The sequence below is a fragment of the Cornus florida genome, unplaced genomic scaffold (assembly GCF_030987335.1).
Source record: "Cornus florida cultivar Cherokee Brave unplaced genomic scaffold, ASM3098733v1 CherokeeBrave_3.0.0_Hap2_Chr06, whole genome shotgun sequence".
Taxonomy (NCBI): Eukaryota; Viridiplantae; Streptophyta; class Magnoliopsida; order Cornales; family Cornaceae; genus Cornus; species Cornus florida.
Genome location: NW_026775576.1, coordinates 74,280,647 through 74,352,735, shown reverse-complemented (window position 1 = coordinate 74,352,735; position 72,089 = coordinate 74,280,647).

The window sequence follows — 72,089 nt, the reverse complement described above, 5'->3', positions numbered from 1 at the left end:
TGCTTCTTGGTTCCATCCAGAAGCAGCCCCTCTGTTCTTCCTCCAGTCTTCCTCCTTTAGCCTCACAGATTATATTCCGAGACTCTTTCTGTTTTCCTCTAAAAGAAACTATTTCGTGAATAGGGTTTTTTTTCCTAACAGACGTAAAAGAATATAAATATATATAGCCGTCTATAAAATCCTAACCCTAATTCTAATCCTAACTTGTGACGGCTAAAACTCACAAATGAAAACCCTAAATTTACACTATATATAAAACCAAATAAAACAAATAATCCATTTAAACCATAAATTAATGAAATAATTAAATTAACTCACAAATAAAACAATTACAGTAAAACCACAAACTAATCAGATAATTTAAATTAAAACAATTTCAATTCAACAATTAAATTAAACACATAAATTATAATTCAGCAATTAAGCAAATACACATAAAATAATTTCACCAATTAAAACAATTAATTTAAACAACTAAATCATTTAATTAAATACAAATGAAATCAAAATCAAAATCTAAAATTTAAATTCCCATTTTATCCTTTTGAAAATCAGGGGTATTACATTAACTGTGGTCCTGAAAAGATGGCACTGGATAAAAATTCATTAGACAACAAAGGGGATCATAATAGTACACAGTGGACATGCAAGTGTAAATGGGATAAGAAATTGAAGTAAAGAGAGAGGAAAAAGGGTGGTCCTGAAAAATTCGGGCAGCACTTTGTGATACCCCTCGATTCTAGAGCCACGGGTGATCAAGTCCGAGCACAGATCCGAGGGATACCAAACAATTAATATGTAAACAAGCAAAAAAAAAATTGAATTAAGAACAAATTAATAATACGCTGAAAGAAATCTAACATAAGAATCCTCAAACTTGAAATAAATAAATTAATATGATTTAAAATCGTACAACTCGGGAATCCACCTACTGGACCCCTAATCCCAAATCCTTGAACAAATTACAGAATTAAAAACCAAAATTTAAAATAGAAAGGAAATCCTATGTAACCGGAAGAATGAGTGTCTGTATCTGCATCAACACGATCCAGCTCTAAGTCTGGTACTGTCGAACACCTGAAAAATAATAGAGTGGGTCAGGCCCACATGCAAGTCCTGATCTACTACGATCCAAACAGTAATCCGATACGCAGATACATCCTAGAAAGACTCAACAATATCTAGAGTAGTCCATATATGTATATATAGTACACACTATAGGACGCTCGCTAGTCCAGTAGGTCTGTCTCAGCCTGAATAGAAGGTAATATGCAAATACGCACCCTAAGGTGGGCATGAGTACCTAGACCTATCAGGGGACAACACCTATGTCCAGTTATCCATCCTAGGCGATATACGCGCCCTAACCATGGTCCTAAGACTTAGGCTCATACCATGGCACATATAATAAATATATAAAGTCCGTACTCCTCCTAATATAGAATATCATCCATCTGTATAGTGGTCTGATATCTGTATAATAAATCCATCCTGAAACCATAGTAAGTTTTTCAATTCACAATTGATATGACACATGTAGATGATGGACTTAACCTTTATGGTTAATCCATACCTTAGTCCAATTTAGGTAGGTCTTAGTAATTTGAGCTAAGCCATCCCCAATATGACACCGTCCCGTACTGGTTCATATATATACATCCATATAAGTAGGACTTAACCTTTTTATGGTTAATCCCACTCATTCCAATTTAGGTAGGATTTAGTGTTTGAACTAATCCATACCTAGTATGTCACCGTCCCATACCGGTACATACAATCCTCCAGTTAACATAGTTGACAAAACAATATTAAGTAGTCATCAACCACACTCCACAGTATGCATAAGATAAGTAAATCTATATACATAAATATTAGACATTCAATACAGCCTAAAATCCAACTCCAATAATGTAAATTGCTATAATAAATTCAAGCATTCACATTCACCATCATAATCCATGAATTGATACAGTTAACATAAATTTAAGCATCAATTACACCCAAGCTAAGCACAGGTCATTCCAGTTAATTCACTTTACTTCTAATACCCTAGAAATATGATTTATTATATATACTTAAATCATATTTAACAACCTTGTTAAGCTCCAATAGATAAAACTAACAAATCCTCCAACATAGCATAGTTGCTAAAACAACACTATATAATTAACTGCCATCCTCCACAATATACACCAATATGAATTCATACATATATATCAACATTAAGTATTCACTTCAGAACCTAAATATCATGATCCAATAATTTAAATAGCTAAAATAGGTCATAGCATTTAAATTCCACATATAGTCCATAAACTGATACCATTTAACAACCATTGAGTACCAATTGATTCCAACCCAATCATAGTTGAAATTATAGTTAATCCACTATGTTTATAACATGGTGGACAATATGCTTAAATATAATTAATTTATATACCAACAATTTGCTAAGTTTCAGTAATTAAATCTCTTAGCAAAATAGTGCAACGTATAGATTTTTCTTGAGCTGTATTTTACTCCTTTCCTTAATCCAATATTGTAATAATGTTTTTCACTATTTTAATAAGTCCCTAACATTTAATTACACCCCTCAGTATCCTTTAAACAACCTTAGAATTCACTGTACAGCTCAAACTACGCACACAAACACACTCAGTATGCACTTTCTGGGCAAAAGTAGGCTCCAAAAATTTAGAGCCTGCTCCATTTATGTTAGAGCCGGCTCCCTAACTTAGGGAGCCTGCTCTTTTAGCATGGAGCCGGCTCCATGCTCCTTGGAGCCGGCTCTTTGTGTGAGGGAGCTGGCTCTCTCATTTTGAGAGCTTGCTCTCTCCCTTTTTAGAGCAGTTCGTCCGTTCCTGCCTCGTCTTCTCTAACTCCGGTGATTATCTGAGCCTCTGTAATGTTTTTAAATCCTTGTTTAAGGTTAAATCTTAGTCCTAGACAAATGTTAAACCACTGATATCCACTCATAACATGTATTGAAACCAAGATCTGGAACAACGATTTCAGAATTTCAATTAGCAATTCAAAGCAACTCATAACATATTTATTCCTGAATTTTAAATACTGTTCTAAATACATGTTCTAGAGTTTAATCTTAGACTCAGATCAATTTCAAGGCCTTCATTCACATTACCAACCTCCGTTAAACAAAACTTAAAAGTAAACAACCAGAGGAACAAATAATAGAAAAACATAAGTTCATGCAAAATAGTTAATTCAACCAGATCAAATAAAATCATATATGCATAGAAGACATGTTATTATGTTTGTTTAAATCCATTTTAGCCTTTATTTAATCCCTGGAGTCTAACTAGGCATGTACAGAACACGAATTAACGGGAAAGAGAAGAACAGAGACTTGCCTTGAATTTCAGATTTGAAACTTTAAACCATCGTCTCTGAGGTTTTCCGACCAACTTCTAAACTGTCGTTCCACACCTCTGCTACTCTTGGTTAAACCCAGAAGCAACCCCATTTCTTACTCTTTGAACCTCTCTATTAAACTCTCAAGGTTTACTCTCTGTTTTTCCTAAAATTCCTCTCTATTGCATTCTGTAGTTTCTCTCTGTTTCTTAGGTACGTGAGAAGAACCTTTTGTATTCTCTAAAACCCTAAACCCCCATAACTATATATTTATAGAACCAAAATCTTAACCTAACTTTAATTCGTTTACAAACAGTAAAACAAAAACCCTAACATTCATTCCTTATTATGTCGGCGACATCCGTGTAAAATAAAACCCTAAGTTTCCATAAAAAAAAAAACACAGTACATTAATTAAATAAAACAATTAAATCAGTATTAATAATTAATCAAGTAATATATCATTAAAACAATCTCAATTAACATGTAAATTAAATACACACAAATATTAATTAAATCAATTAAGCAACTACAATTAATCACTTAAGAAAAACAAAACAACTAAGTCACATAACTAAATCAATTAATCAATGAAAAATAAAATTAAATTTCCAATCCTATCCTTTTGAAAACTAGGGGTATTACACACTCTCTCACTGAAGTCACTAGAATGCACCTGATGGAGTCAGACAGATAGATATATCAATTAACAATATGACATCCAAAAACAAAGCATGTATAAAATAAGAACAGTATATGGTCGCAGTAGAGGGCCGACAGACTAGCCGTAAAAATATAACAATATCATAAATATAACAGTCAAATCACAGATATAAAATGAGAATGAGATATAAAAATCATGAAGAAAAGGTAGGACGGGCAGGGCGTGCTCCGCGGATGTCTCTTGATAGATCTCGCAATGTGGCTATGACATCCATACGGAGTGAAACAATATTAGCCCGGATGGAAACCATGCCATCCTCCAGAGTCTGAAGACGCTCTCCCAAGCTGGGTATCTGAACTAAAGCCTCAGGTGCTGCTGGATAGGGAGAATGATGATCCTGAGCCTGCTTCTCATCATGAACAGGCGACCCAACTGGAGAGTGATGCTCTGGGTCCTCTGTAGGCTGCTCTAAATCAATGTCTATATGCATGGCAGCCGGATCGACTGGTACATCATCCAACGCTGGCTCTGCTGCTACTGCCTGCTCCATCTCCTCTATCTCAAGCTCCCCAGCTGCCTCTGCAGCATCCTCCTGTAGACTCTTGATAAGAGCCTTGTAGCTCTTATCCTAGTCCTTCTTCTTGAACGAGCTGGCCCCAACCTCAGTACGCTCCTGGTGCTGAAAGGGATAGCGCTAGTCCCGCAATATCTGTATAATGAGATGGCCAAATGGGAGAAACTTAGCCCGTTTGGGCTTGGCTTTGCTGATGTGATCAAGATATAACTTTATCATAACGCTCCAGATAAGCGCAGGAATAGATTGCCAATGCCCTGTATAAAAGGCGTACAGAGCTGTCAGATAGTCGCCGCGCCTTTATATCTTGTGGCCGGCCATGAATATATTTCGGAATAAAACCGAATCGAAGAACCACAGGTCGTCTGGCAGATAAGTGCGCGTGGCAAAAGTCTCGCCAGCTGCATAGTGACCTATGAGTGCCACTGCCATGTCGACATAGGAAGGCCTCCATAGAGAAGGATATGTAGCCTTGAGATCAGGAGGGCAGACATGTGGACATCGGCAAGATCTGGATAGAGTGTCCACAGTGATACTGATAGGGTGGCCATCAATGGTAGTCCGCAGCTCCCTTAGGTTACTCAAGGCAAGTCAGAGGTTCTGGAAGAACATCCGGACCAACCTCGGGTACACCGGATATGTAACAGGGGCTAATATGGCTGAAATATCCCTCCGGTCTATGTCATCATATGATGCTCTGGTAAGAACAGACCTGGAGAAGAAGTCTATATCGAAGACTGACTTATGCGCCACCTGAAGGCGTGAGTATCTCGGCAATGGTCAGTCTAAGTCCTGGGCGGGCTGAGCTTGTGGTGGTGATGGAGATGGTATATGCTCAGCCTCAACATCAGCCTGTGAAGAAGATGCCTCAGTAGAAGACTATAGTCTAGACTTAACGGATGGGGACTGAGCTGTATCTACCTCTGTCTGGTCTTGTATCTGCTCTGGCCCTGGCTCAGGAATGGCGTCCTGGACGTGAGATAAACCTGCCTGGTTGTCTAATCTCCGCTTAACTTTGCGATGATAATGTCCACGGGCAATAGTCTTGACCCTAGCCGTGGCCTGCAAAATAAAAAGAAAACTTACAGAACAAGTCAGTGCCGGTATAAAGAATTAAAGCACAGTTTATAGAATCATGTATGTCAAATAAAATAGATAAAATAGATAAAGAACATAAATCTATGCAAGTGACAAGGAATAAGTGACATGATGTGAAGCATGCTAGACAGTATAAGTATGGAATGCATCCAATGTGGAAAACACAGGCATCGGGCATGTATGAGATAGCATGAAATCACAAAAGATGGTGTGTGAAGTGTGTAATGCAAATCTGTGAAGTTCGATCGATCACAAAAATGTGAGATCGATATAAGTTCGATCGATCTTGAATAAGTGAGATCGATCTATTACAGATCGATCTGAGAAAAAGTTCGATCGATCGAACTGTAATGTGAAATTCAAAAAGTCATAGATCTGTGACGTGGATGGCACGGGGGCCTCACAAGCAAGCTCGTGGGAACCACAACACAACAAATCAACAATTTTGGTCACTTGATTAGGCCCGTGACCCCCAAAATCAAAAATCAAAAATCAAAATAAAAAATATAAAACCAATATATATACATATATATACACATATATATAGTGGGTTAAAGCTTTAAAAATGGCAAGAACATCATCATAACATCTTAGATCCAACATAAAAGGCATGGATTCATCAACATGAAGCTTGAAATCAAAAGGGAAGAACTCGAATCTTACCCAAAACCGAGAGAGAAGTGGATCGAATGAGTGAGAGATGAAATCTGAGATCCAAGATGAGGGAGAGAGATTCGGGCACGATGGAATCGCTAGAGCACTGGCTGGAAGATGGGAAAAGTGGGGTTGCAGTGGCGAGGGGAAGCTAGGGTTTTTTGGATCGATCTTTGAATCAATCTGAAATAACCCTTAGCCTCTATTTTTAAAAGCATTCCCTCTTTAGTTCGATCGATCGAACTGACATCTTAGATCGATCGAACTAGTATCGATCTCTCCTCACTAAAAGACAAAATTGTTTTTGAAGCTTTTGAATTTTTGAAAATTAAAAATCAAAAATTAAAAATGAAAAATATTAATTTTTTTTTTTTTTTTTTGATTCAGAATAAAATATTTTTGGAGTTTTTAAATTTAAAATTCAAAACAAAAGTCAAACTTAAAGTCAAAACAGTAAATCAAATAATAGAGATCAATCTCTCCAAGATTGATCACAGAAAGAGTCAGATCGATCGAACATGTAAAAACCTACAGACATGTTCGAACGATGGGACTAAGAGGCCTTTGGATGCAGGTTAGATGCAAATTCAAAATTTTTCTAAGTGTTGAGACTGCAGATCAATCTAAGATGAAGTTGGATCGATCGAAGAACTAAAGATTGATCTAGGAACAAGTTCGAACGATGGGACAGAGAGCTGAAATATACAGGTTTTCTTCGCACGATTGGACAAAGAGGTGATTGGATGCAGGTATGGAGTTCAATCGATTGAACCTCTTTTGAGATCGATCGAACAGGAACAAAATGCTCATTTTCAATGTGAAAGTGCATGCAATCCTAATCACAGTTCCTAGCAATGTATATGAACCTAAAACAGATATTTAGACTTCGCAAGAAATGAAATTTAAAATAGAAATGAGGGAGGAATAGGGTTGTGACACCCTACGAAATGTACTAGTCTTTAACGTCTCTAGCAAGACGTTGGGCTCTTTTAGCCCGGATCAAACATCTTGTAGTGCATCCCCTCCTTAATGGGGTGATAAGTACTTTGAACTCCACCCAACAAATGGTTCCCTAGAGAACTTGTTGGCTTAGGCTCAAAGGAACCTGTTGGTCCTTTTTCAATGTGATCTTTGGGCTTCCATGCCCTTTCAAAACAAGATTTTGAAAAAAATTTCTTGGAATTCAGGGTTGAAGATAACCCTTTTGAAATTTTGGTTTCAAGCAAAGACTCTATTCCTTTACATTTATTAGCATGACATTTCTCTACAACATTTATTTCTTCATGTTTGTCAAATGAATTGGGGGTCGGATTGAAGATATTCAACTTCACCTTCATGTGGCCAAATGAGATCTTCATTATCCCCGTCCTACAATTAATATTGGCATTCGCAGTTGCCAAGAAAGGACGGCCAAGGATAACGGGAATTTGGCTCTTAGGATTCGGGACCGGTTCTGTGTCAATGACAACGAAATCAATGGGGAAGAAAAACTTATCAATCTTAATCAATACGTCCTCAATGATACCCCTAGGCTTTTTGATGGATCGGTCGGCAAGTTGCAAAACTACTGACGTCGGTTTCAAATCTCCTAAGCCTAATTTGACACATACCGAGTATGGTAGAAGATTAATGTAATACACCGTAATTTTAAAGAATTTATTTAAATTAATTTTGAATTAATTTTGTGTTAGGTTAATTCTTTAAATGTGTAGATTTATTCACCTTGTAATTATATATGTTAAATTAGTTAATTAATTTTATTTATTTGTGCATGTAATATTGATTTTTATGTTCTATATAGTATAATGATTAGTTTTGAAATTTTTATTGGTTATGTTTTAGATTAATTATTATTATTTAATTAAAGTATTTAATTTGTATTGAATAATAATAATAATAATAATAATATAATAATAATAATATTTATAATAATAATAATTGTAATATAATAATAATAATATTTATAATAATAATAATTGTAATAGTTTAATAATAATAATAATTATAATAATAATGATAGTATTAAATCAATGTAATGATGAAGAAATTAAATCTTAGGATAGGATTTCATTCCCATAGTTGAACCTTAGGACATCTTGCTTGACTTGGCTTGCTTGCCTTAAAGTCATATGGTTGGGAATGTGGTTAATTAAATGCAAAAATAGATATTTGTAATATTTATATTATATAAATTGTATATAAATTAGCTAGCCTACCTTAGAAGGAAAGAAAGGGAGTTAGAGACAAATTATAAATTCTAGTGAGCCATTGTAAAAGTGTTGAAAGGAAGAGAGAGAAAGAAAGGAGCTTGGACCGATGTAGGAAAAATTTACCCGACTACGCACAACCGGCGGATTTATTTTAAATCCAAAAAGGCAAGTTCTTATCTATTTTCCCCCTTTGAATCCATAAATTAATTGTTTAAATTATTTAAATTATTATGAAGCCTTGAGAGCATGTTAGGAGTTAATAAATTATTATTTTTAGTTTATTTAATTAATAAAATTTTAATTATTTAGGATGGTAGATATTTAATTATTATCCTATACAATTAAATCTAGCTAAAAATAATTATTTAAGGCTTCAGAGATTTTTCTAGAATTTTCTAGAATTTTCTGGTAATTTTATGCATTTTCCGGCGAGGCTCCGGCAAGATTTCCGGTCGCCGGCAGCGGGGAAGAAGACCGGAGCAATCCGGTGTGTTGCGGCACAAGGTACCCTGTGTGCGCATGGATCCATGACCGGTTGATGGAAAATTGATTAAAAGATGGATTCGGTGTAGCGCGGGACACCATAAGATGGTGCGCGCTAATCATCAGCCGTAGGATGAAAGGAGCATAGGTGGATTGATCCGGTGTGGCGCGCATGTAGGAAAGATGATGCAACCAACCAACCGGAGGACGCCGTGTCTGCAAGAAGCCATCAACGCGCGCGTGGGAGCGCGTGCGCGCGCGTGGCTGATGCCAGACGCGCGTGGAGGCGCGTGTGCGCGCGTGAGAGAGTGAAAAACATAGGGCTGCGCGTGGGGAAGCTTAGGGCGGCGCGTGGGGGCGCATGAAGGGCCCTGTCAGCTGCTGAAAATTACCAGAATACCCCTAGGGCCTGTTTTGTAAATTCCAGAACCTTAAACTTGGACTTTTAGGTACTGGGTTGGTATTTACGGGTTTAACGGGCCACGAAATTATTATTTTAATACCCGTTACTTATTCTTATGGCCGATTAATCTTTTCTAAGCATGTATTGGCTCGTTTACAGTGCGGATATTAATGTGATTTATTTAACGACATTGTTAAATATAAATAGTGTTATTATCTTATTAAATGGTATCAAACATTACTGTTAAATTAAATAATGCCATGGTTTTAGTCATATAAATTATCCATGATATCTTATGGGATGTATATACTGTTAAATGATATATAAACCATGATTATTATGCTGTGTGCATTTTAGGAAATAAATGGACTGTTTAATTATGTCACATTTATATTATATGGATGTGTTGCCATATAGAACCATGTGAGCTGGCTAATAAGTTTAGACTCATTTATACCTTATGCATTCGTTGCTATAGACAGATATGTGGCTGTCGGGGTATGTGGTTTAATATGATTGGCATGTGTTGCCTTATTGACATGCTCAGTATGTTTAGTAATATTATTGGCATGTGTTACCTAATTTATATGCTCAGTATATTCATCAGTACTTTGAAAGGTGTTATCACTGTGTAGTTCGTTATAGTCTGTGTTGTCAGTACCGTGCACCATGTATAATAGCTGATTTCCCGGGTAGGGAAAGGCGACACTTAACCACCTAGTGTGAGTCTAAGTGATCACCGTCTATTCTGGTTGAGGTCATGTTATACATTGGATAGTTCCCTTAGGATGTATACAGATATAGTACTCATCCGATTCATAATGATTAATTTATTTGATTCTCTGATTTGGGTCATAGTAGAGAGAACTTGATCGTGGGGTTGACCCACCATTGTTGTTATTTCAGGATACGGTCAGTACCCATTCCAAGGTTGAGGTTAGCAGTGTGGGACCACCATCTGAACTCATCTACTCTTACGATCCAGTTCAGGGTAAAAGTTTTACGTATTACTTCAGTTTCAGTTTTTATTTACTTTTGACGTTGAACTCTCAGGTTTATATTTAGGGATCCTTGATATAAGATTTCCAAGTTGTAATGGAGTACTGTATTTAAATAAAGGATGGATGGATGTTGTATTATTTAGTGTTCCTTTCCTGTCTAAATTCTTTTATTATCATCATTTTGTATTCCATGCTTGTATATTGCCAATTGTTTTTGATGTCCCTCGTTTTTCGTGTATAAGCCTGATCAACAATGTGGGGGTGTCACAGTTGGTATCAGAGCATTCCAGGTTCGAGTGTCTTAGGGATCTGTGCTTACTATACTTCTGCGTTGTGTATTCTGATAATTAGAGCCTAAGTATTAGGGTTCTTTGTTTTCTTTTTGTCGGTCCATTATAACGTATTGACGTTAGATTTTTCTGAATTTAAAAGAAGGATGTCTCGTCGTGGGACAAGGAATGCGAACCGTCATCGCAGTATTTCCCCAACTCAAAATGAGAATCAGGAATTTTCCCCTCAAGTTGTTGATATTATTGCACAAGCTGTAGCAGCAGGAGTAGCATCTTCTCTACGAAACCAGCAACCTCCTCCGATAGTACCTGTTCCTGAACCAGTGGCACAGCCAATGTCATGGGACAAAGTTCGTCACTCGTTCATCCGGGGAAATCCACCAACATTTGCAGGGTCCACAGATGTCCTGTTAGCATATCAGTGGAAACAGGAGAGCGAGCGTCATCTTCGGATGGTAATCTGTACCGAAGTGCAGAAACAGATGCTAGCTACGTTTATGCTGATAGGCAATGCCTTGCAGTGGTGGGAGTCTATTACTACTGTCGAAGAGAGGACCAGATTGACTTACGCTGAATTTCAGACTCGCTTTGACGACAAGTATTTTCCTATGTCAGTAAGATCAGCGATGAAGACTGAATTTCTGGATCTGCAACAGGAGGATATGACTGTGGCTGAGTATGAACAGAAGTTCATTAATTTGTCATTATTTGCACCAGAGAAGGTCAATACGGAGGAAAAGAAGAGAGACCGCTTTGTGAAAGGGTTGATATGGCCGATTAAAGTGGTGATCATAGGTAGTCCTGCATATACTACTTATATCCAGGTGGTTAATGCCGCTTTACAGCACTGCCAGATGAGGAGTGATTACCGGAAGTCCAAGGGAGATAAGCGGGCTAACCGAGACTACCAGACAGTGGAGAAAGGAAGCAGCAGTGGTACCAAGTCCAATGATCGGGGCAGATTTCAAGGGCATCAACCTTGGAAGAAAAACAAAGGAAACCCAGATGTGCAGCGGGATGGAGTCCCTAATCAGGGTAGACAAGGTGGGGTACCTCAGATCGGACAGGAACAGTTTTCGGGAAGTCAACAGAGGAGGCAGGCAGGTCCTTTTACAGGACGTTGTTATCACTGTAGAGAGATTGGGCATCCGGCCAAGATGTGTTCCAAAGCTAAGCAGGGACAGTATGGGCAGCCGAGACCTAATCAGCCATTACCTCTACCAGCCCCACTGATGCCACGTGGGCAAGTTCAGAATTTTCCGGCACTTCCAGCACCACCATTTCCTTCGGGACAACCTTCACAGCAGTTGCATCATGGCAGAGTTTATAACTTCATGCCACATAATACGCAGGCTCCTCAGTCTATTGAGGGTATGTTTTCTATACATGGTAGAACTGCTCGTATACTGTTTGACACTGGTGCATCACATTCTTTTGTGTCTAGATCTTTTGATATCTTATCTGGTATGATGACTCAGTTATGTGACCAACCTCTTAATATTTATACACCATTGGGAGTTGGCGCAATTTTACGAGAGTGTAGCGGTGATATCCTTATAGATATGGGCCGGCTTCGATTTCTTGCAAATTTGTTAGTGTTAGATATGCATTCGTATGATGTTATACTTGGGATGGACTGGTTATCTCAGTACCATGCTCAGGTTAACTGTTACGAAAAGTCTATTGTATTTGCTATACCAGGACAGGAGATGTATCTTCTTGTTATACCACAACCTGATAGAGGGCCTAGCACTTATTTATTCGTTTTTGAAGAGGACTCACAGGAAGCGACTGCGATATCTCTTGACAGTATTCCGGTAGTACAGGAATTCCAGGATGTATTCCAGGAAATTCCAAGCTTGCCACCGAGTCGAGAGATAGACTTCGTCATTGATTTAGCTCCAGGCACTACGCCTATTGCTAAGGCGCCGTACAGAATGGCACCAGTGGAGATGCGAGAGTTGAAAGATCAAATTCAGCAGTTGCTCAGCCAGGGATTTATTCGCAGGAGTACTTCACCATGGGGAGCACCAGTACAGTTTGTCAAGAAGAAGGATGGATCTCTTCGTCTTTGTATTGATTACAGAGAACTGAACAAGGTCACTATTCGCAACAAGTACCCATTGCCCAGAATTGATGACTTGTTTGATCAGTTGAAGGGAACTACTTACTTCTCAAAGATCGATTTGAGGTCTGGTTATCATCAGCTACGAGTCAGAGAACAAGATGTTCCAAAGACAGTATTTCTCACAAGGTACGGATCTTATGAGTTTCGTGTTATGCCTTTCGGTTTAACGAACGCTCCAGCTGTCTTTATGGACTTGATGAATAGAGTATTCAGAGAGTACTTAGATCAGTTTGTCATTGTTTTCATTGATGATATTCTGGTTTACTCTAAGTCGGAGAAGGACCATGCCAGACATTTACGCACAGTGTTGCAGACACTTCGAGAACATCAGTTATTTGCGAAGTTTGAGAAGTGTGAATTTTGGCAGAAAGAGGTCAAATTTCTGGGTCATGTAGTGTCAGAAGAAGGGTTAGCAGTAGATCCAGCCAAGGTTGCGGCCGTTATGGAGTGGGGACAGCCTACCTCACCGACAGAGATTCGCAGTTTTCTGGGATTGGCAGGGTATTATCGCAGGTTCATCTAGGGATTTTCCAAAATTACGGGTCCACTTACTCATCTGACTAAGAAGAATGTACCATTTGTATGGGATGATTCTTGTCAGACTGCTTTTGCTGAATTGAAGAGTAAGTTAACTTCTGCACCTGCCTTAGCCACACCTCAGAGTGGAATCGAGTATTTAGTATTTACCGACGCTTCTCTGAAGGGTTTGGGTTGTGTGTTAATGCAAGAAGAGCGACCAGTTTCTTATGGGTCTAGGAAGCTTAAGCCTCATGAGCTTAATTACCCGACTCACGATTTAGAGCTCGCAGCAGTGGTTTTTGCCTTGCGTATTTGGAGGCATTATCTTTTGGGGGAGACTTTTTGATTGTTTAGCGATCATAAAAGTCTACAGTATTTGTTCACACAGAGGGAACTGAATATGAGACAACGTAGATGGTTGGAGTTCGTGAAAGACTATCACTTCTCTATTCAGTATCATCCAGGGAAAGCGAATGTTGTAGCAGACGCACTCAGCCGTCGACCCTATGTCAGCCTTTCAGCTTTGTTTGCAACAGAGTGGGATGCTTTGAAGACTGTTGATGAGTTAGCAGACGCTTTTATGGCATGTGTGGTAGTAACTCCTTCTATCATTCATCAGGTCATTCAAGCGCAACTCTCAGATCAACAGTGTATTGATCGGGTTTCGGAGTTAGCCTCTGGAGATGTTCCTTTTTATTCTGTAGGGACTGATGGAGGATTGAGGTACAAGGGACGTTTAATTATGCCTTCAGCTGACAATTTAAGAAATGCTGTGATGAGAGAGAGACACACTTCTCAGTTCTCTGTACACCCAGAGGGAGACAAGATGTATCAGGACATGAAACGCCAGTTTTGGTGGGCCGGCATGAAAAGAGATATAGCTATCTTTGTCTCTAAATGTAGCACCTGTCAGATGATTAAGATTGATCATCAGAGACCGCCAGGATCGTTACAGCCACTTCCCATACCAGAGTGGAAATGGGAGAGTATTTCCATGGACTTCATAGAGGGATTACCTACTTCACAGCATAATCACAACTCTATTTGGGTCATTGTTGATAGATTGACCAAGTCCGCTCATTTTCTGCCTGTTCGGTCAAACTTTACGTCAGAACAGTATGCTAAGCTGTATATTGCAGAAATGGTGAAACTTCATAGCGTACCATTGTCCATCGTATCAGATAGAGATCCGAAGTTTGTATCAGGATTTTGGAGGAGCTTTCAGCAGGCTTTGGGTACAGAACTTTATCTTAGCACAGCCTATCATCCTCAGACAGATGGACAGACTGAGCGAGTTAATCAGATTTTAGAAGACATGTTACGGGCATGTGTTCTTAATTTTAAGGGCAATTGGGAGGAATATTTGCCGCTTTCAGAGTTTGCTTATAACAATAGTTATCAGAAAACTATTGGTATGGCACCATTTGAGGCTTTGTACGGCAGACCGTGTCGGTCTCCTGTCTGTTGGCTTGGAGTTGGTGAGAACAGCTTTTTGGGTCCTGAATTTATTAAGGACACGTCAGAAAAGATCGCTATCATTAGGGATCGGATGCGTACAGCTCAAAGCAGACAGAAAAGTTATGCTGACCGTCGAACACGTGCTTTGGAGTTTAAGGTTGGTGATCAGGTTTTGCTTAAGGTTTCTCCTATGAAGGGAGTAATGCGGTTTGGGTCAAAGGGTAAGTTATCGCCTCGGTTTGTGGGTCCTTTTATGATTACGGATCGGATTGGGGCAGTAGCTTATCGTCTGGCTCTACCAGATAATCTTCATAGGGTACATAATGTTTTTCATGTATCCATGCTGCGAAAATTTCTACGGGAAGAAGATCGATATCAATACATTGATGTGGGTGAGATTGAGTTGCAACCCAATGCAACCTATTTGGAGCAACCTTACTGTATTCTCGATCGTAGGAATCAGATACTGCGCACGAAGACTATTCCATTAGTACATGTACAGTGGAGTCATCATAGTGCTACAGAGTCTACTTGGGAACGGGAAGATATTATCCGTGCCAAGTATCCAGAGCTCTTTAATACAGGTATGTAGTGAATTTCGGGGACGAAATTCCTTTATTAGGGGGGGAGAATGTAATACCCCGTAATTTTAAAGAGTTTATTTAAATTACTTTTGAATTAATTTTGTGTTAGGTTAATTCTTTAATGTGTAGATTTATTCACCTTGTAATTATATATGTTAAATTAGTTAATTAATTTTATTTATTTGTGCATGTAATATTGATTTTTATGTTCTATATAGTATAATGATTAGTTTTGAAATTTTTATTGGTTATGTTTTAGATTAATTATTATTATTTAATTAAAGTATTTAATTTGTATTGAATAATAATAATAATAATATAATAATAATAATATTTATAATAATAATAATTGTAATATAATAATAATAATATTTATAATAATAATAATTGTAATAGTTTAATAATAATAATTATTATAATAATAATAATAGTATTAAATCAATGTAATGATGAAGAAATTAAATCTTAGGATAGGATTTCATTCCCATAGTTGAACCTTAGGACATCTTGCTTGACTTGGCTTGCTTGCCTTAAAGCCATATGGTTGGGAATGTGGTTAATTAAATGCAAAAATAGATATTTGTAATATTTATATTATATAAATTGTATATAAATTAGCTAGCCTACCTTAGAAGGAAAGAAAGGGAGTTAGAAACAAATTATAAATTCTAGTGAGCCATTGTAAAAGTGTGGAAAGGAAGAGAGAGAAAGAAAGGAGTTTGGACCGGTGTAGGAAAAATTTATCCGACTACGCACAACCGGCGGATTTATTTTAAATCCAAAAAGGCAAGTTCTTATCTATTTTTCCCCTTTGAATCCATAAATTAATTGTTTAAATTATTTAAATTATTATGAAGCCTTGAGAGCATGTTAGGAGTTAATAAATTATTATTTTTAGTTTATTTAATTAATAAAATTTTAATTATTTAGGATGGTAGATATTTAATTATTATCTTATACAATTAAATCTAGCTAAAAATAATTATTTAAGGCTTCAGGGATTTTTCTAGAATTTTTCGGTAATTTTATGCATTTTCCGGCGAGGCTCCGGCGAGATTTCCGGTTGCCGGCAGCGGGGAAGAAGACCGGAGCAATCCGGTGTGTTGCGGCACAAGGTACCCTGTGTGCGCATGGATCCATGACCGGTTGATGGGAAATTAATTAAAAGATGGATTCGGTGTAGCGCGGGACACCATATGATGGTGCGCGCTAATCATCAGCCGTAGGATGAAAGGAGCATAGGTGGATTGATCCGGTGTGGCGCGCATGTAGGAAAGATGATGCAGCCAACCAACCGGAGGACGCCGTGTCAGCAAGAAGCCATTAACGCGCGCGTGGGAGCGCGTGCGCGTGTGTGGCTGATGCCAGACGCGCGTGGAGGCGCGTGTGCGTGCGTGAGAGAGTGAAAAACATAGGGCTGCGCGTGGGGAAGCTTAGGGCGGCGCGTGGGGGCTCATGAAGGGCCCTGTCAGCTGCTGAAAATTACCAGAATACCCCTAGGGCCTGTTTTGTAAATTCCAGAACCTTAAACTTGGACTTTTATGTACTGGGTTGATATTTACGGGTTTAACGGGCCACGAAATTATTATTTTAATACCCGTTACTTATTCTTATGGCCGATTAATCTTTTCTAAGCATGTATTGGCTCGTTTACAGTGCGGATATTAATGTGATTTATTTAACGACATTGTTAAATATAAATAGTGTTATTATCTTATTAAATGGTATCAAACATTACTGTTAAATTAAATAATGCCATGGTTTTAGTCATATAAGTTATCCATGATATCTTATGGGATGTATATAGTGTTAAATGATATATAAACCATGATTATTATGCTGTGTGCATTTTAGGAAATAAATGGACTGTTTAATTATGTCACATTTATATTATATGAATGTGTTGCCATATAGAACCATATGAGCTAGCTAATAAGTTTAGACTCATTTATACCTTATGCATTCGTTGCTATAGACAAATGTGTGGCTGTCGGGGTATGTGGTTTAATATTATTGGCATGTGTTGCCTTATTGACATGCTCAGTATGTTTAGTAATATTATTGGCATGTGTTGCCTAATTTATATGCTCAGTATATTCATCAGTACTTTGAGAGGTGTTATCACTGTGTAGTTCGTTATAGTCTGTGTTGTTAGTACCGTGCACCATGTATAATAGCTGATTTCCCGGGTAGGGAAAGGTGACACTTAACCACCTAGTGTGAGTCTAAGTGATCACTGTCTATTCTGGTTGAGGTCATGTTATACATTGGATAGTTCCCTTAGGATGTATACAGATATAGTACTCGTCCGATTCATAATGATTAATTTATTTGATTCTCTGATTTGGGTCATAGCAGAGAGAACTTGATAGTGGGGTTGACCCACCATTGTTGTTATTTCAGGATACGGTCAGTACCCGTTCCAAGGTTGAGGTTAGCAGTGTGGGACCACCATCCGAACTCATCTACTCTTACGATCCAGTTCAGGGTAGAAGTTTTACGTATTACTTCAGTTTCAGTTTTTATTTACTTTTGACGTTGAACTCTCAGGTTTATATTTAGGGATCCTTGACATAGGATTTCCAAGTTATAATGGAGTACTGTATTTAAATAAAGGATGGATGGATGTTGTATTATTTAGTGTTCCTTTCCTGTCTAAATTCTTTTATTATCATCATTTTGTATTCCATGCTTGTATATTGCCAATTGTTTTTGATGTCCCTCGTTTTTCGTGTATAAGCCTGATCAACTTATGCGTGGAAAATGTGGGGGTGTCACAATTAACACTTGCTCCTAAGTCTAAGAGAGCCCGATTAATGACATGGTCACCAATGATGCATGAAGTGGTTGGTGAACTGGGGTCCTTAAACTTTGGAAGAGTGTTGTGCTGCAAAATTGAGCTCACTTGCTCGGTCAAGACCACTTTCCTAGGTGTTTGCTTTCGCTCTTCCTCTTTTGGGGGCAAAGATCTTTTAAAAACTTGGCATAAGCCAGAATTTGCTTGATTGCATTCAAAAGCGGAAGGTTAACCTTCACTTGCCTAAACACATCAATGATTTCATTTGTTTTAGCCTTTTGCTTGTCAAGATAAATGGATCCTTTCAAGGCATCCGGAAATGGAGCTTTTGGTTCAAAAACTTTTTCAGAAATTTTCTTTGAAGTCTCTTCAACACGAGAAGTTTTGAAATCATTTTGCAAATGACTTTTCATCAAATCACTTTTCAAATCACTTTTCAACACATTCTCATTTGAAAGATCATGCATATGCAATGAAGGAGGAAAAGGATATGAAACGGGACAGGTGTCAACTTTGGGTTGCACCGGTTCACTCTCTTCATTGGATACACCTACTTGGTTGCCAATGATTCTCCCACTTCTTAAGGTTGTCACCGCATTGACATGCTCTATTATAGGACTTTCCGATGAGGAATGAGTCTCCACAACAAATTGTTGCTTTGGTGGGGCATTCAAAGGCATTTTCCCTTTCTTTCTAGCATTTAAAGTACTAGCTATTTGCCCTACTTGGGTTTCTAGCTTAGCAATGGACTGAGAATGAGAACTAAGCAATTGAGTGTTCGCCTCTAGAGTGCCTAGAATGGTCAAAATTTTCTCTTCAAAAGCGGGACTCCTAGAATTTCCTTGAGAATATGATGGTTGATTAGGAAAATGAGAATTAGAAAATTGATTTCCTTGGGATTGAAATGATGATCTAAAACCTTGGGAACCTTGGCCTTGCATTAGTGGCGGAACATACTTCCCTTGAAAACCACCTTGGGGACGGTTTGAGCCTTCCCCTTGGTTTCTCCAAGAGAAATTCGGATGATTCCTCCAACTAGGATTATAGTGATTGCCATAAGGATTGTTCCCTTGATTAACAAAAGCTGCATTGACTTGTTCATGATGCTCACTTTGCACGTCCATGGGGACAATTAGAAGTAGAATGTAAAACACTAGAACAAGTCATACATGTCTCATTGGATGCATGATGAGAATGGTTAGGGAAGGAAGATACTTAATTTGCCGAGTTTTGGTTGATCAAGAATTGATCAAACCTTTGAGATAAGGATTTTATCTCGGCGGCTATTTCATTGGAATGGTCAACTTGATGTAAGCCAACACTCTTCCTTCCACTTGAATTCCTATCATTCTTAGAAGATAAAGTTCGATGCAAAGAATTTTCACTCATGCTCTTATAAAGACACCACACGTCATCCTCATGTCTATTAATGTAAGAGCCACCCATGGAAGCATCAACCATGCCCTTGTAATTATCGGATACACTCTCAAAAAAATATTGAACTAATTGCCATTTGGGCATGTCATGATGTGGACACTTCCTAAGGAATTCATTAAATCTTTCCCATGCCTCGTGGAACGTTTCCTTATCCCCGTATGAAAACTCTTGTTGCATTTCTACCCAAGAAGTTATTGAAAAAGGCCTAAGATTGTTAAACCAATATTTTGCCTTGTCTTTAAGGGTGAATGGAAAAATTTTAAGCCTTAAGACCTCTTCCAGCATGTCCATGTATCTCACGATGGAACATACTTCAAGAAACTCATCCAAATGCTTGTAAGGTTCTTCATTTGGAAGTCCATGATAGTTAGGAAGCATTTGAATGGTTTGTGGTTTGATTTCATAGTGGTGTGCTCTAAATGGTGGCAATCGAATGCATGTGGGTGCATTATATTCATTAGGCACATAATGATCTCTTAAAGCAAGGGGAGGGTTAACAATTGGAGGTGCAACATAGGCACCTTGATTGCCTTGAACTATGGGAGGTTATGGAGCAAACATTGGCCTAGGCATTCCCAATGAAACTTGGCCTTGTTGTTGTGGTGGGTGAATGAATGGCCTCGGCATGCCTAATGGTACTTACATGTTATCATGATGCACATTGGGGTGGAGGATACCTTGTTGGTCTATGTGACCAAGGTCCTCCACATGCTCTCCATTATGGTCTTCTATTGATGAAATGGATTGACTAGAACTTCCTCTTCCCCTAGGGTTTCGAACAATGGATTCAAGATGAAAATTAAGAGGGACAAGAGTAGGTTTCAATGATCTAAGTCCATGCATGCACAACAAAACACAACAAGTAATAAGCAATGAACAATCACTTCACCTTCGCAACAAATCAATTATCAAACTTCCTCCACATACAATAATCACATACTCCCATGCTTTCAACAACAACAAAGAACAATAAAATTGCCTCCACGTGGGCTTACGATTTATCTAAGAATTGAAATATAAGCCTCTATGCAGGCCGACAATTTAACTAGAGATTGAGTTAAGAAAGAGCTCACAAAGGGTCCTTTAGCACTTCAATTCAATTTTCAATTTTAGTCTTGCAAATTTTTTAGATTTTAGCTTCTTCCTTGTTTTTGCTTAGCTCATTGCTTAAAATGCTCCTCTGTTCACCTTCTAGCTCAATACACCTAGTCAAACAAGAACCAACACAATAAGTAACCAAAATGAAAATAAAAATAAAGTAAAGACACGATCAAAAGAGTACTAATTCTCAATTGATTCCACAAATACGACGTTGCCTTCAATCAATCCCCGGCAACGGTGCCAAAAACTTGGTGTACCTTGTCGCAATGCACCCAAAGGTTGCAAAATGGACTAAGATGAGTGTGGCCAAGTTTTACATTTATAATTTGCCACTACTAACTTTTACTAAAAATATAGTTAGGGCGAGTAGGGATCGGCCCAAGGGATTGGTGGGTCGTATTAGGTTGTGGAATCGAGATTAGGGTTAGTAGGTCGAGTGATCAAAAGATTGGTTGGTGATTGAATTATACTAAGATGCAATTTAAACTAAATAAACAATTAAATACAATAGAGAGAAAATAAGATAGAGAGAGATCTTGGGGTTTAGAGACCACCATTAAGCATAACTTTTCTACACCCTCAATGAATGATTAATGAGGGGGAAAAATGTCAAAACATATATCACAATACAAATCCCCTCAAAAATACATAAATCAAGATGTAGAAAGCATGCTTAGGGCTAACTCTAGCCCCAAAAGGATGTCTAACCACTCACGGATGGTGTCCTCCAACCCTCAAGGGGTAACTCCATGGTAGAAATTGCTCATCTTCTTGGTTGATAGAAGAACTCCAAGCTTGTGTCTCTAGCCTCCTCTCTTCTTTTCTTCCTTACTAAGAATATGATATGGAAATTGTGTCAAAAGTCTTCTTTCCAAATCTACTCTCAAGAATGGCTCATATTCCTTATATAGGTAGGTTAAAATGTCACACTATTCGTCTAATGATTGCACCATGAGCCAACCTTTAATGAGCTGGATTTTGTCTTTTTTCGGGCTTGAGGAAGTCCGATCGATCAAACTTGTGGTGAGATCGATCGAACATGGCTGAGATATGTCAAACTTTGGCTGGATCGATCCTCTATGGCGGTACCTTTTTGGATAAGGACAGATCTGAGATATTGTGGGGAATGAGACAAAAGTGGTAGGTAGGGTGGTATAACAAGATAAGATGGAATCTTTTCGATCGATCTGAGAATTGTTGGATCGATTGAACTTTGTGATATCTTTGGATAAGGACAAAAGAGCTTAGATGTATCTTGAAATGCTGAAATCAATCAAAGTTGGATCGATTGAATATTTCCTGAGATTGATCGAACTTGCTGAATTTCCACCACTTACTTCCTTTTGCTCCCACTTTGCTCCTTTCTTTGATTCATCTCAAGATTGCTTCAATTATGCTCTTATTTAGCTGAGTTAGCTTATTTTAGGAATAAGCACCTAAAAATGGCAATAACACGAAATTAGTCTAAAAAAGGAAAGTAAGATAGATAAAGGTCCTAGAATACCTAAGCTTAAGGGGTTTAAATGCACACTTTTCAACATTCATCACCACCTTTATCACTTCTAAACATCTTTATCTTTTTGCCAAGTTAATTCTCAACCTCATTCTTGTAATGTTTAAACATTTCCAAGACTTCATCTTTGCTTATTAACAAGTATACATAACAATATCTTGTGCAATCATCAATAAAAATAATGAAATACGTTTTTTCACCTCTGGTCAGTATAGATTTAAAGTCACAGATATCACTATGAATTAATGTTAGAGGTTTAGTACTTTGCTCTACAGAGTGAAATGAGGTTCTAATCAATTTTGCTTTTACACATGTTTGACATTTTTTATTTAAATCAATATTAAATTTAGGTATAGAATCCATGTTAATTAATCTACGAATCGTATCATAAATAGAATGTCTTAACCTACTATGCCACACATCATATGACTTAATCATATAAACAGAATAAGTATTAGCTTTATTATTATTATTAGCTTTGGGTACAAAAGTCATTACATTGAACTTAGATAGTCCATTACTTAGATACCCTTTGCTCATATACACCCCATTCTTAGTCAACACAAACTTGTCAGATACAAAGACCAGATTGAACCCATTCTTGCTTAAGAGTGACCCAGAGACCAAGTTCTTCCTGATGTCTGGTACATGCAGTACATCATTAAAAGCGAGCTCTTTTCCTGAGGTCATTAGTAACTTGATCTTTCCTTGTCCTTAAACCTTTGCAAAAGAAGAGTTCCCCATGTAGACTTGTTCTCCACGATCTATAGCTTCATAGCTAGTGAACATCCTATTTTCTGAGCAAACATGACGAGTAACTCCTGTGTCCACCCATAATTCTCTATTGTTGCTCACAAGGTTGATTTCAGAAACTACAGCTGAAAGATTTAGCTCTGACACATCAGCTATCAACTTGTCTTCCTCAGCAATATGCACCTCAGTGTTCTTTTTCTTGGGGTTATGTTATGCTTTGCGGCTATGGCAGTCTTTAGCTCGGTGTCTTAGCTTGCCGCATATAAAGCACTTTCTAGTGAACCTCTTGTAGTTTTCTTGGCTGGGACTTTTTCCAGAGTATTTCCTCTTCTTATTCTTCTATCCAGCTTCCACTACATTCGCCTTTGACAACATTGAAGAATTCCCGGCTTTCTTTGCAGATGTGCAGTTATCTTCTTCAATTCTCAGCCTGACAATCAGGTCTTCGAGTCCCATTTCCTTGCGCTTATGCTTCAAGTAGTTTTTAAAATCTTTCCAAGTAGGTGGTAGCTTTTTAAATATTGAAGCTACTTGAAAAGATTCACTTAAAGTCATCTTCTCAGCATGTATCTCATGTAGGATCAGCTGAAACTCCTGCACTTGGCTTATGACTGTCTTGGAGTCTATCATTTTGAAGTCCAGAAATCGTCCGACCATGAACTTCTTCAAGCCCGCATCTTCAGTTTTATATTTCTTTTCTAGTGACTCCTATAGCTCTTTAGTAGTGTTCATTGGATTGTACACATTATATAGAGTATTGTCCAATCCATTGAGGATATAGTTCCTGCATAGGAAGTCTCTATACTTCCATGCATCAACAACTCCTAGCTTTATAATGTCAGTTTCTCCCTCTTCTTGCACTGGAGCAGTTTCAACTAGGTACTTCCTTAGATTTAGAGTTGTAAGGTAGAACATCATTTTCTGTTGCCACCTTTTAAACTCCGCCCATTAAATTTTTTGGGCTTCTCTCCATGACTGACGAGAACATTAGGCATAGTAGTATTTGTACTTGTCATTCGTCTAATATATATTAAATATACAGACCACAATCAAATTTACAGAAATAAAATAACAACAATATTTAAATAATTAAACTATAGTATAAATCGAATCTGTCTTAAGATTGTAGTCCAAAAATATGGTCTAAGTATACCATACACTATAGTATTACTATTTAAATATTATGCATAAATATAATGTGTGTATATATATAATTATTATTATAAAATAATAATCTATATATATAATATCTTATAAAATAAAATAAAACAAAATAAAAAAAACCTGGAAATAAGTTGAGGCTAGAATTTGATTCTATGTCCTTAAGACAGATTCGCCCCACTATGGTGCTAACAGACTCGGTGGCATCTATCTCCCAGAATACAGCAACTTTTACTTCCTTTGGTAGTAGCACTGCAAACCAAAGGAATAGGTGAACTGGCTCGGTGTAGTACTTTTTGACTCAAACTCGGACTCGGAGTAACTTACTAAACTTGGACTAGGAGTGACTGACTAAGGCTCAAACCCAAAGACAAGGGTTCATACACACAAACACTTATAGAAGAAGAAAAATGAGAGAATTCAGAATTAGAGAAAAAGGATTCTGAATTGGAGTGCTTTGGAATGAACCCAAGGGGGGATTTATATAGGCCTCAGGGAGCCTTTAGGTTTTAATATTTTTCCGATGTGGGACAAACACTTCCCACATTTTGCAAACCCATTTAGGCTTATCAAACACCTTACTTTGAAGCTAATTTCTCATTCACCCGGAAATGAATTTGAGAAAGTAAATATATCACGTTCATCTCCATACAGAAAGGAACGCACTCGTCTATAGATCCGTAAACAATTCTTAGCGAAATCTATTCAAAATCTCATTTAAAGTTTATGGTTTTAATGCCCCCGTTTCCAATAAATCTTTGCATCAAGTGTAGTATACTTAATCATGGCTATATTTTCTATATGCATATAGAGATCAGTTAACTAACCTTATTGATACCTGGATTGTCCATGGGATATATAAAACAAGCGAGTTTAACTACAAAAAAATTCAAATGGTACATCTCAAAGGTTTAGTTCGACAGTTCGAGTGGTAAGTCTTCTGGTGCCTTATGAAATATAAGGTTTAAGATTATATTATCTTTGAGTATAAATAATTTTTTAAGGCCACGTAGTGAAAGCCTAAGCTTTAATCGACCCGTGTGGAGAGGGTGCTTTGCATGGGGCCACGCGGTGAAAGCCTGAGCTTTAATCGTATATGGGTGTTTTCTACACTTTACAAACTATTGTTCTTTTGAATCTTTTGATCTTATCGGTTAGATTTAATTGAGAACATAGATTTATCGCAATTTGAATAGTATGATGACGATAGGTGATTGAATTTTGCTAGGTAACGAATTATATAAATATATATATGTGTGAGTGTGTGTGTGCAAAATTTTTTTGCAAATTCTAAAGTTTAAGAAATTAGATGTATATTGTTTATATATAATGAATAAGTATCTTTAATTTAATTTTTTATTATATATTTATGAAAAATGATAACAATATTAAAATTTAATTTGAAATAATTTTTTTCTTTTTTATAATTATAAGAGAAATGGAAGTTTTGAATGCATATGATATACTGTACATTAATGTAACAATTGTGACAACAATTTTTTTTTTTTTAAAGAGAGAGAATACACTATTAGTGAAATTATACAGAGACAATTTTTTTTTTTTTTCAAAAATGTGAGAAAATCCTTTAAAGTTGGTTAAACATAATTAATGTATACATAACACCCCTATACTATGATATTATTAGTATACACACCTCCTTGGGCATTTTTGGAAGAGTAAAAGGGCAAAATGAGTATTACATCATTACTTTATGTCAGATTTTTTATTAACGGATGTTTCTGCACAATTTTAAAAGAATAGGGGTATTTTTAGCAAACTTTTTCAAATAAGGGTGAAAGTACTACACAAAGTATACATTATGGTGTTTTCTACACTTAACCTTTATATATATAATATATACATATATCGTTTTCTTCTTTTCGATCTTTTTTCTATTTTTTTTTTAAAGCTTGATCGGACTGTGCCATGTCCTCTGACGTGTCCCAAAGGTGTCTCGGCCATGTCTAATAAAAAAAATTTAAAATATGAGGTACATTCTCTGGACACATATCCGACACTGCGTGTCAGTCTGACACTGGTACGGTACATCAAGGCATGGCTAGGGGGCACCCTACTTGTAATACCCCTAGATTTAAAAGGATATTCCTGGTATTTAATGTATTGTTTAAATAGTATTTTAATTTAATTAATTGTTTAAATTGTGTTTTTATTTGATTAATTGATTGATTACTGTTAATTTAAATTATTTGTGTGTATTTTTATTAAATTAGTTGTTTAATTGCTTATTTTGTTTGATTTATTTGACCTAATTGGATTTTGTTATTTTAGTTGATTTATTTGGTAAATTATATTTTTTATGATATGTATTTTCTGTCTTTAATTATTTAGTTGTATTTTTATTTGGCTTTTATTTATTTAAGGAAGTTAAGTTAAAGATTTTAGTTATTAAATTAGGGTATAGTTTTAATTGTATAATGGAATTCACGTATGTAGCCGACACTGTTTTAAAGCGTAGGTGTTGTTATGGGCCGACTACATTAGGGCTCTGTGTATAATTATACACGGATTAGGGTTTTAATGGTAAGCTTATAAATACTCTGTTGTGTCTTAGCCTAGGGTTTTAAAAATTACCAAAAGCTCTGTCACGTCTCAAAGTTACAGAGTGAAAACAGAGAGGGATTTTTGTAAGGACAGAGCATTGTAAGGTTTGTCAAGGGAAGAATAGGGAGGACCAAGGAGGTGTAGTGGTGGTGGACTACCTAGAACCAGAAGAAGGTTGGATAGAGGGTTGTGTTGCCGGAACAAGCAAGGGCTGAACAGGCAAGTTCTTTTCTTCCTCTCTCTCTCTGACTTGTGTTCTGTGCACCTAGATATACTCTAGGGTTTTAATGGAATAATAATTGAATCAAGCATGTTTTATATGTCAAATTAACCTAATCTTTGCCGTGAATTAATTCGATGATGGGTTTCTGAAAGTTCATTACAGTACTTGTGTTATAAGCATGCGTGGTCTGTGGAACTTGTTGATTTGTAATTTGTTTGTAACTTCTGTAAACACATCTTGGGACTATACTGGACTGAGTTTTACATGTATCTTAGATGCTATGTTGATAACCTAGATGTGTTGGAAATCTGTTATTGATGGTTCGTTCTTATCTGTTCCAGTTTTGTTCCTTAAAGCATGATCAGTTCTGTTGTAACTTGGTTTGCTATGCTTGCTTTTATTTACTTTAAACCAACCATGGAGGTGTTAATGGGGGTTAAGAAGACTCTTAGAATCAGTGTTAAAGCCAAACAGAAAGGCTGGTAGAGGTGGAAAGTGACCGGAAGCAAAGCAGAGAGTCGCAGGAATTACAAAGGTTGGAGACGGCTCTTAGAAGGGGAAAGAGCCGGCTCCATGGAATGAGGGAGCCGGCTCCCTCATCTTTTCTAGGCAAAGATCCGGCTCCATGAAGTAATGGAGCCGGCTCAAGGCTCTAAAAGAGCCTGCTCTTTCCAAAAATTGAGCAAGCTCTCTTGTAATTTCATTTTTGATTTTTTTTTTTTTTACGAATTACCTGCTACTGTTGGAGCATTGGAATTGTTTTGAAACCTCTGGGAATTTACAGAGGGATTAGATAGTTTATTTTGGGTTTCATTAAGACCATAAATTGATTAAAATTGACCTCTAAGTCTATGGGACAAACAGTAGAAAATTAGTGAACCTTCTATGCGGTTGACGGCCGGAAGGTAATAAATTGTCTAGTTTTAATTTGACAATTTAGGGTGCTAAAGCATGATTCTAAATTAAGTTTTAGATGTACGGAGAAGTATTTTAGTTAACAAATTAGACTTATGGATTAGTGTATGGCCCTGTGTTAAAAGGAATAAAACAGGGTACAAGTATACAACTTAGTACGCTGTTACCGGATGGAAGGAACTAAATTGCTCAAAATAATTTTAACAATTGATTGGACTATAATGTGATTATAGAATGGATTTTAAATGCATGATAGAGTCAATGCTATATTAGATTTGATCTATGCATATCTGGATGTTAATTGTTGAGTTATGAAATCACAATCTGCAACTATATGGTTTAATGCTTGAATTTAATTGCTGAACTTTAAATGTTTTCCTGCAATTACTTGGATATTGGTTTTGGATTATATGTATGTGGAATTTTAATTGCTAAATTAATAGATTCTGTTAATTACATAGTTGTGGAGGATGGTATGAACCGGTATGGGACGGTGTCATACTATGGATGGTTTAACTCAAAACGCATAAACCTAACCTATTGGATTTAAGGGAAGGATTGTAAAATATTGAATCCTAAACCTTGTTTAGTCAGATCGACTGATTAAGTTGAAAGACTATCTGGATTAATTGTGTTTGTGTGTAGTCGGATCGACTGATTAAGTTGAATGACTACCTGGATTAAATGTTGGTTGTGTTTAAGTCAGATCGACTGATTAAGTTGAATGACTACCTGGATTAAATGTTGGTTGTGTTTAAGTCAGATCGACTGATTAAGTTGAATGACTAAACTGGATTAAAATTCTTATGTCAATTCAATAAACAATAAAATGGCATACCTTGGGTTAGACGGACTTTATATATATGTTATGGCACCACGATATGGGCATAAGTCTCAGAGTCGTTGGTTAGGGAGCGTATATGCATTGGGATGCATAGCTGGATATGATGGTTGAGGTGTACCCTGTTAGGTCTAGGTATTCATGCCCACCTTTGGGTGCGTTTTTGCATGTTGCCTTCTACTCAGGTTGAGACCCCATTATAGTCCAGTGAAGGTCCTCTAGTGTGGATATATTTATTTATGGACTAGATAGATATTGTGAGGTATTTAGGTGTATCTGCGTATCGGGTCACTGTATGGATTGCAGTTAGATTAGAACTTGTTCGTGGGCCTGACCCACTCTTATTTTTCAGGTATCGGATGGTTCCAGTCTTAGGCTTGATCGTGCTGTGCAGGGATTATCATTCATTCCACCGACGACGTAGGATGTCCTTCCATATTTTAGTATTTGGTTTTATGTCAGTTGTTTACGTTTCAGTTGAGATTTTTATTTAGGGGTCCACTAGATGGATTCCCGAGTTGTAATTCATGGAAGTTTTGGAAGTTGGATTTTATTATGTTTTATCAAGCTATTGAGGATTTTATATTAGTATTCTGTTCAGCTTTTAATAGTTATTCTTATTTCATTTTTTTTCCATCTGTGTTCGTTTTAAAATACTTTAATTGTTTGATTTCCCTCGGGTTTGGGCCTGGGCCTGATCAACCCATGTCTCGGATCCGAGGGGTATCACACTACTCCCCCAAATGTTTTAAAAAAAAATCATTTTACCCTAAAAATTAGTTAATTTACAAATAATTTTTAACTTGGAGTTTTAAAATTCATTGACAGTTTCACCTGGCCCCCGTGACACTATAAATCTTATGATTCAATTCATCAACCAAGAGAACATAACCCAACTCGTAACCCGAGTAAAGAATGAGGAAGCTAAGAACTCCATTAGCCTACGTGGCTAATGAAACCATGAATGAAACACCAAATAGGTCAAAATAAGCCATCCTAAACATGAAGGAACATTCTATGAGGTCCTAGGCTATATTATCGGCATTTTAAAAACATAGAGAAAATATGACTAGTCCTAACTAAAATGAGCATAAATCTTTCTACATTTGAAATTTTGGAGTGGAACTAATATCATTAGAAAGCTCATTCCAACACGGTCAGGGTAAACCCAATTTGGAGTTAAAACGAATGATATATGACTGTTTGAAACAAGCTCAATGGTGCTGTGAAGGGGGGTGTACGACCAGTCGCCCAACATGCACCCGATGCACACTCATTGGCACGCCAAGACAAGCGGTGACCAGTCGCCATTTTAGCGACCAGTAGCCCGCTTGCAAACATTTTAGTGAATAGTGTTTTTGGCCAAATAACTAAAAATTCAATCTTTGAACTTTGCTCCCATTTGGTAAAAAATGAACCCTAAGGCCTTTGAGGTCAATCCTAAATAAAATAAAGCATAGATGATGTAAAAACACCCCAAAGTTCAGAAAATACCCCAATTAAATATTAAGATATAATTAGGTTCCTTAAACATACATAGAGAATAAGAGGCCCTTGGCCTCAATTACACTGTCTTCAAATCATCACTTTATACATTTCCAAAAGTAATAATAATTTACATTCAAGGGTGAAGGAAAGCACCACATTTAGTTTGAAGGCCCAAAAATATACATGTTAACACAATTACATCAAAAAGTTTAAAGGATTTAATTGGAATTTATTTATTTATTTTATTACATTTGATTATGTGGTTATGTGATTATGTGCTTCTTTTAAATATTAATTGTTTGATATCCCCTGATTTTGTGCGCATACCTGATCAACCCGTGTTCTAAAATCGGGGGGGCGGGGGGGGGGGGGGGGGGGGGGGGGCGGTTATCACAGTTGGTATTACAGCACACCAGATTAAAGTGTCTCTAGGGATATTTCATACATCGACTTCCGCATATCAAATTCTTTTGTTTAGAGCCTATGTTTTAAGGTTCCTTATATTCTATTACGGTCTATTAAATTGCGTATTGATTTCCATCTCATTGTGTTAACAGAATGGTTAACACTCATATGCATAGTTAAGGTAGACGGAAGCTTACTTTTAATTATTTTTGTATCAAATGCATAGTTGATGTAAATTCTCATAAAGCATTGTAAAATTGACCTTAAGGGTCTAAGTTTGTGACTTGCATTCACTTGGATCATTTTCAATGTATTAAGGATCATGTAAATGAAATTCAGTACGATTTTATACTTCTAAGACTGTAATTGTTGCATTGATTTCATATTTAGTATTTTATATACGCTTATGAGTTATGACAGGGGCAAGGAGGTCATTTATAACTAAAGGATGTTCGGAAATAGGTTCGAGAGCAAGAAAGGGCAAGGAGCCCATTTTCAGGACAGGTCGAGCGCTCGAAACAGGTGGACGAACGCTTGTCTGGAAAGGACTGCGTGTGTAGGAAGGGGCTGGGGTGCTCACGAGCGCTCGTAGGGCACTAGACGAGCGTTTACAATTAGGGTCTAGGCATTGTTTTTTTTTTTTTTTTTTTAACTTTTTTCGATGGCTCTGAAACTCCTCATGTTGGTCCTACAAGGCATTTGAGAGGTGGGGATTCCAAGGGCCCTACCGGGAAACGAGCGGAGTGACCGAAAATGACACCCTAAAATGGGTGACCTTAACCAAATTGTTTTCTAGGGGTCCAAACTGAACAAGTGACATATAACTGTCTACAACAGAATAATGAAGCATAAAAAAATCTCCTATGTAGAATCATAATAATGAACTAGACTGATCCCTGCTCAACACAAACAACCTCTACTCCTAACGAACACCTGAAAAATAATGGTAGGTCAGGCCTACATACAAGTTCTACTCTACTACAGTCCAAACAGAGATCCGATACACGTATACATCCTAATCAATCCAATAATAACTAGTAATCCGTATATATATATAAATACACACTATAGGATGCTCACAAGGCTATAGGTCTGCTTCAACCTGAATAGAAGGCAACATGCAAATCGCATATAAAGTGAGCATGAGTACCTAGACCTACCAGGGCACACAGATGTCTACTATATCCAGTTATCCATCCTAAGCAATATACGCACCTTTACCATGATCTTGAGACTCAAGCTCATATCAAGACATATATCATATATATATATATATATATAATCTATCCTATCTACATCATAAAATAAATATCCGGTATGTCATCCAACTGATTCAGTTGATTTGACATGAAAATATGTAGGATTTAGCATTTTAGTTAATTCATTCCGTTATACATGAATAGGTAGGACTTAATATTTTTATTTAATCCGTCCCTAATATGTCACCATTCCATACTGGTGCATATAATGCATATGATCCATAAATGATGCAACATCCAAAGTAATACATCAAATAAATCCACAGTTGATGCAATAATCTAAATACATCAAAAATCCAGAAATAAGCCTGATCAAGCTCAGATACAATACATAATTATATTACTGCAATGTATTATTAAAACCATATAATATCCATATTAATTACTAAATTATTTTTAAACAATTAAATCCTCCATTCCATCCAATTATTGATGAAGTAATCAAACAACACGTTAATTAAATCCATAAACAAGTATAATCAAAATCAGAGATAGTGCATGATTATATTATAGTGCAAATATATGATTAGGATTACATAACGTTTAATTTGAATTGCTAAATCAAACTTAAGCAAATAAACTATCCATTAAGAATATGTAAATTTACTTAAAATATCATATTGTTTAACTTCATAGCATATGTATGTAAATTATGCTTCCTGTGATTTAAATATGTCACTTAATAATATTTTAAACCCATCATCATCATCCAAACCATCACTAGAACCCTAAAACCCCAAAACAGTAGTCAAACTACACATCCCGTTGAAGTCCCAGTCATGGAGCATGCTCCCTTCTGAAAGGAGCAGGCTCTGTCCAAAAGGAGCAGACTTTGCCCACAATGGAGCCGCCTCCATTCCTAATAGAGTTGCCTCCACTTCGAGTGGAGCCACCTCCATTCTTCCTACTCTCTGTTTTCTTCATCTCCGGTGTTCTCTGATCTATTCAATCATCTTCCTTAAAGTTCCTAACCTTTTGTTCCAAGCCCCAGATAATCCCAATAAATTTATAAAGTCCATACACATCTTAAACACGATTTAAAACAAGGTTTCATACAATAAATTTCAAGATCAAGAAAGAATACATATAAACACATTATAAACATATATATTCCATTTTAATTCAGTTTAAGCATGCATATAATGTTGATTTATTATCTGATTAATCCTTGGAATTAACTAAGTATGTATAGAACACAAACCTAAAGGAAAGATTTAGAAGAAGAACTTGCCTTAGGTTTCGGATTGAAACCTTAACCTCTTCTTCCTCTGCTTTTTCGGTGACTCCTTGGCTGTCGTCAAGCCTCCTACTGCTCTGGTTCTTACCCACGAACAGCCCTAATCCTTCTTCCCTTGGTCCAACTTTCAATCCTTGGCTGAACCCTCTCTCCTCTCTCTCACGTTTTTCTCTCTCTGTAACTCTCTCTGCTGATCCCTATTTCTTTGTCTCTAAAGTCACGTAATAAAAATTAAAGCCTCCACAGACTATGCATATACTTATATATATATATAAAAGCTACACAAGTCAACCCTAATCCTAGTTATACCCTAAGTCTGCCTTAAGGAAAAAGAAAATAAATAATACAACTAATATAGTAATAATAATACTATCATAATATCACATATCTACATATATGTAAATCCTTTTATAAATATAAATATAATTTTATATATATATATATATAACTGAATCCTCCTTTTTATAATTAATAAAAATACAATAATAATAATAATAACCTCTATATAGATACACATCTAAATATATATATTAATATACTAATACTCATGGGTCATAACTCTTACCCATTTAAGCTCCATCCAAGTAATCCATGTGACCCATTTATTTGGTCATTACTACTATCCAAATTCATCCTTTTTAAACAATAAAAATAACTAATTTATTTAATCCCAACAAATAAAAATATAAACAAATACACATCATCAAATCAAACTCGTCAATTACTAAATTAAATACACTCCATTTAAGCACATTTAAATCACACAAAGACACACCAATAATACACACAATACACCTCAATTAAACACATAACATATAAACGCATAGCCATATAAGCAAATAGCCACAGAATCAAATAAAATGCAATAAAATAAAATAATTAAATTTTCATTATATCCTTTTGAAAACTAGGGGTATTACACAATCCGGCAACTCCTCCTCCTCTTGAATCCCCTTTCTATCTCGGTTTCTTCTTTTCCACTCTATATCTGCTCTCCCTTCCCTTCTCTAATTTCTAAAGTGTGAAGATCAAATGGAGGCTTATGAAATGTGTAAGGCGTATAAAATATATATTATATATAATGAAATGAATGGGGACATCTGTCCCATGAAAGTGGTATGTGTCATGCCCAAGAGATGCCACCTAGCCCACTAACTTCATTCCCCCAAAATCACCTCAACCCCTACAACTTGTAACTTATGATGCACCAAAATCCTTTAACTAAATCATAACAAGAGCCCAATGTCCCAATAAAGAACTAACAAGAGCCCAATGTCCCAATAAAGAACTAACAACTCCCAAATAATTATAAGCAAGTCTCCAAATAAAATAAATCATATAATTAATCGTGGTTAATAGCCTAAATAAAAATCCAATGTATTACAAACTCCACCCTTTTAGGAAATATCGTCCTTGAAATTTAAGAATCAAATTAGTTTCAAAATCAACATAAGAGTCATAAGGCCATTTTTTTCCGTTTTCCCCCAACGATATAGGATAGCGCGACCTGTTTCCTAGTGTGGTAGCTCGTTGTTACCCGCCCACCTACATTGTAAGCCATTGTGGTAGCCTGCCAATGCCTTCCACCACTATCACCACCTTCCACCACCACCACTGTCGCCACCACACTGCCTTCCACCATCACCACCTTCTACCACCTCCACCGCTACCACCACCAACTTCTACTACTACCACTGCCTTCCACCACCACCACACCACTGCCACCGCCACAACCTTCCACCATCATCACTTACACTACTAACACCTTCAGCCACTACCAGCATTACTTCCATAGTCACCATCACCACTGCTACCACCTTCCACCAACACCATTGTTGCTTTCCACTACTGTTTCAACAACACTACCTACACCATTACCACTTTTCACTTCCACCACCATCGTCACCACCTCCATTTCTTTTCAAAAAATTATAGAAGAATATTATTTTGTTAATTTAATTTATTTGTCACTAATAAGGGTGTTTTAGATAATTTAATTTAAAATTGATTTCATTCTATATTTAAAATTGGTCAAATCAAATACTTATTATGATTCCATTCTTACATTTATATTTGGAACTAAACAATAGAATGACTTATTCCATTCTTACTTGCCATTCTCATTCCATTCTATTCTATTTCTGCATTCCAAATGCATCATTAATAAATCTCAATGATTATATTTATGTAAAATTGTGTAAGGAAACTTCTTATTCTAAAAAGTGTTTTTTATTTTGGTTATCATGGAAAATTCTTTTGATTATCTTGCTCAATAAAATAAAAGTGTATTTAAATATGATATATGAATTGAAATTTCTATAACAGAGTATGGATTTGGACTGTGTTGTGTATTCTCCCCTTAGTAAACATTGCAGAATTGTTAATGGTTGATGTGATCTTTATATGGTTGGAAAATTATGTTTATAAATTTTTTTAAAACTCAATCTATTGGAATTCTACAAAATAAGTGTTTGAAGCACGAGAATCATCAAGGAAATGAAAAGTTTTGTATTGCACTAAGAAAATATTTAGTACAGGTTTTGTTTGGTGTTAGGCAAACGTATTCTCTGGCCTTATTTATAGTCCAAGACATATCCAAAGGCCGAGCGAATTTTACCGCCAAACAAATCTATACAGTTCTAGAGTAATATAGATAATTTTAGGGATTCGGCTTTCTTAGGCCATTTGTAGCAGGCTCGCGGAAGCCTAATTTCCGTGAGCCAAGGGCCTATTGGGCATGCAGCGCCCTAGCTATAATGGTGGGTCTCGTTTTTTGCTCGCGGTATTCAGCAAGCCGGCTCGCGATAGTTGCCCATTTTTTTTTTATTTTTTTTTTGTTTTTTGTTATTTGCTACAAAATGGTATCGTTTTGGGCTGCCTATTTTGTCTTATGCTATGCATGCTGTTTGGCAGAATTATTTAAAAAAACAAAAAAAAAAAAAAAAAAGGTTATTTTGAGCTCTTTTTAGAAAAAATTTTTTTAAAATAAAATTCATTAAATAAAAAATATATTGTTTAGGCACTATTTATCGAAAAAGAAAATTTATTTGGGCCAAAAATAAATTAAAAAAGCTTTTTTTTTTTTGTTTTTTTCCCTTAAATTTTATTTATTTTTAATTATTTTGTTTTAAATTTTAAATGTGTACCACAAACAACGCATTTGGCCGTTAAGGCACTGTTTGGCTGACACAAATAGTGCCTTAACGGCTATAATTTTTAAAAATATATATATAATTTTTTAAAAATAATTAAAATTATAAATTCATCTACTTATTCCCATAGGATTTTCTAATCCTTATTTTCTTATTCCAATTCATTATTTTTAATCCTTATTTTGTAATCCTTATTTGGTAGTCCTTATTTATTCGGGCCAAAAATAAATAAAAAAAGCTTTTTTAAAAAACTTTTTATAAAAAAAATAATTAAAATTACAAATATAGCCGTTAAAAATATAACCGTTATGAATATAGCCGTTTAGTAAAAGTTAAAAAATAAAAATAAAAATAATTTTTATTTTTTTTTATTATTTTTTTTGGAGAGCGAAAATTCGGAGAGCCTGATGGAGTGCATGTTTCTGGAGAGCGAAAACTGCTGACGTGGCTCTTGAAATTACTGATGTAGCTCTTGAAAAAGTTGATGTGATGTTTTTAGAGAGCTAAAATTCGAAAAGACTGATATTCGAAAAGACTGATACAGATAACCTTACTTAAAACTTATCTCAGAGCATCCAACGGTCGAAAGGGTTGTCACATCGTCATTTTAAAACAAAATTTGTAAGCGACCTTAACCCGTCTTCAAACGGAGTCTTTCACGATTTTTTTTTTTTTTCTTTTTCTTTATCCAATTCCTTTTTCTCTCTCCTCAGTCCTTTCTTCGTGTTCTCTCTCTTCCGTCTCTTACTGCCCCAACCACAGCCACCACTAATTCCACCAAAACACCCCTAACAACTGCCATTACCACCACTACTCAATCTCCTACCACCACCACTAGGTTGCCCATCTCAAATTGATCCATGTCCCAGTAAGAGGAATCGAAAGCGATAAAAGAGCTTTTAACTAAGAGGAGCCAGATTCCCACTGAAGACCCAAGGCACTCCATTGAAGATCAAACTGAGAGTCGCTTGAGAAAACTGGCATCGAAATGGAAAACGGTGCCTCTAAGGTGACATTCTGGCCAGCCCGGTGACCTGAATTTCGCTTGCCAGTGGATCAGTTTGAGATGGGCAGCATAGCGGTGGTGGTAGGACATTGAGTGGTGGTGGCAATTTGAGGGTAGGGTAGGTGGTGGCAGTTGTTGGATTTGATTTGGTGGAATTAGTGGCGGCAATGGTGGGGCGGGAAGAGGGGTTGTGGTTGGGGGCGGTAAGAAAAGGAAAAGAGGAGAGAAGGATTGGAGGAATTAAAAATAAAAAATAAAAATAAAAATTACTCCCTCCGTCCCAATATAAGTGTCACTTATGGAGAGTAGTAACTTTTAAGGGGACACGTGGGACCATGTATTGCCTTCTTGAAAAATTACAATGTTGCCCTTTTAAGTTTTAAATATTGAAGTTTGAAATTTAAACTCAAAGGACATTTTTGGAATGATGTGAAATATATTGTTTAAAAATGAAAAATGGACACTTATTTTGGAATAGACAAATAAAAAAGTATAACATTTATTTTGAAACGGAGGGAGTAATAATAAGGAAAAATTACATATAAATGGAGTTAAAGTTCCATATTTACTTAGAGGCTGAGTCAAAGTTCTATATTTCTCTAAAATGGATTGCTGAGGTGGCACATGGTTTTTTACTGTTTAGAAATTGTGATGCCTAAAATACCCTTCCGCGAATGTACTACTTTTTCTTCGAAGGTACTACTTTTTTGAACTGAAGGTACTACTTTTTGGCGTCCAGGTACCATGTTTTTTAAACACTCGCGAAGGTATTACTTTTTCTCCGAAGGTACTACTTTTTTGAATTGAAGGTACTACTTTTTTGAACTGAAGGTACTATTTTTTTATTAGAGAAGGGCATTTTAGACATCACAATTTTTTAAACAGTAAAAAATCATGTGCCACCTCAGCAATCCATTTTAGAGAAATATGGAACTTTGACTCAGTTTCTAAGTAAATATGAAACTTTGACTCCATTTATATGTAATTTTTTCTAATAATAATAATAATTAAATTGAACAATAGCATGTCTTGTTTTAAAATGATGATGTGACAACTCATTGAATCATTGGATGTAATTTTAACCGAGAGGAGCCGCATCCTAATTTTACACAGTATCATCGTCACATCGTGTGACACAAAGTCAACCATGAAAAAAAAAATTTCAAATTCCAGTGATTGCAACCACTAAAGACTCAAACCGTGCACTTAAAGTGAGAAAATCTTATAATGCTCTCTATTAATAAACTAGTCTTTCTGTAATTTTGAAATCATATATGAAAATTGTTTTCTAATTCCGAAGCAAAATATTGATTGACATACGCATTTACGGTGTTTTTTGAGACCCAATTTCAAACTACTTTTGTTGAAAACTGGTTTTTTTAAGAAAACATCTTATGATAATTTTTTTTTGAATTCTTGAAAACTAAAACATGAATTAGTTTTCATTTTAAATTAGGAAAGAATATATTTTTCCACATCCCCAGAACTTAAAATTTCAGATGAATTTCATTTTGCTCCACTTTTGTGAGACCAGAAAATCCAAGCCGTTGTTTGGAGAACATTACAAAACAGTTATTCTGCTTCTAACGTGTAACTCCTTTATTTATTTATTTATTTCTGTATGGAATCAAACTTGGAAAAAACTGACAACTGTAACACTATGAATGCTGTTGGCTGATCCCATTGGCTGAGAGGACTAACTCTGCTGGCTAAAGGACTGAGTGGCATCCAATTGTCATGCCAGAACATTAGTTCTTAATCACATAAAACATAATTGTAAGAGAGACTTAATTCTAGTCCTATTGTACTTCAAATTCAAGGGGGTAATTCACCAAAAACAAAAGGTTGTGGGCTTCAGAACACCCCTACCTTAAGAATACAAAGTCTTAGCTAGCTTACTTCAAAGCTTGAAATGTCCACCAATTTGAGGTCTAACCACACCAAGAGAAATAGGGGTGCAAGAGGAACAAATTTCCTTCTTGAAGACTCAATAAAATCCCACCTTCAAGGGGGATTTTGAAATCTGGAAATAAAGCAAAAGGGCTGCTTTTGATATCAGCTGAAAGCCCTCATCATGAAGAACAATTTTCCCTCTTATTCCATGCTCGAAATCTCACTCTAAGGTGCCCGAAATTAAGCCTCAATGGTGGAAAAAATGGAAGAAAGAAGAAGAAAGGAAAAGAATGAAAAGGCTACATGAAATTAGTGGGAAAATCTGTAGGAATGGCTGATATAAAATCCTCACATGCTCGGTCAAATGTTGACCAAATAAAAAGACCATTTTGCCCCTCCTTGACCACTAAACAACACTTATGCCATTGCCAAGCCAAATACCAAATTTGCCCTCACATAAAAGACAAATGACATATAAAACACTTAAGTAAGTCTAAAAAATAATTTTGGGACACAAAAATCCAGGCATGGGACCCACTCGAGACCTCCCGGGTCAAAAATTCAAAAAATTATAAAATAAGTCAAAATATATTTCTAAGAGTCCTAAACTCAAAGAAATACTCAAAATCACTCTCAGAACCCTCGTAGCACGCTAACCGGTGCATGACAAGCAAAACGAGGTGTGAAAATAAAATAATTTGAAAAATAAAAATATGCCCGAAAACTGGAAAATTGCGAAATATCACACCCGTGCACAAAATTGAATGGCAATTCTACCTCATCGTCAATATTGTAATACCCCTAATTTTAAAAGGATAGTCTTGGTATTTATTTTATGTTTTTAGTGCATTTTTATTTTCACTTATTTGATTATTTGGTATTTGTTTAAATTATTTAATTGTTTAATTGATGATTGTTTTTGTGTTTATGAAATTTGTGGTTTAATTAAATTATCTGTTGTGTGAAGATGTGTAGTTTAATTGGTAGTTCTAAAGATTTATTTTATTTTACATTTTTATTTAAGGATGGGATTGGATTATATAGATTTAATGGATGATTATACATATATCTATGGGTATATATGTATTTTTGGGTTAGTTTAATTATTAGGAATTATTAATAAGTAAATTAGGATTAGTTATTATTTAATGAATAATGCAATTCTAGGGTTTTTATACTTTTCACGGGTTAGCCGACTTGGTTATTTTATTTTAGTTTTGTTTTCCTTCTTTAAGTCTAATTAAAAATTAGGTTATCAGAGTTGCCTAAGTTTTAAAACACATTATATTCACGAATAGAGAGGATTGAGAGAAATAGAGAGATGAAAGTTGGGGTTTGGCTAAGACAAGGGCTGAACCCAGGAGGGGTATTGGAAGCTTGCTTGTGGGTTGAACCAGGAGCAATAAAGTAGTTAAGGATGGTCTCGAATTTCCCAGAATAATTAAGAAGACGACGTTAAGGTTTCAAAACTGAAATTAGAGACAAGTTCTATTTCTTGCTCTTTTCCTTTGACCTGTGTTCTATGCATTCCTAGGTAGTCTCCAGGAACTAAATGAATATTAAAATTGATTAAGCATGCATGTTAATTTAGATTTTAAACTGTAATATACGTGTTGAATGATTGAAATTGATTTTTTGTATAACTTGTTTCAATTCTGTTTTGAATTTCTTGTAACGATGCGTACTGGGTTTTATAATTTTTTCTGGATTACTTGGAACATAGTTGGACCTCTAGAAACTTAAACTAAGACATTACAGAGGGTATTTAACATCGTCGAAGATGAAGACAATGACAGGAAGTAGGGACAGAGCCGGCTCCCAAGGGAATAGAGTCGGTTTCCTAAGTTTTTTGGCCACGGCTCTCTATGAGAGAGAGAACCAGCTCCATGGATTGAGGGAGCCGGCTCCCTAAGTCACAGAGCCAGCTCCCATTGCTTGAGAGCTGGCTCTCATGCCTAAATGTGTACTGGACGTGGTTTTAAGTACTGTTTTGATATTTTTGGGGTTCTTGGACTGTTCTTGGTTAATATTAAGGATTCTAAACATTATTTCAAGTAGTATAAAACCCCATATTGCATAATTTATATCTATATGCTAATGGATTGAATAGTATAAAAGTTTAAATAATTTGGCATGCTGTTCACGAATATAAGGGATTTAATTGCTTAATTTTATTTTAGCAATTTAACGAACTGTAACATAATTTTTAAACCATGTTTTGGATGCATAATAGGGTCATATACTTATCAGACTTTATTTATGTTTATTCTAGATTTTAATTGATGAACCATTAAATTCTGTTCTGTTGGATGTTGTGGATTGTATGCACCGGTATGGGACGGTGGCATGCTAGGGATGGATTAGTTCAAAACGCTAAGTCCTACCTATGCTAGAATAAGGGAATGGATTATAAAATAAAATCCTACTTATATTTAAGTCAGATCAGCTGAACAAGTTGAATGACTAACTGGATTTCTTATAGATGGATAGGATAGGATTTTAAATATATATTTATGGTACCACGATATGAGCTTGAGTCTCAGGATTGATGGTTAGAAAGCGTATATACATTGGGATGCATAACTGGCTATGATGGTAGAGGAATACCCTGTTAGGTCTAGGTACTCATGTCTACCTCTGGTGCATTTTGCATGTTGCCTTCTATTCAGGTTGAGACCCCCTTTGTAGTCTAGTGAAAGTCCCTTAGTGTGGATATATATATGTATGGACTAGATAGATATTATTAAGTTATCTAGGATGTATATGCGTATCGGGTCTCTATTTGGATTGTAATTAGAATAGAACTTGTTCGTGGGCCTGACCCACTATCATTTTACAGGTATCGAACGGTTCCAGTCTTAGAGCTTGTTCGTCCTGAGCAGAGACGGTTATTCACTCTTCCGACGTCGTAGGATTTCCTTTCATATTTTAGCTTTGGTTTTTATTTCAGTTCTTTATGTTGCCCAGGAATTGACTCTAGAGGGGGGGTGAATAGAGTCAATGCCAAACAATGGATAATTTTCGCAATATATAGAAAAACAATTTCTATTCAACAATTTAAGTAATTATGCAATAATCAAGATATGAGATCAAGATATGGAGTAAGCAATTAAAGCATAATTATAAGAGAGATAGGGGAAGAGAAATTTGCAAACAACAATACGGTGATTTTTGCGAGGTTCGGAAACTCCTACTCCTCGACTCAAGATCCCTCTTGAGACTTCCCAAACCAATATAGCTTCTCCTTGCGGGTGGAGAGCAAACCTTTACAAGAAGCAAGACCTTGCTTCTTTTCCTTGCTAGGAGAACACCCTTCTCCTAGGCTTCTTTTGGGTCACACCAACCCTTACAAGTTTGTAGAAAAGATTGTAATTGAAATACAAAATTGAATCTCTCTCAAGATAGATATATAAGTGCAAGCTCACAAGAAATATCTCTTAAAGATTGATGTACAAACTTTAGCTCTCAACTAGAGTATATATGAATATAAGTGAAGCTCAAACTCTATAAATGATATGAATGAGAGAAGATGATATAAGTGAAGAATGTAAGCTTTTATAATCTCTCAAGTAAATAATAGAGCAAAAACTCTATGAAGATTAAAGCAAGAGCAAAAGCCCTTTTAATCTTTGCTAGAATCTCTCAAGATAGAATAAGAGTGAATGAGAGAGATGAGAAGATTAGAGAACAAAAGCTCTCTTGAAATGTAATATTATGTCTCTCAAAATGGTGGTCTCTCTTCTTCAGCAAAATAAGCCTTCCTTATATAGACAGCCGTAGCTTAATATGCCTGTTAGAAGTAGTTGGAAGACTTAAATGCAGAAAAGTGCCGTTGTAGATTCAAATATCTTAGAAGAGCCGGCTCTACAAAAAATTGGAGGAGGCTCCAATAATGGGAGGCGGCTCCAATAACTGGGAGGCGGCTCCAATTTACAAAATGCATTCTACGACACACAATTTGGCTACTGGAGTGCAAAGAGGCGGCTCCTATAAAAATGAGAGGCGGCTCCAATAAAAATGGGAGGCGGCTCCAATTGATAAAATGTGCTTGCTTTAGTTTTCATGGAGGCAACACCTTGTTTTGGATTTTGACAGAAAATGACATGACTTCAAATGGACATAACTCAGTCCATGAAACTCCAAATGAGGTGAAATTTAAGTCTAAATTTATTACCTTGAAGTCAGCTTTCTAAATCCACTAGCCTTGCTCAAAAATTCCAAACACAGAAGAAGTTATGGCTATTTAAGTGCAACCTGGTCAGAATTTTCGCAGAGCAGAATCATGTATTTTGTGAAGCTCATATCTCAGTCATTTTTAATCCAATTTAGGTGAAATTTGAGTCTAAACTCAAGGGCTCGAAGTCAGCTTTCCAATGCCACTAGCCTTGTGTAAAAAGTCCAACTACACAAATAGTTATAGCAGTTTTAGTGCAAGCTGGTCTGAAATTTTCTAGGCTGAAAATAGCTTCTTTTGAGATATCTATCTTTCTAGCACCTAGGACTTTGATGAATGATTCAATTTTGTTCAAGACCTATTTCTAAGAGTCTAGGGACATATGGAGATGATAAATTTCAAGTGCATTGTGTCCTAGAGTCATTTACCAAATTATGGCAACAAAGGCTTTAAAGATGAAATATTAAGTTCAATGCCTTTTCCTTTTCTTTCTAGACACCAAAGTAAATCTTATGATTAATGTGCATGGTCCTAGCATTTCTAGCTTAAGTTGTGAGTTCTTTCAAAGCTTATACAAGCTTGAACTAACCCTTTCTTAGCAAAGACTTCATATGCCAATATCTATGAATGAAGTGCAAAGTCTATTACTAAGGATATAGGAATATGTGAACGATGATAATATGCATGATCCTATAGAGATGAGCTTCAAATGGATTCATAAATACTTTGACATTGAATCCAAAACACTCACCATCCTATCTACCCCTTTTCTTCATGCATTGTCCATGATCGTTTAGGCTTGAGGTAGTATTGCTTTCTTTCTTCCTTTGAGTTACTTTCTTGCTTATTGAAGTCCAAGCTACCTTTGGACATTGCATTTTGTTCCTTGCAACTTCATGTCTTCATTGTATCCATTTCTTTCCTTTATGTGATCTTGAGTAATGGAATACTTTGAATGATTTTTGGTGCTTCATTGAGGTCATTCTTTGAAAATGAATAATCTATATAACACTCAATGTAAACATTAGTCCTTAAACACCATTAATGGTTTGTTATCATCAAAACACCTAGATTGTCGTTAGATGAAATCCTTAAGGTCAACAATCTCCCCCTTTTTGATGATGACAAAACATTGATGTGTTCATAAGCAAATGGAGTAGCATTTGAAACATGCTCCCCCTATCAAAGTACATTCATTGAACATGGCATGCTTGATATATCACTATAAAATGGCATGCTTGATATATCATTATGAAATGGCATACTTGATATATCATAAATCATTTTAGATCATTTAACACATCACATTTCTCTCCCCCTTTGGCATCTCAAAAAGGTGGGAGGTCAAAACATCTTCTTTTAGTATTGATCATTTAGCATAGAGAATTGACATGGTGACGTAATGATAATCAAGAATTGGCAATAGTAGTTGTTACTATAATATGTTTTAGGATGAAACATATAAGCAATTATATCATAAGAGGCCAATTTCATTGACAACATGAGTTCGAATCATCATTTAAGGTTCATGTCATATACAAAAGTATACATAAAGCATAAACTAGAATAAGCCTAAAGGTAAACAACCTTTTAGAGGCAAATTTTAGAACTCAAGACTACTTCTACCTTAATATATTTCTTCACATTTTATATCCTCAAGAAAGAGCGAAATATCATCAAAATCATGAAAGTTCATAAGAATGAATATAATGACCAATAAGTCATTTTAAGACATGTTTAACAAAATACAAGATAAGTCCTTTAAGCTTAGTATAACATGTAATGTTTATACATAAGAGATTATTGATAATCTCCCCCTATGAACATGCTCCCATCATATATTATTCAATGATTGTCCAACTAATGGAACAATGAAGCAATGTATTTCAAAATAAGTGCACAATAGCCTTTTCTTCTTCAAAACCCTCAACTTCACCTCTCAAGGGTAAGTTTGTAATTTAGCCTCTAGGACCACCCAAACACTGCTCCCCCAGTCTTCAATATGCCAAATACACTTGCTTATAAATTCAGAACAAATTATATAGCAAGGTATGATATATATTAAGCTCACAGCAGCACTATTAGAACCAAAAACCACAAATCTTAGTTTTATCAAGCACTGCCTTAGAAGACACAAACACTTCAACAACCAAGGACTCCTTCAGCTTGAAAATAATGAATTAAAATTTTTCTATAGCTAAGACAAATTATATCAACAAGGGCTTAACACTGCAGCTAATAAAATAATAACTCACAACAGGTGCAATTTGCTACACCTGTAACTCTATGGTTTGAGGGGTAAAATAGTCAACTTCTCTTTTGTCAAAGGTTCCCTCAGCTTGACAAAGATGAAATACACTTATACTGAAGCTTAGACATAATTTAGGATCAATGAATCAACAATTTATAGCACAAAAAGGGCAGCAAACAACAGCTTGCAGCAGGTGAATTTGTTGCACCTATTTCCTTTAGGTTTTAGAGGGCAAATCTATAATTTCGTGGCTGGTCCTTCTTGAATTTAGCTCCCACAGCTGAATTTCATCATATAACACTTGCTCACATCATTGCCTCTCAGATTATAGCAAGGTTTCATCACTATAAAGCCCAAAATCAGCATATATACCAGATTTTTGCTGCAGCACTGTTATAAGGGTATTTTTGGTTTTTTCACCACTTCAAAATTTTGGATTATGGTTCTCTCAAGTGTATATTAACTATATATTCATGCTCAAATGAGTAGCACAACAATCACAGTAATATAATGCATTTTCAACATCCAAACCAGCCTTGCAAAACTACTACAAGCTAAAACATGTGTGGTTCAAGGTACAAAACTAGTGTAGGTCACTCCTTAGTTCAAAACTCAACATTGATAGCCTTAAAACAACATTTTAATCATGCTCAGATGTTTAAAAATCATAGTATAACAAGATTATGACAATATATACTCAGCTCCAGAAACTTAAACCAGAAAATGACTAAAGCTTGAGGTTTGAGATATAGAAATTAATACCAGCTGCAATATGTTGTCCTAAGCCCCTCCAACAGTTGTATATCACCAAGTTATGTGTGCTCAGACCTTGTTCAACCTTTAGAAGTGTCCACAGCAAAATTTGAATCACCTCAGCCTCTCTTTTCACAAGAAAATCAGCATCAATCAACATTACTATTCATCTTCAAACTGTACATGCATGCTAGAGCTATAGGAAGATCAAATTCATCTCTCTTGGCAGATTAAACACTCAGAAAAATATCTTTCTTTGGTCCCTCGAGTGTTCTTCATTTCAGCTCACTTTCAATTGAAATGCTCAAAACAAGATGAAGCCTTAAGTCAGTTTTGCTCTCTAGAATTTCAAGTGAGAACTCACATGATGAAGTGCCGAGAGTAATATAAAGAGATTTAGTTGATTGGAGCCGGCTCAAGGAAAATTGGAGCCGGCTCTTTTGAGCTTTTGAGAGATCCCGAGACATAATGTTTGTATGCAGGTTTGGGGAGCCGGCTCATGAATTTTGTTGATCCGGCTCTAGAGATACCGAGAGTTAGGATTTGTGATTTTCTTGGATGCAGGTTGGAGAGGCGGCTCTTAAATGAGATGATCCGGCTCTTGTTTTCTATAGAAGCGGCTCTTATTTAGATTGGAGCCGGCTCTGCAGCTGCTACTTCACTGCATGATATTCTGCTCTGTGATCATTCCAATTTCTCTTCTGAGTAGACAGAATCTCTCCTCTTGGAGTGGTTTTGTGAAGATGTCAGCTAATTGCTTTTCAGTAGTCACAAATATAAGATCAATATTGCCCTTAGAAACATGATCCCTAAGAAAATGGTATCTAATTTCTATATGCTTTGTCCTTGAATGCTGAATAGGATTTTTAGAAAAGCATATTACACTTGAATTATTACATTAGTCATTTAAGCTAGAACAAATTGTTATTTGAATAACTTATTCCCAAGACTAAATTGTCAAATAGATATATGAATTTTATTTTTATGATACTTAAGGAGTTTTAATCCTTAGAAGAATTCATGTTTACTCAACATGCTAAGTTAAATCATTTTGCATGCTAGTGGTAAACATCTTTGCGTAAATCATGAATGTTGATTCAAGGATAAAATTTAAGTGCAATCAACATATTTTCAGCAATGGTTTTGAAAGCTATAATATATGAAGATATTAAGTTTGTTTCAAAAGCCATCATTCTTTAGAAAACCACAAAGCCTTTTGAAAGGAGCTCTAGGAGCTTATTTTTAAACACATAGGCTAGAGATCATTTTAAACATGTAGTGCAATTTAAATCCGTGTGGTTTATTTTTAGAGACCTTTGAATTTAAAGTTACTTAAAAATGCATTTGATAAAAATCATTTCATGCAAAAACATATAGCATTTTTGTTCCTTTAATCATAGTCACATGTGCACAAAGTCATTCATTCAATTCCTTCTTCAAGGTTGAAGACTTGGAGAGATATTCTAGCCTAGTTGCCAATGATGACACACGTTAACTATCATGATGTGAATGAAAAGAAACATAGATAAAACATTTAAGATCATAAAAGCATTTAGATGACTTTTTATACACTGCCACTTTAATACATTTGATAAGGTTCACATGAAATAGCATTGATGGTCTATATTAGATAATGTATGCTTTCATTTGATGGCATATCTTCCAATAAATCTTTCACAAAGATTTGGCAAAGTTAATCTAAAGATCATTTGAAAGATGGAGAATCATTTTATGTTAGCATGTTCATAACTCATATGCCAAAACAAACTACTTTTATGCAAAATATCAATACATAGACATTTTTGTATCTATTAGGAACAAGTAGCATATCAAGAGCATCATGCTTAGAATTTCATGATTGAATTTTTCATATAAAAGCATATTAATGAGAAAGGAATTAGTTACCCATGATACTAACTTCATTAGCTTGGTGGTAGTTTCTCAGAGTGATGCATCCTTTCCATTTTGTGATTGAGAAATTCTTGGCATGATATTTCTTTTGTACTCTAGGCACCAACTTGAGAATCCACTTGTCCTTGCCCTTGAAGTTGTTCCCAAGAGTGATGCTTCCTTCATAATCCTTAAATGATGCCCTTAAGTAACCCTATAAGAAAGGGTTGCATATTCTTCTTTTGGTACCCAAAGTTTCTTCGGTCCATATGAGTTAGGCAATGGAACATAAGTTCCTTTTGGAACCCAAATCTTCTTTGACCTCAACTTCTTTCTAAATGGACAATCATGAATCTTATGTCCTAATCTTTTACAATAATTGCATTTAGAGGATTGGGTACCATTCTTGACAAAGTGATCATTCAAAGGCCTTTTTATTCTTAACAAACATGCATCTTTAGTGTGAAGATCATATTGTATCTCATTTTTTAAAAAGACATCTCTTTGATTTCTAAGTATAGTACTCAAATTCTCTTTTTCTTTGGTAAGCTTTGCTAACATGTTATTTTGATCTTGAATTATTTTCTTTAAAGACTCATTTTCGGGAAAAAGATCAATTGATGAAGATTCTTTAGAAAATACACATTTCATTTCATTTTTCAATGACTCATTTTCAATTTGAATCTTTTCTAATTTTTGCACAAGATGATGATTTTCCTTTTTCAAAAAGTTATTTTCTATTTGAACTTTTTCATGTCTTTGAATGATATCATGGTTTTCCTTTTTAAAGGAAGCACATTTTACAAGTATATTTTCTAGCACACCTTGTAACTCTTTAAACACATCAAGTAATTCATTGTGCTCATCAACTAATTCATTATAGGAAGTTTCTAAATCAAAGGATTCATGATTAGAATTTACCTCATCTTCATTGGCTATGAGACAATGATTAACCAACTCTTTGATGTTACTTGCTTCTTTGGTAGAAGCTTGGAGAGCTATACTCTTCTTTTGCATTTCATCACTTTCTTCACTATAGGTGGATGAGTTAGTTCTACCAATAACATTCAAATGATTAGTAATGTTAGTAAAACTACAATGCATCTCATTTATGCAAGAGGGTTCATTTATATTTGATTCATTATCATGACTTGATCCAACATAGGCTAATTCAAGCAAGTCCCAAATTTCTTTAGCCGTTTTACAAAAGATAACTTTATTGAATTCATTTTTGCTTAATGCACAATAAAGATAACATCTGGCTAAATCATTACATTTAACTAATCTATGGTCATTTTCATCCCATTCCTCTTTCGATTTAGGAATTTTGATCCCTTCAATAATTTTGGTTGGGATATGACTACCATATTCTATAACTTTCCATAAATCAATATCAATACTTTTTAGAAATGCCCTCATTCTAATTTTCCAATAGATATAATCATTTTCATCAAAACAAGGAGGTTTATCATTGGGTTGTCCTTCTAAGTGGGTGATACTACCATTGTTGGCCATGATCGTACTCTAAGACGATTAAGTCCTTTAATTAAAGTTAGGCTCTGATACCAATTGTTGCTCAAGAATTGACTCTAGAGGGGGGGTGAATAGAGTCAATGCCAAACAATGGATAATTTTCGCAATATATAGAAATACAATTTCTATTCAACAATTTAAGTAATTATGCAATAATCACGATATGAGATCAAGATATGGAATAAGCAATTAAAGTATAATTATAAGAGAGATAGGGGAAGAGAAATTTGCAAACAACAACACGGCGATTTTTGCGAGGTTCGGAAACTCCTACTCCTCGGCTCAATATCCCTCTTGAGACTTCCCAAACCAATATAGCTTCTCCTTACGGGTGGAGAGCAAACCTTTACATGAAGCAAGACCTTGCTTCTTTTCCTTGCTAGGAGAACACCCTTCTCCTAGGCTTCTTTTGGGTCACACCAACCCTTACAAGTTTGTAGAAAAGATTGTAATTGAAATACAAAATTGAATCTCTCTCAAGATAGATATACAAGTGCAAGCTCACAAGAAATATTTCTCAAAGATTGATGTACAAACTTTAGCTCTCAACTAGAGTATATATGAATATAAGTGAAGCTCAAACTCTATAAATGATATGAATGAGAGAAGATGATATAAGTGAAGAATGTAAGCTTTTATAATCTCTCAAGTAAATAATAGAGCAAAAACTCTATGAAGATTAAAGCAAGAGCAAAAGCCCTTTTAATCTTTGCTAGAATCTCTCAAGATAGAATAAGAGTGAATGAGAGAGATGAGAAGATTAGAGAACAAAAGCTCTCTTGAAATGTAATATTATGTCTCTCAAAATGGTGGTCTCCCTTCTTCAGCAAAATGAGCCTTCCTTATATAGACAGCCGTAGCTTAATATGTCTGTTAGAAGTAGTTGGAAGACTTAAATGCAGAAAAGTGCCGTTGTAGATTCAAATATCTTAGAAGAACCGGCTCTACAAAAAATTGGAGGAGGCTCCAATAAATGGGAGGCGGCTCCAGTAACTGGGAGGCGGCTCCAATTCACAAAATGCATTCTACGACACACAATTTGGCTACTGGAGTGCAAAGAGGCGGCTCCTATAAAAATGAGAGGCGGCTCCAATAAAAATGGGAGGCGGCTCCAATTGATAAAATGTGCTTGCTTTAGTTTTCATGGAGGCAACACCTTGTTTTGGATTTTGACAGAAAATGGCATGACTTCAAATGGATATAACTCAGTCCATGGAACTCCAAATGAGGTGAAATTTAAGTCTAAATTTATTGCCTTGAAGTCAGATTTCTAAATCCACTGGCCTTGCTCAAAAATTACAAACACAGAAGAAGTTATGGCTATTTAAGTGCAACCTGGTCAGAATTTTCGCAGAGCAGAATCATGTATTTTGTGAAGCTCATATCTCAGTCATTTTTAATCCAATTTAGGTGAAATTTGAGTCTAAACTCAAGGGCTCGAAGTCAGCTTTCCAATGCCACTAGCCTTGTGTAAAAATTCCAACTACACAAATAGTTATAGCAGTTTTAGTGCAAGCTGGTCTGAAATTTTCTAGGCTGAAAATAGCTTCTTTTGAAATATCCATCTTTCTAGCACCTAGGACTTTGATGAATGATTCAATTTTGTTCAAGACCTATTTCTAAGAGTCTAGGGACATATGGAGATGATAAATTTCAAGTGCATTGTGTCCTAGAGTCATTTACCAAATTATGGCAACAAAGGCTTTAAAGATGAAATATTAAGTTCAATGCCTTTTCCTTTTCTTTCTAGACACCAAAGTAAATCTTATGATTAATGTGCATGGTCCTAGCATTTCTAGCTTAAGTTGTGAGTTCTTTCAAAGCTTATACAAGCTTGAACTAACCCTTTCTTAGCAAAGACTTCATATGCCAATATCTATGAATGAAGTGCAAAGTCTATTACTAAGGATATAGGAATATGTGAACGATGATAATATGCATGATCCTATAGAGATGAGCTTCAAATGGATTCATAAATACTTTGACATTGAATCCAAAACACTCACCATCCTATCTACCCCTTTTCTTCATGCATTGTCCATGATCGTTTAGGCTTGAGGTAGTATTGCTTTCTTTCTTCCTTTGAGTTACTTTCTTGCTTATTGAAGTCCAAGCTACCTTTGGACATTGCATTTTGTTCCTTGCAACTTCATGTCTTCATTGTATCAATTTCTTTCCTTTATGTGATCTTGAGTAATGGAATACTTTGAATGATCTTTGGTGCTTCATTGAGGTCATTCTTTGAATGTGAATAATCTATATAACACTCAATGTAAACATTAGTCCTTAAACACCATTAATGGTTTGTTATCATCAAAACACCTAGATTGTCATTGGATGAAATCCTTAAGGTCAACACTTTACTTTCTATTGGGATTTTATTAGGGGTCCACTAGATAGATTCCCGAGTTGTACGTATTGGAGGCTTTGGAAAGTTTGGATTATAATAATTTATAACTTTTGAGGGTGTTTTATTTAGAATTCTTTTTAGCTTATTTATTATTTATTTGTAAATCCTTTTTGTATTTTGTTTTCATTTACATTCTTAATTGTTTGGTATCCCTCGGATCTCTGCTCGGACTTGATCACCCGTGGCTTTCGAATCGAGGGGTATCATAGTTGGTATTAAAGCACTCCAGGTTCAGTGTCTATAGGATTCTATCGTATAAGACTTCCGCGTAGCGTATTCTCTTGTTTGGAGCTTAAGTTTAGGATTCGTTGTATTCCTTTACGGTCCATTTAAATCGTTCTGATGTCTGTCTTTCTGTGTTAATAGATGGTTAACGCTAGAAGAGGATAACATATGCAAGGAAACAGGCGGCAAAGGATAGTGACACGTAAGGAACAAGATTGCCTACAGTGTCCGCTAATGGAAAAAGAACAGCAATTGCCTGGGTTTTAGGATAATGATGGTCAGTTTTACGAATAGCAGGAGGAAGTTCAGCAGACTTGGGATCAAGGAGGAGATCCAAAATATCCTCCTTATCTCAATGACCTCATTGCTCAGGCTATAGAAGCAGGGGTAACAGCTGCTCTTCGGAATCAACCACAGGAAGTTCAGCAGACTCGGTAGTTCCGATTGATCCTTGGGAAAAGGTTAAGAGTTCTTTCACAAAGGGAGCCCACTTGAGTTTTCAGGCTCCACCGATGCGAAACTAGCTCATCAATGGAAGAAGGATATCGAGCGATATCTTCAAATGGTTTAGTGCACGTAGGTTCAGAAGCAGATGCTTACTACTTTCAAGCTTGTCAGAGATGTGCTCCAATGGTGGGAGTCAATTACAATCGCATAGGAGAGGACTTCATTGACCTATGAGCAGTTCAGTACTCGCTTCAATGAGAAGTACTTTCCATATGCAGTCAGGACAGCTATGAAGACAGAGTTCCTTAATTTACAGTAGGGGAACATGATAGTGGCAGAGTATGAGTAGCAGTTCACGCGTTTGTCTTTTTTTGCTTCGGAGGAGGTGGATACAGAGGAAAAGAAACATAACAATTTTGTTAAGGGACTAATGTGGTTTATTAAGTGAGCTATTACTAGTATTCCAGCCTACACTACATATGCTCAGGTGGTAGACGCTGCTTTACAGCAGTATCAGTTGACCGTAGACTTCAGGTGACAGAGATTTTGCTAATCAGTCAGCTGAGAAAGGGAATGGCAATAGACAACAACAGAATGACAAGGGAAAATTACAGGGACAACAGTCTTAGAAGAAGCACAAGGGTGGTTCCGATGCTCCTAGGAATGGGGCTCATGTTTAGAGGTAGCAGGATAGGGAACCACAGGCAGGACAGGGTCAGCCACAGGCTAACTGATAGAGGAAGCCGTTTGGCACTTTCTAAGGTAGTTACTACACTTGTGGAGAGTTTAGTCATACTTCCAAGCAGTGTCCTAAAGCAGGACTGGGACAGGGACAGCATGGGTAGCAGGGATAAAGGGCACCGGTACCTTTACCCTCTCCACAGATTGCACAGATTCACGGGCAAACATATCTAAATTTACCAATACCACCACAGCCTCAGGGACAGGCACTGTAGTAGTTGTATTATGGCAAGGTGTACAACCCCATGCCACAGGATGTTCAGGCACCCCAGGCTGTTGAGGGTATATTTCTTATTTATGGTTCACAAGGTCGTGTTTTATTTGATACGGGTGCTACTTATTCATTTGTATCTAAATCTTTTATTGCATTATCTTGGATGACGACGCGAGTATGCGATAAATCTCATGATATATCTACACTTTTAGGCAATACTGCCATTTTACATGAGAGTGATGGGCCTATGACACTAGATATTGGTAAACTCAGATTTCTAGCCAGTCTATTGGTCCTGGACATGTATACTTATGATGTGATACATGGGATGGATTGGTTATCTCACTTCCATGCCGAAGTTAATTGTTATAATAGGTCTATTATTTTCACCATACTTGGTCAAGATATGTACGTCATCGTTATGCCACGTTCTAACGAGGTTGCTAGCACTTATTTATTTTATGTAGATGAGGAAATGGAGGAGGAGAGTACAGTGTCATTGGATAGCATACCAATTATACAAGAATTTTTGGATATTTTTCAAGAGATTCCAAGATTGCCACCTAGTCGAGAAATAGACTTTGTGATTGACTTAGCTCTAGGCACTACGCCTATTGCTAGAACACCATACAGGATGGCACTAGTGAAGATGTAAGAACTAAGGGATCAGACTCAGCAATTACTCAGCCAGGGTTTTATTCGTAGGAGTACTTCACCCAGGGGAGCACCAATTTTGTTTGTAAAGAAGAAGGATGGTTCGCTTCGCCTGTGTATAGATTACAAGGAGTTAAACAAGGTTACTATACGTAATAAGTATCCTTTACCCAGAATTGATGATCTTTTTAATCAGTTGAAGGGAGCTACGTACTTCTCTAAGATTGATTTGCGTTCTGGATATCATCAACTTCGGGTTAGGGAGCAAGATGTTCTTAGGACAGCGTTTCTCACTAGATATGGTTCTTATGAGTTTTGTGTCATGCCTTTTGGATTGACTAATGCACCAGTAGTCTTGATGGATCTAATGAACAGAGTCTTTAGGACTTACTTAGATCAATTTGTTATCATCTTCATTGATGATATTTTAATTTATTCTAAGTCGAAGGACGATCATGCTAGATATCTTCGCATAGTATTACAGACACTTCGTGAATAGCAGTTATATACCAAGTTCGAGAAGTGTGAATGTTGGCAGCGGGAAGTGAAGTTTCTGGGTCACGTGGTGTCAGAAAGAGGAATAGTGGTAGATCTGTAATACCCCTAATTTTAAAATGATAGTCTCGGCATTTTTTATATTTATTGTATTGCATTTTTTATTTTATTTTATTGTCTTTATCGCATTTTTATTTATTTTATTGTTTTTCATTTGTTTAATTGGTTATTTGAAATTTGAATTAAATTGGTTTTATGTGCATTATTTGGTTTATTTAAATTCTTAATTGTTGTGTCTATTTTCGTAAATTATCAATTGTATTATTTGTAATTCACTGTTTTAAACTTAGAAAATTAACTTACTATAATTCTTGTAATGTTAAAATTAAGTTACGTGAGTTTTAAATTCATTAATTGACTCACAGTTTCTTTTGGGCATCAACATAGAATTTAATCATAGGTTTTGTTTATGGGCCGACTAGGATTAAGTTTAGGGCTCTGTCTCTAAAATTACAAGGATTAGGGTTTCAGAGTTAAACCTATAAATACAACCATTATGCTTTAGCCTAGGGATTACAATCATAATTCAGATTACATAAACGTGAAGTAAGTTCTTAGCACAGAGGGTTGTGAACGGAGGCACTGTAAGAATTGTCAAGGAGAAGAACAGTGAGTACCAAGGGAGGATTTTGGTGGATTAGACCAGAACTAGAGGAGGTTAGAAGGTAGTCAGTGGTTGCCGGAAGTTAGGAAAACGGCGACAAAGTTTTGAGTCCAAAACTGCAGGCAAGTTCTTATCTTCCTCTTTTCCTTTGGCTCGTGTTCTGTGCACCTAGATAGTCTCTAGGGATTAACTAATTAGTAATTGAAAATTATGTGTTTAATGTATGCTTGTTGATGATCTGTTTGCATTGAATTCGAATCTGTTTACAGTTCGTGTATTGTTGCTCCCAGTTCTGTTTATTAAAGCATATTAAAATCTGTTGAGATTTTAGTTATGATTCTTGCTTTTATCTTCTGTAAACAAACCCTGGGGATGTTAATGGGATGATATAAGACTCCTAAGATCAGTTTGTGAAGAGGAACAGAGAGGTTGGAATAGAATTATAGTTTCAGTTTTGTTCCTAACGCAGGTTAGTTCGGTAGCAAATTTAATCTCTGTAATTGATTTTAATTGTTGTTATCAAGCCATTGGGATGCTACTGGGTATTAATATGACACCTAAGATTAGTTTTAAAAACTAACAGAGTGATAGGAATAAGCCGGAGAAGGAGCACAAAAGCTAAAACGAAGCACCGGGGACTGAAGGCTCTCAAAGGAGGTGAGAGCCGGCTCCATAGAAGTGGGAGCCGGCTCCCACAACAAGTAGAGCCGGCTCTAAGGAATCCTAGAGCCGGCTCTAGGCTAAAAGAGCCTACTCCCAAAATTTGGAGCAGGCTCCCTTTTCATTTTACGTTTTGTTTTAATTTTTTTTTAGTTTTCTACGTACTGTGTTTTACCATTGGAGCATGGGATTTAATCTGTTGGTTCTGGGGTTCCACAGAGAGATTAGAAGGCTGAATTTGGGTGTTATTAGGACCTTAAATTGATTAAGGTTTAATTCTAAATTGTCGGGACAAACAGTGTAAAAATTAAGGCACTTCCTATATTGTTAACAAATGGAAGATAAATTAATTGTTGAATTAAATTTCAGCAATTTGATGGAATATAATGTGTTTATAAAACTTGTTTTAGGATGCATTCAAATGCATGATAAGGTCATTTAATTATTAATTTTGATCTATGCATGCTTAGGAGGCTAGTTGCTGAATTATTAAATCGTTTCCTGCAACTATATGGTTAATGCTTGGATTTAAATTGCTGAAACATTAAACAATCTTCTGAAATTGTTTTAGCAATTTATTGGATAATAATACGATTATTTAACCTATTCACATGCATGATGGAGTCCCTGACATATTAAATTTGGTCTATGCATGCTCTGGATGTTAGTTGTTGATTTATTAAATCGTCTCCTGCAACTATATGGTTAAATGCTTGGATTTAAATTGTTAAAACTTTAAATACTTTAAACTTTAGTTGACATACTAGGGACGGTTTAGTTCAAAACGCAGAAACCTAACCTAATGGATTAATGGAATGGATTGAAAGATATCGAATCCTAATTGTGACTAAGTCAGATCAGTTATAACCAAGTTGGATGACTTTCTGGATTAACGGATGGTAGTTAAGTCATATCAACTAAATAAGTTGAGTGACTAACTAGTTGGTTTATTGTATGTCAGTTTAATAAATAGTTGAATTACATACCCTGGATTTGGACGGACTTTATATATATGTTTATGGTACCACGAGTTGAGCTTGAGTCTCAGACTCGTTGGTTAGGGTGCGTATATGCAGTGGATGTGTAGCTGGTTACAAGAGGTTGAGGTGTGCCCTATTAGGTCTAGGTACTCATGTCCATCTTTGGGTGCGTATTCGCATGTTGCCTTCTATTCAGGTTGAGACCCCTATTATAGACTAGTGAATGTCCCTTAGTGTGGATATATTTATACGTATGGACTAGATAGATATTGTGAGGTGTCTACAGTGTATCTGCGTATCGGGTCACTGTATGGATTGCAGTTAGATTAGAACTTGCTCGTGGGTCTGACCCACTCCTTCATCATTCTTTTCAAGTACAGGACGGTTCCAGCCTTAGAGCTTGATCGTGCTTGTCGAGGACAGTCTCACCTTCATCTAATTACGTAGGACTTCTCTCGATGTTTCTAGCATTATCTATTTTCAATTTTCAGTTTCAGTTGAACTTTTGGTTAGGGGTCCATCAATGGATTCCCAAGTTGTAACCTTGAAGTTTTGGAGGATTGGAGTTTCAATTTTCAGTTACACATGGAGGGTTTTATTATTATTATTTCTTTCAGCTTTATTCTATCTTTATTGTTTCTTTTTGTCATCTATGTTCGTTTTAAAATACTTTAATTGTTTGATATTCCCTCAGGTTTGGGCCTGGGCCTGATCAACCCGCGTCTCGGATCCGAGGGGTATCACAAGATCCAGCCAAGGTTTCGGTAGTGGTCGAGTGAGGACAGCCTACTTCACCTACCGAGATTCGAAGTTTCCTCGAATTGGTAGGATATTATTGTAGGTTTATACAGGGGTTCTCGAAGATAGCGGGACCACTCACTTATTTAACTAAGAAGGGTGTACGGTTCGTATAGGATGAACACTGTCGGAAAGCTTTTAAGGAGCTAAAAAGCAAATTGACTTCTGCACCGGTTCTGCCTACTCCACAGAGCGGGATAGAGTATCTTGTCTATACAAAAGCTTCTTTGCAAGGTCTTGCATGTGTTTTGATGCAGGAGGAACGACCGATTTCGTATGGATCTCGTAAGCTTAAGCCTCATGAGCTTAATTATCCAACACATGATTTGGAGTTGGTAACTGTGGTCTTTGCCTTACGCATTTGGAGGCATTATCTGTTGGGAGAGTCATTCAGATTATTTAGCGATCACAAGAGTCTGCAGTATTTGTTCACTCAACGGGAGCTGAATATGAGACAGCGCCAATGGTTGGAGTTTGTGAAAGACTATTATTTCTCCATACAGTACGATCCAGGAAAAACGAATGTGGTGGCAGATGCACTCAGTCTCCGACCCTATGCGAGTTTTTCTGCTTTATTCACCACTAAGTGGAATGCTTTGAAGAACGTGGATGAGTTGTCTAATGCTTTTATGGCTTGCATGGTAGTTACACCTTCTATCATTTGCAAGGTTCTGATGGCATAACTCACGGATTAGCAGTGCACTGACAAAGTTGCAGAGATAGCTTCTGGGGAAGTTCTATTTTAATATGTTGGGACTGATAGAGGTTTGAAGTACAAAGAGCGATTAGTAGTACCTTCTGCTAACGATTTGAGGGAAGATGTGATGACTGATACTCATATTCTGAGTTTTCTGTTCATCCAGGAGGGGACAAAATGTATCAAGATATGAAGCGGCAGTTTTGGTGGGCATGTATGAAGAAAGATATTGCTATTTATGTCTCTCATCAAAGGCCGCCAGGATCTCTACAGCCACTACTAATACCAGAGTGGAAGTGGGAGAGCATTTTTATGGATTTCATGAAGGGGTTGCCTAATTCTTTTAAGGATCACAATTCTATTTGGGTCATTATTGATAGATTGACTAAATCAGCTCATTTCGTACCTATTCACACTGCCTTCACATTGGAGCAGTTGGCGAGACTTTACATTATAGAGATTGTGAAGTTGTAAGGCATTCCATTATCTATCATTTTAGACAGGGATTCGAGCTTTGTGTCAGGGTTTTGGAAGAGTTTTTAGCAGGCTTTGGGTACAGAGTTGCATCTTAGCACTGCTTACCATCCTCAGACTGATAGACAGACTGAGAGGGTTAATTATATCATAGAGGATATGTTTCGTTCGTGTGTTCTTGATTTCAAGGACCACTGGGAAAATTATTTGCCACTTGTGGAGTTTGCGTATAATAATAGTTTTCAGAAGACTATTGGTATGGCACCATTTGAGGCATTGTATGGCCGACCGTGTCAATCTCCTATTTATTGGATGGAGGTTAGAGAGAGTAGATTTTTGGGTCATGAGTTCATTAAGGATACTTCTGAGAAGATCGCTCTTATTAGGGATCGCATATGCACTGCCCAGAGTAGGCAGAAGAGTTATGCGGATTGTCGTACTGGTGCATTGGAGTTTTAGGTTGGGGATCAGGTTCTACACAAAGTGTCTCCTATGAAAGGTGTAATGCATTTTGGGAAGAAAGGGAAGTTGTCACCACGGTTTGTGGGCCTATTCATGATTACTGATCGCATTGGAGCTGTAGCTTATCGATTGGCACTTCCAGAAACATCCCATTGTTTCAGTGTCGACAGGGTTACATAGGATCGAGGCAATGTGTTATTATTGTAGACAGCCATGCCACTTTTAGGCTGAGTGCCCACGAGGTCGACCTAGTTCTAATGTTTGTTTCAAATGCAATGAGTCAGACCACAGAAAGAAAGATTGTCCATTGAAAGGTAATAATGTGATTGATAGTGCGGGTTTCCATCAGGGTTCTTAGAGTTCACGACCCTCTAGGGGAGCTATCCCTAGTGCGTCTTTTCACTAGTTAGGATTTTGCGGTGGTGGTCAGCGAAGGCAAAGAGATAGGACCGTTAGTCGTACTAAGGTACATTTCATTGTATATTTTTTAGTCCACGTTTTGGTTGGCTTTTACGCACTTCACAATTTTTTTCATTATCTTTATATTGCATATGTATTTTGCATCCATGAGTTATGTAATGACCCTGTCATTTTCATTCATTTCCTTTTTTCCTGTTTTTACGGAAAAAAAATTTTCTGTTGATGTATTCCTTTCAGACTCCGAGTTTTGACCCTTCAGATCATTGTGAGTGCTCGGGAATAGTTCCCAACACTTATTCTTTTGGGAGATTGGTATCGTTCCGGTGAAGACCGTGCTATCTCCTCTTTTCTTTTTTGGACATTTTCCTTTTTCGTCTTTTCCCCATTTGTCACTTATTCCGTGTAACCTCACTTTTTGTGCTCGGAGTTGATTTCCGACTTCATGTACCTTCATTCTATTTGGTTTCCATGAAATACATATATTTACTTTTTTAGAAAAATACTCTGGTTGTTCATTATGTCCATAGGGACAAGGATGCAAAGTTTCTTCGAAAAATTTCTTCTTTCTTGGGGTGTTTTCCATAAATATGTTTTGAAGATATTTTATGTTAGGGGTTTTTAAGAAAATATTTTTAGAAGATATTTTCATTCTGGGTCATTCGTGCAGTTATCCCTTTTTGGAGGGGCCATTGTGTAATTAACGAAAGTTATTGCAAAATGCCTCATTTTAAGCCTAGATCCTCGTATGAGATTCATTTTCATATTTCGTCGAGTCGTGTACTCTTAGAATTTCCTTCCGGTCGTTTTCTCCAATTTTAAGGTTTTCAACCCTAGTTGCCACCGAACTTGTTCGGGGCATATTTCCTTGCTCGGGACTCAGTTTTCGATGTCGTTTCTTTCATTATTCAATTTTTATCATTTTAGTTCTTTTTCATTCATAGTGTTTTGCCGTTTGAGCGCGTCTGCATAGATTTCACTTTTCGGGGTCGAGCGGGACCCGTTCGGGGCACTTTTTAAGATTTTCTATAAATATGGGGTTAGTAAAATAAAAAATTATTTCATTCTCTTCTTCTCCTACAGTTGCAGACTTGGTTCTTCAGCCCTAAGGGGGTTGCCACCCTTCTTCTCTCAAATCAACCTCCTTCCCCTTTGATTTTTGTCGCGACGATAAAGGCATTGTCGTAGGCCTTGGCGAGGCCGTCCTTTCCCCTCTATTAGAATCTGGTTTTAACCATTTTTGAGTTCGGGTTTTGAGTTCGGATTTGGATTTTGGTGTTAACACAAGGAGGACAGTTGTTCCCCTCGTTGTCCCCGTCGTAACCCCAAAGTATCGTCGGATTCGGAGCGGTTTCCTTTTGGTGGCTTTTGAGATTTCATCTCAAATTGAGGTAAGGAATGATTATAGGTTTATGTGTTATGTGATATATGGTTTTTGGAGTTTATACCATGTTTATGCATGAAATCTAGGATTTAATTTAATTATTCCTTAGATAAAAATTAATTCACATAATTGTACATTGTGTAGAATTAATTAAGAACTTGGTATTAAGTTAGGCATTGACTTGATCAATGATATGTGTTAAATTGAGAATTTTTAAGTTGTTTTGAAATCTAGAGATTTAATTTTTTTATTTAATTAAATTCTATTTAACAATTCCAATGATGTAATTAAATTTTTGAGTTGATATTAATGTTGAACTTGGCATATTCTTTAACATATATTAAATTGAGAATATTTGAATAAGTTTTGAAATTTTTATTTAATTATTTTCTTTGTATAAAATTTAATTCACACGGTTGCATCTAACATGGAATTTACTTGTAATGTGATATTAAATTAGGTATTGGCATGTTCATTAAGATATGCTAATTTGAGAATATTTGGATAAGTTTTGAAATCTAGACATTTTAATTAAATGAATTAATTAAAATCTATTTAGTGGTTCCATTGAGTTAATCATGTTTTTAACTTGATATATGTAATACCCTTGACTTGTTCCTTAGCATATATAAATTTGGAATCATTTGGAGTAGTTTTAAAATCTAAAGATTTAATTATTTTAAATTAATTAATTTTTATTTTATTGTTCCAATGACTTGCTTAAGTTTTTAACTTTAAATTAGTGATGATCTTGCCATGTTCTTTCTCACATATTAAATTGAGAATATTGGATAAGTTTTGAGAACCTTATTTAATTATTTTCTTTGCATTGAGTTTAATTTACCTAGTTGTATCTAGTGTAGAATTAACTTGTGACTTGATACTAAATTAGGCCTTAATATGACTTTTGACATATATTATTTTTAGAATTTTTGGAGTTGTTTTGTAATCTTGAGAATTTTATTATTTAATTTAATTTATTTCTATTTATATGCTTCCATTGAGATAATTAGGTATTGATGTAGTATTCATGCTTAAGTAATCAATTTGAAACTTGTTGTGTACTTATATGATAGTATTTTATGAGTTGAAGTTATAATTTAACTTGTTAGTATACACATTGTAATTATATTCGACATTTAACATGCCATCGTAGAAGTGGACTTAAAGCATGTATTGTGTGAGTTTCTGTGATACCCCCGAGTTTTCGGATGCGGGTTGCCAGACCCATGTTCGAATACCCGAGAATATCGAAAACAAATCGGTAATAATCGAACACAGAATACAAATATGATCAATAAGAATAAATATAATGCTCAAAAGAAATTAAAATGATAACCCAATAATACCTCAAAATAAACTTCCATTTATAAATTACTCTGATACAAATAATCCTCCAATTTATACAACTCGGAAATCCATATTATGTGGACCCCTGGAAAACCAACACTAAATAATCAACGGTCCCCAACTAGATACTGAAATCATAAAGGAAACTCCTATGTAGACAATCCGGAAGAATGAAGTAGATAATCCCTGCTCACAAACAATCCCTACTCTTGACAAATACCTAAAAAATAGTGGTGGGTCAAGCCTATAAACAAGTTCTACTCTACTACAGTCCAAGCAGAAACCCGATACGCAGATACATCTTAGATAACTCAACAATAGCTAAATAGTCCATATATGTATAAATACATATTATAGGACGTTCACTAGTCCATAAGTCTATCTTAACCTGAATAGAAGGTAACATGCAAATCGTACGTAAAGTGGGCATGTATACCTAGACCTACCAGGAGATCAGATGTCTACTATGTCCAGTTATCCATCCTAGATGATATACGTACCCTAACCATGATCCTGACACTTAAGCTCATATCACGGTACTATAATCATATATATATAAATCCATCCAAAATCAAGGTATGTCATTCAATTATTTATTAACCTGACACAAATATAAGTAGGACTTAACTTTTATAGTTAACCCATTCTCTTAATCCAGAATAGGTAAGACTTAGTGTTTTGAACTAATCTATTCATAATATGCCACCGTCTCATACCGGTACATATAATCCAAAAAATAATTCATTAATTGATAAAAAAAAATATAAATAGTTCATCAATTAAAATCCAGAACATGATATAATGAAAATCAGATATCTAACTGAGCACATTATATTGAAATATTCAAAAGAAATTTCATCATAATCCATTTAATTTGCTAGAACAAAACCAAGCAATTAAATCTTCCGTATCCAATGACAGCATACAAATAAGTATTTAAATTTCATGATGCCCAATATTTTAGCATATTAACATATACTAACAATTCTTGGATTTTAACATGTTGATTTAAAACCCCCCAAGAAAGTCCAAAATTCCATTTAAACCCCTGTAGTTTCAAAAAAAAACCCAAAAATACACCTACTGGTGTATTTCAGCAAGGGAGCCGGCTCTCCCTCTTGTGGAGCCAGCTCTCCCCTATGGGGAGCCGGCTCTACTCCATGTGGAACCGGCTCTCCCTCATGGAGAGCCGGCTTTCTCTCCCCTGGACCCGGCTCTCTCCTTTGAAGAGCCGACTCCCTCTATTCCAGAGAGCCGTAACCTGAACTCTTTCGTCTTCTTTGCCTTCGGCGATGCTTAAACACCTCTGTAACTCTTTATTAAGGTTCTTAGGAGTTCAATCTATGTCCTGAATTTATTCCAGAAACTCATAAAAACTTAGTATACATCATTAACAGTAATTACAATACAAAAGACGAAACAATTTGATAACATAAATCAGTTTCAATTTACAACACATAATACAGTTAAAATTCAGAATTAATATGCATACAATATCAGTTTTTAATGTCCGATAAAATCCTAGAGATTATCTAGGCATGCACAGAACACAAGTCAAAGGGAAAAAGTTAGAGATAAAACTTGCCTTTGAAATTTTCGATTAAAATCTCAACGTCGTCTTCCTAGATTTTCGGCAATTCCTTGACTATTCTCAACTCCTCTACTACTCCTGGTTCAACCCACAAGCAATTTTCTTACTTCTTCCTTGGTCCGACCTTTAATCTATGGCCGAAACCCTAACTTGTTCTCTTAGTTTTCTCTCAAACCTCTCTATTCTTTCTCTCTACCTCCATTGTTACGTGAATATGGTTCTAAAACCTTTGACAGACACAACCTTACATATATATAGGTTTATACAAACCCTAATCCCAACCAAATATTAAGTCGGCTAACATTAAAGAAAAGAAAAGAAAATTAAAATATAATTACATATACATATAGGGTCCTATACGTGATTACCAAATATACATATAATTTATAATTATATATATATATATATATATATATATATATATATATATATAAAACCTACTAACATAATATTACTATTATTAATGTTAAAAATAAATAATTAATAATAATAATACTCTATCCTCTTAAACATATATACTCAAGTATATATACAACCAACTATATATGGTTAATTATCCATACCCATAAGCAACCCCTATTCAAGTAGTTCATGAGACCTAACTTTTAGTCCATTACTACTATCTAAATCCATCCTTTTAAAACTAAAAATAAAATAAAATACACATTTAATCATGCAAATAAAATTACATTTAAACAAACACATCATCTTTTAACAAATAATTTCATACAACAATTAATCTAAATAAACCACTTAAGCACACACGTATAATTAAACAATTAATTTATTTAAACATATAACATGAAGCCACATAAACACATAACCACATAAGCAAACTAAAATACAATAATAATAAAAAAAATACAATAAAATAATTAAATCCCTTTTATATCTTTTTGAAAACTAGGAGTATTACATTCTTCCCCCCTAACAAAAGGAATTCCGTCCTTAGAATTCACGAAACAATTCTTCTTTTTTTTAATTCATTTTTATTCTTGTGTGGACTCAGTCCCTGTGTATGGGCTTTACTGAAGTCCAATGCATCCAACAATATCCAAGGTTCCTATATTTAAGAAACAGAAAAATATCCTATACCTATGTTGTATTTAACAACAACTCAATCTTACCCAATATTTAGTTAAGGGCAATAATCCATGTTCCTCCAAGTTTCATAGGATATACGCACAAAATTCCTATACATCCAGCGCAAGTGGGTAATGCTAATTTATAGGCTACTACCCCACTTGATAAACAAAATCCGTAAAAAGTCAATTTAATATATGTATTAAAAAAATAAAAAATAAATAAATAAATAAAAAATGACCTGCCTCTAAAACGCACATTTCTTCCTATTTGAAAGACATACCAACCAACCGTTTCCTAATAGAAAGCCCTAGTGCATGAGTTCAACTATTTACAAAATCCAACTGCCACCTCCAAACCGCGCGCAATCCATTACAAAGGAGAGTATTTCTCTCCGACGTATCGTTAAATGAAGTCAAGGTCTCATTGTACAACCCTCGCTTTTATTTAAAACCAACAAGTGAGAGATCTACACTATAAACAAAACCTCAAACGTTGTCACGCTAACCTCCTTGTGCCAACAAAATTACGGACAAAAATCTGAAAAGCGAAGTAAACACTTCCAATTATCCATGAAAACCTAGGATATATGTCCCAAACATATCCTCCATGATCAAATATAATTTCTCGATCAAATCCCCCATCTAGAGATATGAAGCAAAGTTACTACTCCAATATCGTCAGAAAAATTCTTTCGAAATAGCATTTTTTATCCACAATAACGGATATCCACATGCTATAACGTACTCCATTATCAGTGCAATGCTCAACTGACATGAAACTATAAAGTGAACATTACTATAATTAATGTTCATAAATGAACGTACTCAATCCATCACTATAATCCCATATGGAATAAAAATTCTAAATCAATGTCGATAATTTCTACCAACCTTCCAGTCTTACTCCCAATTTGAAATAGGAAGTGGCAAAAATCTCCAATGATATCCAATTATCAATTTTTCACCTTTCTACCAGGTGTTACTCTTATAGATAGTTATATACATGTCCTTATCCGTACCGTTTCACCAAAACTAACATTAAATGTCTCGATGTAACATATAACCATCTGAGTGCACTGTGAGAAATTAACAAATTTTATATCTCAGTCACTTCGACATCATTCATAGAACTTACTAATCCACCTCAAGTACCTTAAGCTCTATCTGAGTAAGGTAACACCACCTCCAAGGTCAGCTCCGATATTCTAAATTCACCTCCTTAATTTCCTTGGTAATAGCAAGTGTTATTATTACACAAGGTGAAAACTTCAACTGCTAACTCAATAACTAATCGAAAGATTTAAATATCATATCAGTTGTTAAGAGCGTCCACTTCCATATTCCCTTCCACCAGACAGAACTTAATGCAAAGTGTGAATCACCACTTCTATCCACTTAAGCCGTCTCGTGATCCCTTCCATTCGTATGAACTGATATCCTACCAGTTCAAAATGGACAAAATTAAGTAGATTTAATTTATCAGTTAACCAATATTCCAACCAGAATCCTGACCCTTGTGTAAAGTCAACAATTTCTCAACTAAATCCGTGGAAAAATACTCTGTCATTTCCACTTTAGTATAGGAAATGGCTACAAAGGGTCTGGTGATCTCTGATGGTCCATCTCGACTATCTAATAAATATTAGATTAAGAGACAAAATCACTATGTCCCTCCTCCTACCTGTCCTCCAAACATCTACTTCATACCTTAAAACATCATATTTCCACCAGGATGAACAAAACTAAGAGTTGTGAAACTCAGTCCTTGCATTCTCCTTCTAATTTGTCTATAGAAAGTACCATTAGTCTGGTACCACCAGCAATCATCTGCACCCATTATTTAAATTGGAGCATCTTCAAAAGCTAACTTTGCTACTTAACCCATGCACCACTGATCTGTGATACACTTACCGATAAAGAAGATCAACTGGTAATTCGATTCATCAAAAGTCAACTAGCTATAACTTTTCCACACACGCTGTGCACCTCTTCCTTATTACAGATGATCAGTCTCACCATCTTGTCTCTGACACATTCTGCTTCCTTAATGAAAATAAGTGTCAATTAGACTTCTTGTCTAACTTCAAAAGAATATGGAACCTTTTCATCCTCCAAATAAGTCATTAATTTCCTAGCAACAACTAATTGTCGCGAAATATGACCTTAAAAAAAAATGTCCATATTTTATACAGTGTAGAGACTTTGGTTCCTCCTCCAAGTGCAACACTGGCAACTCCTCCAAATGACACACTCGTAAATAGTGTCTTGGTTAAGAATAGACTGATGAAGATTTAGTCTGTCTACTATCCTCTCTCGGCGTCATTCCAATAAGTACCTAAACCAGCACGAAATCCTCCTTCCATCTTGGTGACAACTTCTGAAATTTCCAAGAAGATGTTCTGCAACTCCGACACATCTGATAAACCATCGTGGCGTTACCGTGGACTTTATTTACCACAACCTCACGAATAACTAATAATTAACAACCATCATTATCATGGCATTGTAAAAAGATACAAAACCATACCTAGCATCAAGTATATCAAACTAATCGTTCTAGATTATTTGACTCGTAATGATGATTTAACTATCACATCCCAAATAGCCTACTATAATGACGCATGTCCAGGTCCAATAGATTGGCTAGAATTATGTATATCTACCAAATCCTATGACCACATGCTCACAATCTTAGTGTAAATAACGCTATTACTCCATATTATTAAAAACAGTAGTTGGCTGACCACACACTTGTGTCCCCAACTAAACCACATACCAAATCCCAAACAATTAAGGAAAATAAAACATGTATGACATACACAATAAAATAAAATACAATCCTACTTAAGACATCATTCTTTCTAAAAAAGAAAGTATCCTTTGAAATCATCCTTACCAGATTGTTTCACAATTTCCTTTTATAGTTTAGTAGGTAATCATCCAACCTCGAAACATATTCTTTAAAACATAGCTTAAAAACAACATTCGTTTGCCTAAGCAAATACCAAAGGCTTTACCCTCATCCTCCTTCTACGTGAAATGCAAACCGTCTAATATGGCTTTATAAATCAACTTAGAATGTCACAACATAATACCAATGCTCTCCTGTATGTGATATAAAATCATACGTTTCATTCTGATAAGAACTCCATCAAATCCCCAAACCCGTGAAGAATACTTCTTATATACCTCTTTTAGAGATGATAAGAAAACTTAACTATTTGTAGATTGATCAACCCCAATTCTATTATTGTTATTCGCTATACTAGCAAGTAAGATCATCCTCGATCGATCATTCATCTTCCAGATTCAGTACCTTCTTTCTTGGATACGCTGAAATCTCTCCATTAGGATCATCTTCGGACTCCTACTCCTCGCTTGTCTCCTTTTGGAGAACAACTGAAGTCGTGTTGGCCTCGATATACGGTGCCCTATCACGTACACCTAAATCCTTCCTTGGCTTATACTTTTAAAAGTAGTGCCAACTGGAACTAAACCTTTAATTTATAGTTCTGCCTTCTGGCAAAGAAATTGATAACGTACTCTTTTACTCTTTTGGGTCTTTATCGCTTTCGCTTTGGACCCAATCCTCCTCCTAATATCAACCATCCTGTGGTACAGAATATAATTGACATCTGTTCCTCCTAACGAACCGTAAATAGAGTACAACGAATCCTAATATGGGCTCTAAGTTTTAAGAGACGCAACGCTTAAGTCATATAACGAAAGACACTCCAAAGGAAACTTGAACCTGGAGTATTCTGATACCAACTGTGATACCCTGGATTTTCGGATGCGGGTTGGCCAGGTCCACGCCCGAAGACCTAAGGATATCAAAAACAAATCGGCAATAATCGAACACATAATACAAATATGATCAATCAGAATAGATATAATATTGAAAAGAAACTAAAATGATAGCCCAATAATACCTCATAATAAACTTCCATTTATAAATTCCTTTAATATAAATAATCCTCCAATTTATACAACTCGGGAATCCATACTATGTGCGCCCCTGGAAAACCAACACTGAACAATCAAAGGTCCCCAACTAGATACTGAAATCATAAAGGGAACTCCTATGTAGACAATCTACAAGAATGAAGTAGACAATCCCTGCTCAGCACGAACAATCCCTACTCCTGACGAATACCTGAAAAATAGTGGTGGGTCAGGCCCACAAATAAGTTCTACTCTACTACAGTCCAAGTAGAGACCCGATACGCAGATACATCCTAGATAACTCAACAATAGCTAAATAGTCCATATATGTATAAATACACACTATAAGACGCTCAATAGTCCATAGGTCTGTCTCAACCTGAATAGAAGGTAACAAGCAAATTGCATGTAAAGTGGGCATGTATACCTAGACCTACCAAGGACCAGATGTCTACTATGTCTAGTTATCCATCCTAGGTGATATATGCACCCCAACTATGATCTAAAGACTCAAGCTCATATCACTGTACCATAATCATATATATATAAATTCATCCAAAACCAAGGTATGTCATTCAATTGTTTATTGACCTGACACAAATATAAGTAGGACTTAACTTTTATAATTAACCCATTCCCTTAATCCAGAATAAGTAAGACTTAGTGTTTTGAACTAATCCATTCCTAATATGTCACCGTCCCATACCGGTGCATATAAACCACAAAACAATTCATTAATTGATAAAACAGATATAAATAGTTCATCAATTAAAATCCAGAACATGATATAATAAAAATCAGATATCTAATTGAGCACATTATATTGAAATATTCAAAAGAAAATTCATCATAATCCATTTAATTTGCTAGAACAACACCAAGCAATTAAATTTTCCGTATCCATTGACAGCATGTAAATAAGTATTTAAATTTCATGATATCCAATATTTTAGCATATTAATATATACTAATAATTCTTGGATTTTAACATATTGATTTAAATCATTTAAAACCCCCCAAGAAAGTCTAGAATTCCATTTAAACCCTTGCAATTTCAAAAAAAAACCCAAAAATACACCTACTGGTGTATTTCAATAAGGGAGTCGCCTCCCCTAAAGAGGGAGCCGGCTCTCCCTCTTGTGGAGCTGGCTCTACTCCATGTGGAGCTAGCTCTCCCTCATGGAAAGCCGGCTCCATCTATTCCAGAGAGCCATAACCTGAACTCATTTGTCTTCTTCACCTCCGGTGATGCTTAAACACCTCTGTAACTCTTTGTTAAGGTTCCTATGAGTTCAATCTATGTCCCAAATTTAATCCAGAAACTCATAAAAACTTAGTATGCATCATTAACAGTAATTACAATATAAAAGATGAAACAATTTGATAACATAAATCAGTCTCAATTTATAACACATAATACAGTTAAAATTCAGAATTAATATGCATACAAGATCAGTTTTTAATGTCCAATTAAATCCTAGAGATTATCTAGGCTTGCACAAAACACAAGTCAAAGGGAAGGAGTTAGAGATAGAACTTGCCTTTGAGATTTCTGATTAAAATCTCAACGTCGTCTTCCAAGATTTCTGGCAATTCGTTGACTGTTCTCAACTCCTCTACTGCTCCTGGTTCAACCCACAAGCAATCTTCTTCCTTCCTCCTTGGTCCAACCTTTAATCTATAGTCGAAACCCTAGCTTGTTCTCTCAATTTTCTCTCATACCTCTTTGTTCTTTTTCTCTGCCTCCACTGGTACGTGAATATGGTTCTAAAACCCTTGGCAGACACAACCTTACACATATATAGGTTTATACAAACCCTAATCCCAACTTGATATTAAGTCGGCTAACATAAAAGAAAAGAAAAGAAAATTAAAATATAATTACATATATATATAAGGTCCTATACGTGATAACCAAATATATACATATAATTTATAATTTTATATATATATAACCTACTAACATAATATTACTATTATTAACATTAAAAATAAATAATTTATAATAATAATACTCTATCCTCTTAAATATATATACTCAAGTATATATACAACCAACCATATATGGGTAATTATCCGTACCCATAAGCAACCCCTATTCAAGTAGTCCATGAGACTTAACTATTAGTCCATTACTACTATCCAAATCCATCCTTTTTAAACTAAAAATAAAATAAAACGCACATTTAATCAAGCAAATAAAATTATATTTAAACAAACACATCATCTTTTAACAAATAATTTCATACAACAATTAATCTAAATAAACCACTTAAGCACACACGTATAATTAAACAATTAATTCATTTAAACATATAACATGAAGCTACATAAACACATAGCCACATAAGCAAACTAAAATACAAAAAAAAAAAAAAAAAATACAATAAAATAATTAAATCCCTTTTATATCCTTTTGAAAACTAGGGGTATTACAATTTCCAAAATTACTTGTGCATGGTAGATTGCTTATTACCTTGTATATATATGTGATGGTATATACGTTAATGGGCATCTTATTGATTTTGGAAACTAGGGATGTCGTAAGAATGACTACGGCTATGGCATGGTTCTAATACGAGGGATAAGAGCTCCCCCTATGGTCTAGTGCGCA